This window comes from Aulonocara sp. 'chitande type north' Nkhata Bay, linkage group LG8 (assembly GCF_057382095.1).
Source record: "Aulonocara sp. 'chitande type north' Nkhata Bay isolate Kocher_YH1m ecotype deep benthic linkage group LG8, A_spYH_male_GT1.1, whole genome shotgun sequence".
Classification (NCBI taxonomy): domain Eukaryota; kingdom Metazoa; phylum Chordata; class Actinopteri; order Cichliformes; family Cichlidae; genus Aulonocara; species Aulonocara sp. 'chitande type north' Nkhata Bay.
In genome coordinates, this window is record NC_141351.1 from 23,360,201 (window position 1) to 23,418,587 (window position 58,387).

At 41.7% G+C, this 58,387-nt stretch overlaps 3 protein-coding genes across 4 annotated transcripts; 2 read left to right on the plus strand and 1 right to left on the minus strand.

Moving 5' to 3' along the window:
- Positions 1 to 3,381: 3,381 nt before the first annotated feature.
- On the plus strand, positions 3,382 to 20,019 carry LOC147323808 (very long chain fatty acid elongase 6-like). The gene is made up of 4 exons (XM_086304404.1): positions 3,382 to 3,673; positions 12,271 to 12,402; positions 14,845 to 14,996; positions 16,930 to 20,019. Exons 1-4 carry the CDS (start codon positions 3,576 to 3,578, stop codon positions 17,358 to 17,360), a joined length of 813 nt encoding a protein of 270 aa, XP_086160530.1. The 5' UTR covers positions 3,382 to 3,575; the 3' UTR covers positions 17,361 to 20,019.
- A 4,711-nt stretch (positions 20,020 to 24,730) lies between these two features.
- Positions 24,731 to 51,917, plus strand: LOC147323809 (transmembrane protein 150A-like). The gene is made up of 8 exons (XM_086304405.1): positions 24,731 to 25,213; positions 27,727 to 27,852; positions 34,230 to 34,277; positions 36,553 to 36,639; positions 38,715 to 38,782; positions 41,741 to 41,868; positions 48,936 to 49,113; positions 50,373 to 51,917. The coding sequence occupies exons 2-8, from the start codon at positions 27,788 to 27,790 to the stop codon at positions 50,615 to 50,617; spliced, it is 819 nt and encodes a 272-aa protein (XP_086160531.1). The 5' UTR covers positions 24,731 to 25,213; positions 27,727 to 27,787; the 3' UTR covers positions 50,618 to 51,917.
- A 720-nt stretch (positions 51,918 to 52,637) lies between these two features.
- LOC147323810 (S-adenosylmethionine synthase-like) lies at positions 52,638 to 57,341 on the minus strand. 2 transcript variants are annotated; one of them, XM_086304833.1, is made up of 9 exons: positions 57,172 to 57,341; positions 55,953 to 56,030; positions 55,328 to 55,450; positions 55,100 to 55,212; positions 54,853 to 54,996; positions 54,302 to 54,520; positions 53,908 to 54,090; positions 53,327 to 53,460; positions 52,638 to 53,229 (listed from the first exon to the last, which is right to left on the minus strand). In XM_086304833.1, the coding sequence occupies exons 1-9, from the start codon at positions 57,254 to 57,256 to the stop codon at positions 53,127 to 53,129; spliced, it is 1,182 nt and encodes a 393-aa protein (XP_086160959.1). In that variant the 5' UTR covers positions 57,257 to 57,341; the 3' UTR covers positions 52,638 to 53,126. The 2 variants fall into 2 exon arrangements, with proteins under 2 accessions (XP_086160959.1, XP_086160958.1); XM_086304832.1 differs by lacking the exon at positions 57,172 to 57,341 and having other exon boundaries at positions 55,953 to 56,486.
- Positions 57,342 to 58,387: the final 1,046 nt, after the last annotated feature.

A 58,387-nucleotide genomic window follows, 5' to 3' on the forward strand; every position in this document is an offset into this window, starting at 1 on the left:
TATTTTTTTCTAATATAGTCATATTTTAGCACTGCAGTGAAATAGAGAAACAACTTTGGTGTTCGTATGCGAAAACGGTTTGGAGAGTCACACTGATCTAACAATCTAAGTCCTGAAGCAGTTTTTCAGAAACCCTTGAAGGGTCTGGACAGTGAGTACGAACACAGAGCGTCACAGCGACTGGATCTTTCCTAGTGAGTAACAGGATCACGCCATCTTAGGGCAAAAGAAAATTCCCTCAAGCTGAATGGGTGATGAAGCAAGAAAACGGTGACGAGGGTATCCGATGCAGTTTGCAGCTGTTCAAATGTGTTTTTCATCCCACAAAATCTCAAGTGGCTATCTCCTGTACTCATAAAGGCTTAAAATGCTGTGAAAAATAAGCTAAATGAAAAAGTGACAACATTTGGACCCAGCCCGCCTCACAAGCCTGTATGAAGGTAATATTTTGCATTCTTCTTTATACTAAAGTTATTCTGCAGTCAGTTGTTTTGCCTATGAAATGTGTTCAATGGTTGAAACGATGCATAGAAAAAACACCTTTGTGCAGGAAGTGAAGCATCTGCTGCAGAGAGTTTCCTGGTCTTTGTGCGTGTATTAATAGTACATAAGAGCTTATCACATCACCACATTATTGCTGAGACTCTCCCAGCTTCCTTTATCAGGTTTCATGTGCAGTGCTTCCGATGCTGACAGATGATGTCTTATGAAACTGTACACCAAGCTGTTCCAGATGTACTTCAAGGGACTCGTTGTGTCCTTTGTACAGGATCAAAGAGCAGATCAATGCAGAAAGTCAATTTTTGTGAGCTTATTACAGATAGGAGCACTGCAGACTGCCAGCGGAGAAAAGGATCCATTGAGCAGGCATGTGAAAGGGAAACTTAAATGCAAATAAAGGCTCGTTCCTCACTTTGTTTAATAATGTAATGCTTATTTTACCAAGCTTAAACTGCATATAGTTGTTATGAGTTATTCTGCAAGTCATTTTGTGATTGATAGAGATTAAGTCTTTGCACATATATTCACCATAAAAAGAAATGGAAGAAAGCAGTAAATTATAGCTGCATGTTAAACAAATTTTGTGCATTAAAACCATTAAATCATGTGAGTGCACACTGCTGCTGTGTAAGTGTAATAATGTATTTGAAAGGACCCAGTTAATCTAAATGATATTTTTCTCTTACATAATAAAGCAGCTGGTTTTGACTGACAGCATTAATCCAAGTATGGATATCTGGGGTCCTGGCCTTGCTGACAGGAGCAGACTGGTCCGACTGGTCCCAGTGCTTTTTATGGGGTCGATACTCGCAGCGCTCTCGCCTGATGACAAAACGTCACACCCAAGCCCCGCCTTTCTAAAAACAAAAACAAAAACGTGTTCTTATTGAATCGCCCAATGACAGCGCAGGGAATACCGGAAATGCCAGCAAATAACTTCGTAATAAAAGTTGAGACTACAACCGGTGGAAATTTTGATATTGAGCACTTGAACTGTTAACTCTAGTGTTGAATGAGATATCAAAACTATCTCTCCCCAAACAATCTAAAAGTAGATATCAAAATAAATATAAAATAAAGATATAAACATTGCTTATTCTCACAGTATAGCTAATGTAGTACTGTAGTGATTTCATTTTATATCCTTGTTATGATTTTGCCCTTTTGTGTTTCGTTGCAGTTGGTTGCTCTTTGCTTACACTGGATTTGCATATATTTGTATGTGATTAGCATCTTTATACGTTTTGGGTGACACCCTTGGTGGGCCCTTAAACGTGAGCACAAGACAGAGCACAAGAGAGAGTGAAGGCGTTTAATGCCTTGCTGCTCAGCGGCACAGATTTCTGTACTTTTTCCTGTTATTTTCTCTCCATGTTATGAAGAAAAATCATTTAAATGAGTTAAAACATAAACTTGTTATTTATTCCTGCTTAAAACGGATTTTTATGAATATTGAAATCTTATTTGTTTTTCATATGTACCTATAGGTACATATAAAATTGAAAATATATTTTCAATTATATTAACTTTAATAGCAGGAAATTAACTACCCAGACGCTTCTTTTGTTTCTGTCTTTTTTGCCATATTTTTCAAGTAATCTGTATTTGACAACAGCATAATAAAACTGGAAATTCTGTTTTTCGTGTACCCCCCAATATTTTTAGGGGCCCCTATATGAAAACATTCTGGAGGCACCCCTGCCTGTGCATGCTATTTCATGGAAACCTATTTCAACAAATTCTAATGCTATAGCTACAATCCACACTGAGATTTGGTGCCACTTAGGCTCCTATTCATGCTTTTATTCATGCCTCTCACTGTCACAGATCAATTCACAGACTTCAGAGTGTTCAAAATGAAGCAGCAAGACTTTAAGTTTTTGTGTGTGTTTTATTGTGTTGTTTTGTAATGTTGGTTGTGATAAGTGCCATAAAAATCAATCAATTTTCCTGTAGACTCCTGGTGGAGCATAGGTCCGCAACAATACCACTCCAACAGACTCAGTTCTGGGCCGTTCTCTTCAGCTGGGTCCACGTCATTCTTCTCCACGTCTGTTTGGGCCTCCCCACTTTCCCTTTTCCTTGTGGGTTCCAGTCCAGTGCTTGCCGTTGTCGAATGGTTTTCGAAGAGTGTGGCCTATCCAGCCCCATTTTCTCTTCTTGATGTCTTGACCGACCGGGTTCTGGCTGGTTCTCTTCCACAGGTCTGTGTTCGAGATCTTCTCAGGCCATCTGATGTTGAAGATGTGTCGCAAGCACTTGTTGATGAGACTACAACCGGTGTCTTGCTGGTAATGGTGTTGGTCACCCGCCACGTCTCTGACCCATACCCATACAGAAGAAGAAAGTGTACTTTATTGGTCCCCGTGGGGAAAATCCCTCTCTGCATTTAACCCATTCACTCAGTGAAGCAGTGTGTAGGGACGGTACCTTGCTCAGGGGTACCTCAGGGTAGCTGTTCAGGGGAATCGAACCCCCGACCTTCCGATCATGGGGCCACCACTCTACCTACTGAGCTATCACATTGGTGTTGAAGATGCGGATCTTGTTGCGCTGAGATAAGGCTTTGGAGTTCCAGATGGGTCGCAGGGTGTTGAATGCAAGCCTTGCTTTGTTGATCAGGCTCCTAATGTCTTCATCTGCACCGCCATCACTGTTGACTATGCTTCCTTGGTAGATGAAGCAGGCATAGAAATAAATTATTAAAATACAAATCAGTAAGACAATCTTCACTCATGTTTATTGTATTTCCTGATTACTTCTGACTCAAAAGTACAGATAATATATATATTCCATTGTCTAGGTTAGAAAAGTTATTAGGAGTTTTCAGTTAATAGTTTTTGGAAAATGCGTTTTATTTTGAAATCCTAAACCGGAATAGCGTCGTGTTCCTGCAGCTAGCTTTCTCGCGCTAAATAAAAATTGTCTTGACAGCCCGTCATCCTGCTGTCACCTCAGACGACCCAAAGCGGAGGATAACCGAGCAGCAGTTAAACTGTCGCCTCTCGTTTGCTTCTTCAGCCTTTTGTTGCATTTTTTTCTTCCTTCCAAAACTAAACCAGAAACTTTTCAAAATGAACGAGAGTGAGCCGAGCAGCTACCCGTTGACAGTTTACGACTTCGAGCGACGTTTCGACGAGAGAAGAGCGATGGAATGGATGCAGGAAAACTGGTAAGAACGAGGAAGTTGGTGAAATATCAGTAAATAAGTCATTCACTGGACTGCAGCTCTGTCCATCGTTTGTTGTTGAAGCCGTTTGTAACATGTTCTGCATGTTCGGGCTAAAACCCATGAAATCTCTTTAGAACCTCAGGAACATCGTTTTTCCCTCGCTTTAGTTCAAATAAACTCGAGTTAAGGATGCACCTCAGGGAGAAGAGGCGAGCCCTGCACGGAGTCCTGATTATGTAATTAACAGCTATGCTGGGCTCAGATCTACCCCCCGTCCCAATCCCTTTTTGTCCCCCATAAACCCCCCACCAGAGCGGCCAAAGGTTCGCCATCGAGCCCCACCCTCAACAGAGCAATCGAAGTCACATTGCCCAGCCTCGCCCCCCTTAGTTCCTCTTCATGCCCTGTCTCCGCACTCTGATGCGTGATGTGTGAAGGGTCCGGGCTGTGAGGATTATGGCAGTGATGACTTTTCCCAGGAGAAGCTGGGACCCTGTTTACTAGAAGGTTTTAAAATTTCTGTACTTTTAGGTGACAGGAGACATGTGGCCTGGTCAAAACACAGAGAGCTGCACTCTAAAAGATCTTTAAACATAGTAAACATACCTTGTGTGCCACAGACTGCTCCCAAACACGAGGGGACAAGTAATACCTCTAAAACACTTAAGTTGGCTTTATTAAACATTAGATCTCTAGCTGGGAAAACATTTTTAATTAATGATTTAATCACTGAGCACAGCCTTGATTTTATGTTTTTAACTGAAACTTGGTTGGACCAAAGTAACAGTGGAGCTGTTCTCATCGAGACGACCCCTCCTAACTACAGTTTTATCAGTGAGGTCAGGGCGAGCAGGAGAGGAGGAGGGGTTGCTGTCTTATTTAATGAATCATTTCAATGTAAGCAGCTATCTCCTGGAAGTTTTCAGTCTTTTGAATATGTGGCTTTACAGCTGAAGGCCCCATCCAAAGTTGTGTTTCTTAATGTTTACAGGCCTCCCAAATACTGCACAGACTTTTTTAATGACCTCAGTGAACTGCTGTCTGTGATCTGTGTTGAGTTTGACTGTGTAATTATTGCTGGGGATTTTAACATTCATGTGGACAACCCTCAGGACAAAGGGACTAAAGACCTGAGTAACACTCTGGGCAACTTTGGGCTGACTCAGCATGTAACAGAGGCCACACATAATAGAGGACACACTCTTGACCTACTGATCTCCAAAGGCCTGAGCATTTCAAAGGTTACTGTGTCTGATGTGGGCCTGTCTGATCATTACTGTGTTTTCTTTGAAAGTAAAATCTCAGCCCACACAAATATATCAACAACAGTGATCACAAAACGGTGTATAACTGAACACAGTAGTGCAATTTTTAACCAGGTCTTCCCATTAACACCTGACCTGCCCAGAGGGTCAGTCAATGAGCTCGTCAATAGCTTCAATGCTAACATGTTAAATGTAATGGACACTATTGCTCCCATTAAGGTGAAGGTTATCTCTGGAAGGAAAAAGTCTCCATGGAGAAACTCCACACTGGTGAAAAATGAAAAAAGAGAGTGTAGGAAAGCTGAGCGCAGATGGAGAAAAACAAACCTCCAGGTTCATTATGACATTTATAAAGAGAAACTTCACAATTATAATTTACAACTGAGGAATGCAAGGAGGTCCTACTTCTCTGACATCATCACTAAAAACAGCCATAATGCTCGGGTCTTATTTTCTACAGTTGACAGGCTAACAAACCCTCCTGTGTCAGTGGCAGCTGAACTTCATTCGACCATGGCCTGCAATGACTTTGCCAAATTCTTCACTGAAAAAATCCAAAAAATTAGACAAGCAATTGGTACATCAACAGCAGATCCAGGATATGTACTGTGTCCACCAAAAAACTGTTTAAACACCATGAAACAGTTTCAACCTATTAACAGCAAAGACCTGGAGGACATCTTAGGTCAACTGAACTCCTCCTCCTGCTGTTTAGATGTCCTGCCAACAAGTTTTTTCAAAAAGGTCTCAAAGACTTTAGAGTCAGACCTGTTACAGATCGTCAACTTTTCTTTATTATCAGGTGTGTTTTCAGAATCACTAAAAACTGCTGTAATCAAACCTATACTGAAAAAGGACAATCTTGACAAGACACAAATGAACAACTACAGGCCGATCTCAAATCTCCCGTTTTTAAGTAAGATCATTGAAAAAGCAGTTTCTCAACAGCTCAGTTACTTCTTAAAACAGAATAATTGCTACGATGCCTTCCAGTCAGGTTTTAGACAGAACCACAGCACTGAAACCGCTCTGACCAAAGTGTTTAATGACATATGTCTGAATACAGACAGTGGAAAAATGTCAGTCCTAGTTTTACTGGATCTCAGTGCAGCATTTGATACAGTTGACCACAACATATTACTCAAACGACTGGAGAACTGGACAGGTCTTTCAGGAACTGTACTAAACTGGTTCAAAACATACTTAGAAAACAGGAAATACTTTGTATCAATAGGTAACTTCACATCTGAGCAGACAAGTATCACATGTGGAGTTCCCCAAGGTTCCATCTTGGGACCCCTTCTGTTTAACATCTACATGCTCCCACTGGCACAGATTATAAACAACAACAAAATAAACTATCACAGCTATGCAGATGACACACAAATATATATCACAATGTCACCAGGAGACCGAGGCCCTGTACAGGCTCTTGGTAAATGCATTGAGGAAATCAATGACTGGTTGTGCCACAATTTTCTCCAGCTAAACAAAAACAAAACTGAGGTAATAGTCTTTGGCGCCAAAGAAAAACGATTACAGGTCACCAGAGAACTTCAATCTATACATCTAAAAACCACAAACCAGGCGAGAAATTTGGGTGTAGTGATGGATGCAGACCTAAACTTAGAAAAACACATTAAGACAATAACAAAGTCAGCTTACTATCACCTCAAGAATATATCAAGGATAAAAGATCTGATGTCTCAACAGGACCTGGAAAAACTAGTCCATGCATTCATCTTTAGTAGGCTTGATTACTGTAACAGCATCTTTACAGGTCTACCTAAAAAATCAGTCAGACAACTACAGCTCATTCAGAACTCTGCTGCTCGAGTCCTCACTAAGACCAAAAAAGTGGACCACATCAGTCCAGCTCTGAGGTCCTTACACTGGCTGCCTGTCCGTCAGAGGATAGACTTTAAAGTTCTGATGCTGGCCTATAAAGCTCTGAATGGTTTAGGACCAAAATACATCAATGACCTCCTGACCCAGTATGAACCTTCCAGATCCCTCAGGTCATCTGGATCCGGTCTTTTATCAGTTCCCAGAGTCAGAACCAGACACGGAGAAGCTGCATTCAGCTTTTATGCTCCTTATATCTGGAACAAACTCCCAGAAAGCCTCAGATCAGCTGAAACACTCAGTTTATTTAAATCCAGGTTGAAGACTCACCTGTTCTCAGCTGCATTTGAATAAAGCAGCAAATCCACACTTTAAGCTTAAATTTCAAAACTTACATTTAACTACTGATTTTATCTGTTTTGATTTTATATACTGTTGTTTGTTTGTTTGTTTGTTAATTAGTTAGTTAGTTTATTTGCTTGTTTTAATCAATTTTAAATCATGCTTTTTATTTGTTCTTGTTTCTAATGTCTCTGTAAAGCACTTTGAATCACTTTGTTGTTGAATTGTGCTATACAAATAAACTTGCCTTGCCTTGCCTTGCCTAAAGACTTCATGCTGGATCTGCGGCTGCCCGTCTTCACCTTCAGGCACAAATATTGAGTAACAGGTCAAAAATTATGCCTTCCTCACTTTTACGTTTTCACTTTTGGGCTAGTTTGTAAGACTCAAACAGTGACATCTGTACGTTACAAACACCAGCCTTGCTCAGATTAATGACAGACGTTACGTTGTATCAAGTTGAAAATATGTAAGAGTTCCTGCGACGTTTCCTCTCCTATTTGAGTTAATTGAAGTGATTCAAGTTTAAGAACTATTTTGGGGTTTAAGTAAGCATGAGTTAAAGGTGAAGGTGTGTAATGCCTTGCTGGGCAGCGGCACAGATTTATGTACTTTTTCCTGTTATTTTCTCTCCATGTTATGAAGAGAAGTCACTTAAAACATTAGGAAAAAATGGTAAAAAAAATAAAATAAAATATATTTAATTATGGTTCTGGTGATTTTTCTTTTGTATTTGACAAAATTTGACTTGAGGTATCTAATTTTTTAGGCCATTACCCAGCTGCAGCTCTGCGTATCCAGCGTGTCAAAGTCAAAGGGGCTGTGTGGAGCACACCAAAGTGCAACACTCATTGCTTTAGATTGAAGACACCCCCCTGCAGGGGTGAGGAGGGAGATTTTATTTTTTTTAATAAAGAGTATTTCAGCTTGCCTGTATGTAATAATTAAGAGTAAGATAATTGCATCTTCTTACCAGACATCTATTTTGTGCTGCCTGTTTGCACAGTAGACGGGGAGATACCCAGACCTATCTCTCCCCGCTCACCTACTCCAGCTCTTTTGGTGGGACACTCAGGCATTCCCAAACTACCAAGCCAGCTGAGAGACATAATCTTGTGTGTCCTACGTCTACACCGATATCTCCTCACAGTCTGGCATGCCTGAAACACCAAGGAGGCATCTTAGTGAGATGTTGAGCCACTTTAGCTGGCCCCTGCCAATGTTGAGGAGTAGCAGCTCTATTTCGTTTCAAAGAACTGAGCTTCTTACTTTATCTCACTCTATCCGTCAAAGAGCCCAGCACAAAGCTTATTTCTGCTTTTGGTTTCTGTAGTCTCATTCTTTCAGCCACTGCTGAGATGCAGAGCTCTCTCTTTCCCACTACAGACCTGTTTAATCTCCTGTCGCACCCTACCTCACTTGTAAAAAGACCCTGGAATATCTAAACTTCCCAACCAGAAGTGGGAAGTCCACCCTTTTCCAGCTCAGAACTGTGGCCTTAGATTTGAAGGTTCTAATTCTCATCCCAGTTCCCTCCAGCTTGGCAGCAAACCTCCCTCAGAGCGCGCTGGAGGTTGTAACTCGATGAAACTAACAGAACCACAATGTCTGCAAAAAGCAGAGACGAGACTTCTGAACCTGAAGCCTGTGAGCTGTGTCTAGAAATGCTGTGCATAAAAAATTAGGAACACAGTCTGTGACAAAGTGCACATTTTCCTTGAACCATATGGTTGTCAGGCACAGACACAGATGCCTGCTAATTAATGCTAAAAGGAGTTTGCGTGTGCTGATAACTCAGTGTCGATACCATGTCTTCTTTTCAGTCACAAAGACGTTTAAATTAAAGTTGTAGCTCCTTATCTAGATGATCCGTAATCTGTGTATTGTTCTTTATTCATTAACCTTGTAGCAGTAGCTGACTGTAAATCAGGCCACCTACGATTAGCTATCTATTAGGAGTGGACTTTGTATTAAAACAGATTTGTATGTGCTCTGTCGAACTGTCAGAAAAGCATGTCAGTAACTGATAAAAAGAAATGATAAAGATAGAGACATGTGACTCAGATCATTTAGACAATTCCTGAGGGACGCTTGCACAGAGACACAAATTATTAAAGGAGACCGGGAAGGAATGCTGCTGAAAAAACCCACTAGCTTACTGACTCCTGGAGACAAAACACTTGGCCAGGTGATTGTGGCTCTGATAGCTCGCGTGTGTCTCACCCTGTGCAGGGAGATAAAACCTGGAGCGTTTATATGCTCACTGGTGTGAGTTTGGCACAGCTCCCGAGTACGAGCACTGAAGTATTGATAAGAGTTTGGATGAACAATTCTGATTCATTTTGTCATAGCTGACCTTTTCTAATTCCAATCAGACCCCAATAATGACGAGTCTGTTTCAACACCAGTTGCCTCAAGGTACTTTTTTATTGTCAGTTAAAGTCAGAGAAAACAGAGAAAACCCCCAACTGTCCTCCTTTGAGTAAGCACTTGGTGACAGAGGGAAGGGAAAATCCTTTTTAACAGGAAGAAAACTGAAAAACAGCAAAACCAGGCTGTGGTGAGCCAGAGATTAATAATAACTAATGATTAAATGCAGAGAGGTTTATAAACACATTAAAAAAAGGGGAGATCCCTTCAACCTGCAGCTTTTGAGGTCCTTAAAACCCATTGAAGTAAAGCTCAAGGTTTACAATTTAGTCACATTTTGTTTAATTGATTGTGTTGGTGTCCAGAGGGACAGCTACATTAAAAGTGTGTCATTGTCCAAAAAGTTATAGACCTGAGATTATTACTGAGATTTGGATGTTTGAGTGAAATGTTTGTAGCTGAAGGACTCTGTGCTTTTAAAGCTGACTCAGGTAATCTCAGGATTAATGCCTCTGAAATCAAAATTATTGTAAGCTTACCACGTGCTCCTCGCTGGGTGCACAAGTCTCTCTGTAGGATAATACGCTTTCTTTCTGTTATTAATCTGAGATTTCTTGGTTGTTTTAAGTTTGGGCCACTGAGTCTGGAAGACAAATTGATTGATTAGATGATTATTCAGTTACTGAATTTCATCTCGGTATACAGGGAACAAACAGATATGCATCTTGTCTAAGATTATGTGTTATTAGCTTGGTGAAGAACTCTTGGTATGCTCGGAGGTTCAGATCTGTGCAGCGGGAACAGCTTTAGCTTTTTGCTGGTTTTTCCTCTCCCACAGGGGCAAACTGGGACCAGCTATCAGAATCCACTATAACCACTAACTGGGTCAAGCAGCAGCAGCAGTAGTATCTACTCATCCTGTGTATTATGTATGTTGCCAATCTGGATTAGTCATCTGCTTTATTCCCAAATACCCTCAGCCTCACGCATACCCTCCCTACTTAAATAAAAACAGCTTTTAATAACATATGAGAAGCAGGTTAATGTGAAATTAAAAATATACGGTGTCAGTGCACATGCAGTCTCTGTTTCCAGGGTTTAGTATTCTCCTCGGCTGTTTCTGCTCAGCCAAAAATCGACTTTTTCTTTCCTGCTGTGTGCTGTTGTTGAAACATCAGGCGCAGTGGTGCCCAGTGGAAACGGCCTTATTGCCCATAGCTGGCAGTCTGAGTGGTCTGTGTGTCAGGAGCTAATCTCTTAATCCTCTACTATGAGTATAATAATTGAGTTGGCTGGTGTCAGGAGGGCTGACATGTAGTAATTCATAGCCTGATGTTTCGACTTGTCACACGACTCTGGAGTGACCACAGAGTTGATATCAGCTCGTATTTGTCTTTAATTGCAGTTGTCTGGTTCAGTCACACTAATTGTGTAATGTCTTTATGTAAGAGTGCTGTGTCTGTGTAGTTGTCTCCTGTTTCAAAGTCTCAGGAGGTGATTTAGTGTTTAATAGAGCTGTTTGTCAGGGGAAGTGAGGTACTTCCTCTTTATTGTAAAGCTGATAGAGGTCAAAGATCTGTGTGATGCTGGAGCTTTTAGGCCGGCGTTTTGTGTTAAGTAACATCAGTGTTTCCCACAGATTTGGGCTCAGGGACGTGAGGTTGTGGCTAAAGACAAGTACACCCTATTTTGAGAAGATTTTATGTATATTTTTCCTACAGGGATTAAGAGGGTAAGTGTAGTAGCAGCCAGGTGCTGTTATTTAAATGCACTGTGTTAATGCACCGCGAAGCAACTGCTGCTGCACGTCAGACTAGGAACGGTTATAAAGCTGTTTCTCGAGTTAACATTCAGCAAATTCATCCCAAGGTCAGACCATGCAATGCTCAGAGAAACTGCAAAAAACCCAAGAGCTGTACATGCCTCAGCATGTTAACGATAATGACAATTAGAATAAGACTGAGCCAGTCCCTGTTTGGAACAACCGTTCCAAACAGGCCAGGTGAAGATTTCTTGTCTCTAAAAAGAACATGGCAGCACAGCTTAGGTTTGCAAAGCTGCATCTGGGAAAACCAAAAGACTTCTTTAAAAATCTCCTTTGGACAGATGAGACCGGAGTGGAGACGTCTGGCTGCGATGCACAAAACCAAACTTAGCATATCAGCGCAAACACCTCATACTTACTGTCAGTCACTGAGTCGACCGTGAACTCCTTCGTATACCAAAGTATTCTAGATTCAAATGTGAGGCCATCTGTTTGACAGCTAAAGCTAAATCGGATCACCTGACAGGACAATGATCCCAAGCACAGAAGCAAATCTGCAACTGAATGGCCGAAAAGAAGAGAAACAAGGTGCTGCAATGGTCCCGTCAAAGTCCAGACCTCCTCCTGACTGATATGCAGAGAGCTGTGCATGGACGAATGCCTGCAGACCTGCGCTTGTATTTAATAATTATAGAACCTGCTGAGGACCAAAATGGTTTTCCTATTATGCTCTGACTAGAATTACAAGACTACGTATTTTCTTTTTACAGTGACGACAACCAAATTTTCATACATTCGTTTCCCTGAAATTAAGTATTAAATATTAATTGCAACAACTACATAATTTGATCCAGTACATTCTCAATCTAGTGTTTTGTGTCTGAGGGGAGCTTTTTTTTCCCCGTTACTGTCTCTCTGCTGTAATTAGTGCATGTAACAGTATTATCAGTATTGGTGTTACAGTGAGGATGAGTAATAATAAGCATCACTGTGTGTGTGCTTCTCTGCAGGACCAAGTCTTTTATATTCTCTGGCCTGTACGCTGCGATCGTATTTGGAGGGCAGCACTTCATGAGGGAAAGGCAAAGACTGAACCTGCGTCGCCCGCTGGTGTTGTGGTCACTCAGTCTGGCCATTTTCAGGTGAGTGACTCTCAAGGTCGATGCAGCTGAGACGGCTGACGTGACCTTAACGCTCAGTCAAGCAAACATTTAGAGTCGAGTGTTTCAGAGAAAAGTTGTTTGGTATTTTTTCTCTGAAGGTCCTTTTCCTTTCTGGGTAAACAGGAACGTGAACTAAAAGAGGGATAGTCAAAGAAGGAACGTGTTCTGAGTGTTTGTTTGAGAAGCCACAACCAGTCTGATAACAGCTGTCACCTCAAGGTTCAACGCAAGATTTAAAGCAGTACTTCAAGAACACTATAGACATTTCACTCACTAAGAGTCCTGATGTCCATCTGCACATGGTATCTGGGGGGTGGAATCTAAAACTTCTTGGGGCTGACCTAAAAAACTGGTTTACATTTTTGCCAATCTCCTGTTTGAGATCATCTTCTCTGAGATTTCCAGGCAGATTCCAGAGCAGCTGCATTTTCAAAATAGGACATTCCACTCGAGTTGCAGTTTCACCACAAACCTCAAATCTGAGCAGAGAGCAACCTCAGGATCCTTGCTGTTGATAAGAGCCAGATTTTTGGCATTTTTCACCTATAGGTAGTGGGAGTTTATGTCCCTGCTGCTTTATCTTCTTGAATCAAGTTGAAAGATCTCCATTTTGACACGCTGAAGGAGATCGGGGCTTCTACAAAGCAATCTTTAAAAAAAGCATCTGCAGTAGAATACCTGAGAAGATTATCTAGAGCAGGACATCAGCCAAACTCCAAACAGGTTTCTGTTTATCTACTCCTTCAGTTACCAACTATCAATCTAATTTACTGATTTGTTTATGAAGATCTAGACTGTGGTATTCCCCCAGAGAAGCGTGCTGTTTTTATAAAAACTAAAATCCTGCTGCTGTCACTTAAAGGCCTTAAGCTGAGTTTGTCAAACCCACCAGAGCCTGCAAGGATCCACGTGGCAGGTGTGCAGGACTTTAATCTTAATCCCAGTGCTGTGGGTATATCCTGCTCCTTTCAGCCTTAGCTGTCCGCACACAGGACGCGACGGTGTTAGTGTAGGTAGTTTTTGCTTTTTACTACATCCACCCTGTTAACTCTGTTGTCCTTTAAAGGATAAGTTTGTTTTTTATTACTGGTATATATTTTTTTAACCTCGGAGACGTGTGCCAGAATGATGACACAACATCGTGCACGCTTTGTTGCTTTGCTGTCTTGGTGCTAATTAACAGATATCAGTGCAATCCACATGTAAACCCCCAGCTTTAGCTGACAGTTTAGCACTAAACTATCGCTAATGAGCTATGAGGCTACTATAGCTGGGCTGCCAGCAGAAGCACAAGAGCTTAAAACTTAGACCTTAACCCTTATTTTCTGACTAATTTAACTACTGATGAAATATTTCCGATGCAATTAGGTGGAGGTAAAGCTGTTTATGGAGACTTAACCTCAACAAGCCAGTTGCCAAGCGCTCAAAATATATTCATGATGGAACAAAAAAAGAAAGTACTTCCTCTTAGGCTAATGTGCAGTGGGCCGCACAAGGTTTTCAGATTTAGAATCAGGTTTTTTTTCACTGCTATTTATTCATTCATCATATAGTTACTATTACAGTTGCATGGAAACAGGGCAGTTCATTTACTAGTTGAAGGCTTCTCCAACTGATATATTGAAGAGTCTTTGGGCAAAAAGAGTTTAAAAGTGCTTTTTGAATGAGCGACTGTGGCTTAGTTTAAAAGGACTGTAAGAGTAGCAGAGTGCTATAGTTATAAACAGGCATCCATACGCTACATACACCATCGTTTTATGTCTGATACTCTGAAAAGGATTGAGCATAATCCCCATCAAACTCACAGTTTGGTCCTGTTTGACCTGCATTTGATTTGTGTCAGATCGAAGGCCGATACGACGATCAGTCATCAGAGAAAATGACACAGGCTGGCTCCCTGTTGACTGCGATCCGGTTTGCAATTGTTGGAACATCAGATAAAAGCACAGGGAGTCTCTAAGGTGTGTTTAAGATGGTCTGACTGAGATTACCTATGAAATCTCCACATCAGTGTTGCACCATTGTGCAAGTTGCTCTTTGCCATCAGTGTAATGTCAATAAACCTTTTGACATCAAGCCTTTATGGCTGCACTGTAGCAGTGATCTCTGCGGCTCAGTTATGGTTTCTTTTTTTTTATTATTATTATTTTATGACAAACAGTAAGATGGATTATAAAAATGCTGCTTTCAATGCTTCATTTGTCCACAGGAGGCATGGCAGAATGATTACACTTTAACACATCAGGGCTGCCAGTTGAGACCATCCCTGTTTTTACTATAAGGATGAGAAAACAGACTCTGTTCTAGGAAAGTGGTGACAAATATGAAACCAGTAGAGCAACATAATTTACTAAAAGAAGTGGCTGAGCCTCTGTGATCCTAGCTGTTGGCTAATATGTCCTTGTTGTGTTTCCTCTGCAGCATCGTAGGAGCGGTCAGGACCGGAGCTTACATGCTGCACGTCCTCACAAACGACGGCTTCAAACAGTCGGTGTGTGACAACAGCTTCTACAGCTCTCCCCTCACCAAGTTCTGGGCCTACGCCTTTGCCCTCAGCAAGGCCCCCGAGCTGGGTGAGACTTCATCTGATCTCATAAATGTCAGAATATTACTCACATGAATGAAGCACATACTGAAATCTAACCTATTCAAAGACCACCAGCTGTAGATTCCTTATTTCTTTGTTATTGGATTAAGGTGAAGCAGGACCTGTTTACACTATAGGAGCTCCACGCAACTCAGAAAAAACTGTTTTAATCATATTAAGGGTGGGGGTGTTAGCATTAGCTAAAACCATGATGAGGCATAAAGTGCTGTGCAAAAGTCTTGATCCACCCCTCATCTCTTTGTATTTTGCTTCTAAGGAGCCAGACTTTCTTGTAATGTTTTTTTTAAAAAAGGTCTTAATCAGTACTTTCTGAAGGTCTCTCAAAGCTTTTCTTTGGTTCTGTCCTTAACACTGACCTATGAATCATTTAAATATAAATGCATATAACTCAAGGGATGAACCTTATTTTGTTTCTTGACACGTTGTTACTACTAACCGTGCAAAACCACGTAGTTTGTTCCCATTTAATTAGGTGAATCTGTGCAAAATGCAAAGGTAACAGTTTATTTGCAACAACAATTTGATTCCCAAAGAGCTGTTAGCTGAAAACTTGGCAATTTTTTCAGCATGATGTGCAGTAAAAAAGATCAGTGAGAACAGGTCTGATGGAGCGATGACATGAGTGTCTACAGCCATCTGTAAAGCACGGTGGAGGCTCTGTCATGGTTTAGAGCTGCATTTCAGTGAGTGGTGTGGATTTTTTTTCAAAATTAATGTAACTGTGAACACAAGAATATTAAGTCAGAGCTTCACCCACCATGCAGTACTGCCTGCAACACATCTGATCGGCAGCAGCTGCTTCTTTCAATAAAAGATGATCCCAAACACGCTGCCACTAAAGTAAAAGTTTACCTGAATTTAAAAAAACAACAACAACACACATACAGTGGCAGTCATCGGTCATGGATCGTACCAGATAAGTTATTGTTATAGTTGTGCAAACCTTTCTATTTCCATGTATGTTTGCACGTTTCACCTGCCTTCCTCGCAGAATGTTAAGAAATGAGGGTTGGTGCAAGACTTGTACGCACTGAAAACATGTAAAAGTGTAAATGTGTTGGATGTTTTTCAGTCTTTGTTCCAAAAGGATCTAAATTCAAACTGGATGTTTTTTCTTGCTCAGCTACTTTAAGAATGAAATGATTTGCTCAGTGTAGATTAAAGTGTGCGCCACTGTGCAGTAAATCCATCAGGAGGTGATTCCCTTAAGAGCTGAAATGGAGGCAGATGCTGAGCTGGCAAGAAAAGTCCATTAGCGCACAGCTGATAATGTACAAGCAATGTTTCCTCTGCTGCAGACAGGAAGGATACGTCTTCTTCCTACTGCAGGATAAGGACTCTTTATAGAGACTCAAATGAGCTTTAAATTAGAAATACAGGTTGTTCTGTTTTATAACAACTTCATGGGATTCACCAGAATCTGTATTTGTACTTATCAAAGTAAGCTTTGTGAGGAGGTTTGTCTGTGTAAGCTAAACCCTTTTATTTGTTAAATCCACCTGAAAGATCAAACATAAACCCACAAATCTGTGATGGATGTTCACGAAGCTGTAAGCTAACTGCTTGTGCTGCCTTGTTGAAAGTTTCTGTGCTCCTCCTGTACCTGTAAGGCCATCATAAAATTTAGTACACCCCCCCCCTTCAAACACTGTAAGTGAAGTCAGGCTTTATTGGAGCTGCGTTAAACTTGATACACAGTCAGGTCCTGTCAGGTATTTCACTTTTTCTGTAGGTTTTTAAAAAATATTTTTCCTGCTCTCACACAGCAATTTTCCATCTTTTGTGATAACTAAAGTACATCTGGTGTTATTAATCATGACTCAGTTGCTGAGGGGTTGAGGTTTGGTGCTCGGGTGCGGTTTTATTTAAACGATTTCCTCTCTTGCCGCCTCTCTCAGGAGACACCGTGTTCATCGTCCTGCGGAAACAGCGCCTCATCTTTCTGCACTGGTACCACCACATCACCGTGCTGCTTTACTCCTGGTACACCTACAAGGATCAGCTGGCGGGCGGCGGCTGGTTCATGACTATGAACTACATGGTTCACTCTGTCATGTACACGTACTACGCCGCCCGAGCGGCCGGCCTGCAGGTGCCGCGTCCCTTCGCCATGGTCATCACGGCCTTGCAGATCCTGCAGATGGTGATGGGCCTGGCCGTGCAGGGCCTCGTGTACCACTGGATGCACGAGTTGCGCTGTCCGTCTCACCAGGACAACATCGTTTGGGGCTCTCTCTTGTACCTCAGCTACTTGATCCTTTTTGCCTACTTCTTCTACAACACCTACCTCAAAGGCTCCCCCAGGGACAAAGGGTCCAAGAAAGAGTAGCGCGCCTCCCTGTGCTCGGGGTCGTATTAAAGGCTCTGAACATCCTCCTCTTCTGACTGCAGCTCAGAGAGGAGGATGATTTGGAGCATTTTAATGTGATCTCACGATGAAAGCGAGGAGATTGAGGGGCATTTCCGTAACTGTGTTTGACTAAAAATAGCGCTGTCATCATTTAAACGATTGCCTTGTTTACTTAAACTCCTTTATCTAAAAACAGCCATATGAGGGCCAAATACTGTCAGAGGCAACTGACACTTGTTCCTGTGTTTTTAAAGAAGTCATTGATTTATATGTAATTAATTTTACTTTAATTGAGTGAGGAAATGGTTTGTTTAGCTCTAGTTAGCTTAGCATAAAGGCTGGAAGCAGACTTTCCTTTCCCTGGAAAACTGACTTATTTAAACTCTGCATCTTTCTGTTTAACCTGCAAATTAACAAAAACATAAAAGCAACAGATTCTTGACTCCAGCTCTAACAAACATCTTTTACAGACGGGATCCTGTTAAAGCGTTTACACACCGCCTGCTCACTGTCTTTATGCTCGACTAGGATAAACAATCTGCACCAAATGTTGAACTAGCCCTTTAAAAGTGACACCGGGGGCAGGTACTAATCTGATGCCGTAAAAATGAGCATCACGTGGCGCCTGCAGGTGCAGAAACTGTAACACCTGTGTCCACCTGTGCAGGTTAGCAGGTAACAGGGAGTGAAGACTAATGCACTAAATGGCAGAGGAATGTTTTCATGCACGTAAACGTGCAGGAAGAAAAGCAATGCAAGTTCAGTTCGGTGTAATTTTTTTAAAATGCTGTCACCTCTTTACCTTCATCTAAAAAGAAAGCCTTCTCTGTCTGCTCCTCTGTTTACCTCGCTGGCTTATACCTGCCTCAACTTGTTAGCTTAGGTTGTTTTTTCTGTTTTTTTTTTTTAAGGTGTTGGTTTGAATCCAGGTGAAGTTTCTGAGTCTGAGAGCACAACAGTAAAGTGACCATATTCTTATAAAACGAACACAGAGGTTAAATTTAGTGTTGCTGCTAATGCCGTCCACAGCGCTGCGTTGCTTTGCTTCACCCTTTACTGCAGGTTATGCACTGACCACTAATAAGTACCTCATGCAACCCAGCTTTCCTCTAACATAGCCAATATTTATAGCCGCTTTCACCACGCGTACACTCTGTAAGACAAGGCCTGAGTGAGGAACGCGTTCCTCAGATGAAAGCCGTTCCAGCTCAAACAACTGACAGGAAGTGCGTTAAACCAGACGTCCTCCTGTCCCTGTCGTTTGGGTTGTTTTCACATGTTTACGCGCTGTACAGTATATGTTTTTTAACGTTTTTAATAAGAGATGACGGGAACGATTCACTGTTGGGACGCAGTTTCCCGAACCTTTTCTTCTGTGCAGCTGTGCGATGGATTTAAAAAGGAGACGTGTAGATGTGATGGAGATGCAGACCTGTAGCTTTAACTCAGAGGTTTAACAAAAACATTCCACTTCTATGGTGCACATTTATTAAAAGCGATAAAAAGCATCTGAAAACTGTTTGAACTGATTCTCTGATTGAGCAGCAGGAGCTAAACCAGAGTGTCTCGTGTGAAGTGTTTAGCAGACAAACAAAAAGGATAAACTGAACATAATGTGACGTAACAGGAGAGGTTTTTGTATCTTGCAACTCCTACGAGGTCCGACCACTACGTTTGCCTTGTTGCCGACACTTGATTCCTGTTTAGTTAGAAGAAAAAGCTTTATTTTGATCCATCCTTTGTGACTTTGCCCTGTGCTCATGTTGGTTTTGGTTATTTATTTTCCTTTTGTGCTTTAAATTATTTGAACAAACTGATACCAAACATACGGCAGATGACGAGGACCAAATTTATGTGGCGATTGCTGCTGACTGTGGTGCTGCTGCTCTTTATGACCTGCTGAAGAGGAGGCCACAGGGCGCTGGTGTCTGTTTTTAGATGAGAGGGATGTGTTTTCTATACGTTTTCCAGCAGGTGTGAGGTTTACTTGGCAGGTGTCACATTAGGAAGCGGGTTGAGTTCAGTTTGCTCCATCCACGCTCGCGCTTACACCGCTTCGGAGGGTGAACTGCGACGGTGTTCGTGTTTAAAGCTGTGCAGCACATTCTCAAACCACGTCCTGTTTAACGGGCCTGTGCTCGCCACAGAAGCTGCTCGCCCTGGTTGGAAACGTGTGTGCTGAGCGCTGTGGTTTAAAACCTGTGTGGAGACTTTTGACTTGGCGTGACGGAGCTGATTTTGTGTTTGTGTCTGTAGTTGAATTCCGATTGTTCAGGACTTTGTGGATTACAGTTTGTCACGCTGACGCACCTTCTGTGAGAAACGACGTAGTTCTGATAAAAGCACCGTTTTCAGATGCACTTATTGTTTCAGCATCAACCAGTCGTAGTTGTTTTTATGTGATTCAATATAAAGAGCACTGAACACTGTTTGAAACTGCCTGCTTTTTAAAATCTGACACATTGTAACGCTGTTAAAACTTGAACTTGGTGTGCCAAACATGCTTCTGTTTGTTTTCTGTCGTGCTTTACTTTGTTTTGTTGTCTGTGCTTTATGTTTCCTACTGATTTTTACTCCCTGTGGTTTCTACTGGAAAAAGGGCTTCGTGTCGAAACGTTATAATAAAAGTTTCTCTGTTTGTTGTTTCAGGGGTGAAATATTTTCACTGTGGAGAAGAATATCTGTTTAAATAGAAGACGGACAAACTCGCCACAAACATCAGCTGTTTGATTTAGTTTCCTTTATTAAGATTATCTTAAAAAATATAAAGCACATATTCAAGCCTCTGACAGGCATGTGTGATAAAGCCAGGACTTCAGTCTGATTGTCTTTTATTTTCTTTTTATTGGCACATACATTATAAACATATTTAATTGCTTTTATTTAACTAAACAGCAGCTCTTGAAATTTAAAAGCAATCTTTTGCAAGATTGTTGAGTCTTAATCGTAGACGAGAGCCAAACTCAAGCATACACAGCTTAATGTAAAATGCATTTCTGAGATGGTGATGAGTTCTCAGTGACCTTGACCTCAGGGTGTGACAATTATGTGTGTGAAAGGTTGTAGCGTGAAGCCCTTTGAAGGTCACGGGTCTGAAAAAGTGCCGTATAGATGGCAGTCTCCCATTACTCTGTTATTCAGGCCTGAATGTGGCAACTCAGCGACCGTGAGAGAATTTTTAAAAAAGGTTTGTGTACATGCGACAATGCCTCCCATCACTTTATTGGTCGCAAATAAAATCCCAGAAAGTGCCATAAACAGTTGAGGTGTCTGCAACAGCTGTGGGAAAACAACTAAACAAAGATTTAAAGAGATATATACAGAAGATGTGAAATAGAAAATATTTAAGGCTAAAACACATTTCTAATTTTATCATATATAAGGTGAATTCCTTGACCGACGACGTTATTGGAAAACTTCTGAAACTGCTTTTCAATGAAACTTTTATGATGCTCACGCTGTTCCTGTGTATTCGTGTTGGTTTTATTGGCATTGCTAAGAAGGTGATAGTTCAGTTTCATTTATTATTGCGGTCATAGTGCATGTTTAAGGGATGGGAAAAAATGTATAATAGGATTGTGTTAAATTGTAACCATGCATTACAGAGGAAAGGAAATGTTTAAAGAGAGAAAGATAATATATAACATGTCAAATCTAAATATTAGGTCTTAATAGATTTTTCAGTTCTAGTCATTAACACGAGCTCTGTAAGAAAAATAAATATGATACAAAATGTACAGAAGTATGTAAACAAGGCTCTCATTATACTCACATTGGACACATATGTGTATTTTCTGTATAAACTGAGTCTAAAGGATAAATTGACTGAAGAGCACACAGTGGCTCTACAGTCTCTGATGATCAGAAGCTGTTAAATCCCCGTGAAGCTTTTAAACTAGAGGAATTTGTCTTGCTGACACAGTTAAACCACACCGGCCCCCTGCAGCTCTGCAGCTCGCAGCACACTGCCCTACAAACGTCCAAGCTGAGCCGAGCGCTCTCTGGGAGGTCGTGGGTTGATGGAAGACAAAGCTCTGCCTGCTCAGCACATTATAGTCTTGTAGCTGTGGGTGGTGACACCAGAGGACCGGGAGGAAAGACACGCAGTGGAGGAGCCGAGAGGGAAAAGCTTTAAACAAGCTCGTCACAGAGGGTTAGGGTCACGACAACAGTGAGATTTTTCTGCGTGAACACCACCAGCTCGTGTTCAGCTCGGCTCTGTGATGGAAAGCAAACTTTTTATGAAACTTACAGAAACGAGTCACATTGTTAGGAGCTGAATGTGAGCAGTGCGCAGAAGAGGGCAATCATCTCAGTACAAACACAAGCTGTTACAGCAGTTTGTGTTTGTGCAGGAGCTCATGAAACATGTAGTGTTTAAAGTAATTAAAGATATCCTTCACATTAACACATCCAGCACATGTTACTGTAATTACACACGACGGACTAACTGTATAATTACATATGTTTTAATCGTGTTCATATTTATTAACAACTATAACCTGTAACATGAGATTAGACTGATAAAAATTACCCTGAATGGTTAAATGGGGCATACTTACATGTTTAACCCTTTTTTAAGAACAATAAATAAACTCCTATTTGTAATCGAGTACTTCTGCATGTTAAATAATAAACTCCGTCTGTCTGTCCACGTTTATTTAAATTGCTGTAACAATATAAAACCATCATTTCTTTATTTTCGAGGACTTTCTTCATCCTGACGCTCTGTGGCTGTTATTGCAGTCTTTGGCGCCCTCGTGTGGCAGGAGGCTGTCATTACCGCTTTCTCCACATGTGCTCCAAACTATACGTCAGCGGTGCGTTTGTTTCTTACTACAACACACAATGTAACGAAGAACAGCTGTGCGAACCTCTGCACAGGCGGGCACGCGAAGAAGCACGTGAGGCAGCCTCCAGGTGCCGCCACAAACCTGGTTAATCTGAACTTCATGTGTTTCCTTGTGAGGGTTTGCAGCATTGGTTGCTTGTTTTGTTGGGAAAATGCAGGCATGTGGTTGAGTATTTTCAGTTTTCGTTATATGGGTACAGTATTAATTCAAAATAGGGTCACAGCTCTTTGTTCTTTGTTTCAGGAAGCCTGTGGCTGATTGTTTTTACCATGTAAAAGATGAAAATACGCATCTTCTCTGATTGGCCTTACTTTGCGGCCGATTATTTCACAATAAAGTTTCACCCCACGAGGCGCCTCTTTGGCCCAACCGTAGACCACAGATTTTTCTTGGAACAATCTGCGGAATAACCTTTCTGAGAAAACCCCAGAGCCCCTTCAATTTCATGGCTTTTTAGTAAAATGAAAAGCTTTTATTGAGAAGAGATTCCCTTTTCACTATTGATTCATCTGCAGGGGACCTGCAGGGTGTTTTTAAAAGGGACACACTGATAAACTGTGTTTTCCTACAGCAACCAGCTGCAGATGTTATTTTGTCTTTTTATTTACTTAGCCTCTGTTGGATGACAAGACAAGACAAGACAGACTTGTATTTTTATCGAACTTTTCAGGCACAGAGGCTTCATTTACACTTTTGCCATCCTCTCTCCTTTCATTGTTTCTTTCTATTAAAGCTAACATTACTAATGAATGAAATCTGGACCACGACCCAACCAATCTGTTCTCCCCGACCCCCCACTGATGTTCCTAATCTGCTGTGAAAATCCGAAGCTGTTGGCTAACCGAGTAACAGGTGTAAAATTTCCCCTTTTAAGGTAAAAACCAGCAGAAATAGGAAGTATGCTTAACTGTATTTACTTAAATTATCCCTATAAATGAATTTCTAAACAAAGCAATGGACGTTTAACAGTTGGTATCGCTTTTATTTCTTTATTATCCATCCATCCATCCATCCATACATCCATTACTTAGCTGTGTCTACTATTTTGCATGTAGAATTAAAAAACAACAACTTTGAAGACATTTTCAAGGACAGAAAGTCAAAGCTTCTAAAACCCTGTGATTTGGGGGTTTAACTAAGAGTTACTTTGTTCTGATTAATTTGTGGACATGTCTTAGTTTGTCCCTACAATGTACTTAATCTGGTATTATAAAAGAAGAAATAAGTATATACAGAGAGCCTTTCATCTGACTGAATGAATTTGTTAAAGCATTTGCACAAATATAACCAATAATTATGGACCTATTAAACCTCTGCCAGACTAAAGTGATAAAAGTATTACATCAAACGATTCAACTTTAATTCCTACAGTGTCAATAAGAGTCGCCTCAAACTGGCTTATATTATATATTAGATAGAGAACCCCAACAATTATTTACGAGTAGCATTTGGCGACACTGTCTTTTCACAGGAAGAGACCTCTAACAGAACCAGAACTGGAAGGGACAGCGAAGAGAAGAGAAGAGAAAAAACAAAAAACATAGCGAAAGTGGACAAAAGTTAAAGACACGCAGCAGATGAATGTAAACAAAGTTGAACTCTGATCAGCTGATCTCACTGCCAGCTCAGCTCAGATCTCATATATGGTGCATTTCTTAAGCTGCTTTAACCTTCTCACAGTTGCTGTGCGTCAGCGAGCCACTTTGCAACCCACCTCCACTCGACCTCCTCCTTTCCTGCTCTCAGACCTCCCCCACTGCCGTTCATACACCAAAATAGTTAAGTAACATATAAACAACTGACTGGTAGAAAAGTTCCTATTTTTTTTTACTTTCTCCTATAAAAATGTCTATTTTTATAGAAAAATAAATCTCTGTGAATTAACCAGAACTTTATGTTTTATATTCGTACAGGACAGTCGGGCCAGTGAGCTCACCAGCGCTTTTTCTGTATTTTGACTAATTTTATTTATAGAAAAATCACGACATGCTGTTGAAATTACACTTTTAATCTCAGGGATTGCTGTTATAGATACACTAATTTATTTCTTTACACTGACAGAAAGGGGAGTTTCAGTGGCGCCCCACTCAGAATCAAAGTGGGCTGTTTGTGGTCTACCGTGTAAAATGAGTTTGACATCCATGGTTAGATCAAAGTTGTAACACAAGGTCTAAATTTCTGCAGATACAAGTATTAGTTTTGAACTCAATTTAGTAAAACGTGGAATTAAACTATGATTTTTCCCCTGTTTTCTTGTTATGAAATATATTATAGTGGTTGTAATGGCAGAAGAAAGTTGTGAGACGTCATTTTATTTGACTTTTTCGGATTTCTATGGATAATTTTTCAAGTCTTTAGTTCTCAAATGCTCATTTCAATAAGAGGTTTAGAGAGGTGGAACTTCTTAAAGCTCATTCAACCTGACAGTAACTTTTTCTCATACATTCAGGTTTTCCCAGTGAAACATCTGGAACAAACTTGGCAGAATCCTGACTAAACTCCGGGCTCAGCAGCCCGGATGTGCAACTTGTCTGACTGCAATCAATTAGTGAAATTAGTTTCCTGGAACACGCAGAAGTCCCGTTTGCCCACCCACACCCGTGTTTTAGACTCAGAAAACATGAAAAATGTGGCAGAGATTTCCCAGAAGCAGTGCGAGCTTTAAAGCAGCGATGACTGTCGGGTTAGAATAACCTTCGCCTCCACCCGCGTGGGTGGGAGGAGCTACCAGTCACCGACTCCAGCTGCTTTCTTCACCTCCCACCACAGCTCAGCGGGCTGCCTCGGGAGCAGGATCGTACCGACGCCACCTCATCTGTCTCCTCTCCCGATCCCGATGAAGTGATACACCTGCAGCCACGTTTGGACGATGAAACATCAGAAACACCAGCTCGGCCTCACTTTTCAGCAACTTTTCCCCGAGTTTGGAGGAGCTGGGAGGAGACGCGGAGACTGAGGAGCCCCCGCTGAGCGGCAGAGGTAGGATCCGAGGACTGAAGCTGTGCATCTCAGGTTGTCATGCATCTAAAGCATGAAGGCCAGCTGATCAAGCTCAGAGGGGTTAATGAGGTCAAATAGACGCACAGCAGGAACACGAATAATCTGAAATTACAGACTAAACTGTGGCAATAATTAAAGATTTTATAATAACTTAAGACTTAATGTTAGTCAGTTTTTATTGCACGTGATTACCTGTAACCTCAACTATTTTATAATTTTATGATGTTTCCCAGACATTTTACTTTAATATAACACAACATGCAGGCTACTTATTTGAAGCATTCCTTATTACAGTCTTAGAAAGGCTGTGTTAAAAAATAACGCACGTGTTGCAGTTTCTGTGTGATTTTTAACAAAACACGCCTAAAATAAAAAAGAAGAAAAAACCCAAAAATGAATTTCAAAATGTCAAAATCTGACTCAGCTTGTGTTTTCAAGTCTAGTTATCATACATTAAATTTTACATTTATCACGTCAGATAAACGAGTTCAAAAACGGTAAAGCTGAACGTTTACAGGCAGATTGAATATAGAATATTTCATGTTTAATGTAGGATTTAATAAGATAATTGCATACTTTGCATGTGAAAATCTGTATTTTCCCCCTTAAAACAGGTGGAAATAAGCCGACACCTGTTATAACTGAGGATGAAGTGTAAAAGTTACTTTTTGGACTCTGTTAAGTGTGAAATTAAAAGAAGCGATGATTTGTAAATCTCATAAAACAATAAGGTGAACCTGAAAGTGATGCCAGCAACATGTTTATCACTGTGCAGCATCCTCTCTTCCTTTAACAACAGCTCATAAACATCTGGAGCAGCTGCTGGGCTCGTGGGAGAGGAATGTTGTCCCGTTCTGGTTTGAAACCTGAATATACTCAGAGCTGAGGGTCCTTCTCCTCTTTGGTCTGGAGGATTTTGATTTGTGTGATCACAGAACATCTTCACACTTTTCCTCAGGTTGTTTTAAATTAGCTTTGGTGATGTTGCTCGAACATGTTTGCTCTTCTACGCACGATCGAGCTTTAACCTGCGTTTGTGTACGGCACAGTGAGCTGAGTTCACAGACAGAGATTTCTGGAAGTGTTCCTGAACCCATCCAGTGATTTCCATGACAGAATCAGGTCTGGTTATGACGCAGTGCCGCCTGAGAGCTGAAGATCACGGCCAGCCACTATTGATTTTTAGCCTTGTCCCCTGCGCACAGAGATTCCTCCAGATTCTTGGAATCAGTCGGTGACATTATGCTCTGTTAGATGTCCCAAATGTTGCTGCCATCAAACTCAAATTAAGCTAACATTTTTCAACATTTTATGTGTTTTCTTTGTTCTGTTGTGAATAAAATATGGCTCTATGGGATTTTCTTTTAACAGTGTCCCAACTTTATAGGAATTGTTTGTGTAACAAGTCACAAAAATAGTAATACTCAAGTTATGTGCTGAGCCCTAAATGTGCATATTTTTTATGAATGACTGGCAGTAATTCACTGAACTCTGTAAAGTTCAAACTTACTGTGCTTAATCTGTGACAGGACGATAACATGTCCAAGGACAGAAACTGTGATACCTCGGCCAAAACATAAATCAGTGTCCTGTATAAAAAGGTTTCAGTTTGGTGTGTGGACTGAGAGCTGCTCTATAGTTTTATATGTTTATTTAGGAAAATAGCCATACAGACAGAAGCAGGACTGCAGGTCTGAGCATTGGCCCGTCGTTTTCACAGGTTACTGTTTGTTTCGCTCTGTGTGGGAAAGCACTGATGTATTTGTGGAGAAAGTGATGAAGGTACAAGTTTGACAGCTCGTCATCTCTGCTGCAGGCCGCTACATCGGACCTGCACGACAGACACAAAACACGTTGTTCAAGATGTAATATTCTCCCCCTTACATCACTGCACATCTCTCACAGATGTCTTGTTTTGTTCAACCGACACTCCAAAATGCAAAAGACGTTCAGCATATGAAACATAAAGTAGGGAAAAGCTACAAACCCTCACTTTTAACATAAGATATACTCTAAAAACTGCGAAACTCCAATCTTACAGCAAACAATAAACGCAGCAGCTTTAGTAAAACAAGAATCGCTTGAGAAATTAAAGTGCAGTATGGCAACACAAAATGCAATCTACTACACACATACCAAGAAAGAAACGAACCCAGTGAGTAAAAATCTAAATGAAAGACAATAAATCATCATGTAAAAAAATGCACGTAATATGGCAAAGAGCTCTAAAGGTTTTATTTGATTGAAACTGAATATAAAGCAGTGCAGGTTTCGGTAAATGTGGAAAAAAAGGACCAAAAATATTGGAAGACAAAAAAGTGGTGTGGTATAGGGAAGTATAGAGGAAAGTTCAGTATAGGAGCTGGAACAGGCGGGAGTTTTATAGATGGATTAAAGAGCTAATTACCAATCAGGAATCCTGATTTCAGGATTTGTGATTGTAATATTTGTACGTTTGTTTTCCCTGACTGATTATGTCTGCGCTCCTTCAGGTCTGTAACGAAGCCCGTGTCCGTTGGTGTCGTTTGCGGCGGAGATCGCCTGGCGTCCGTCATGTCGCCTTGGATGATCCTTCCCGTCAGCCTGCCTGTCTTCATCATCACAGGAATATGGGTGGTGTGAGTACCTCCGAGTAAACAAGCCGCGCAGCAGCATCTGCAGGAGGTTCCCGTGTCTGTTTGTACACTCAAAGTTTAAATATGTATTTAAAGTTCAGCTCTTGAAACACTCACGTAAACATTTACTTCTTTTGGATAAGATTAGGACTCGTTAGGGTAAATACATTCAGCTGCTTCCTCTTTAAATACGAGCCTTGGAATCAATAAGTGTGTAGTGATGAAGGTGATCTTTCTTCCTCTAAAAGACAACTCACGAGTCAAGCTGTCTGCACACGAGTGTGGTCACACATGTTATCTGTTATCCCTGCTGCGGTCACCATGATGTCGACTGACGGTGCAAAGTTCATGCATGTGAAATGTTTTCCTTTTTTGGAAGCCAGAAAAACGCTTAGTCTTTATTTCAGGACTTTGCAGGCGAAGATCGAAGATGTTTTAAAAATCCTCCCCGGCTGGAGTTAATGCTTGTTCCTGCAGGCATGTAAGAACTCCTGAAAAGAGACCCGTTAACCTCTGTTTGTGGTTAACTGCAGTTCCTCTGATAGCCACTAGAGGCAGCCATCAAAGATGAGCCTATCCCAATAGGCTCTCATGTTAAAATGACCAGCATGTTTGCAGACTGCTCTGAAAAACTGTTTGTTCTGTCCTGCTAATGACACTTGTAACATGCTTGGATATTTCTTCATAGCTCACCCATTTAAATGCTTTAAGGCTTAAAGTTTGACATTGTTAAGGGTACGGCTGCTGGGCGATAGGTGGATGTCGACATGCAGCCACTAAATTTTGTGTTTTTTGTGCGGTTAATTGTCACAAACCATCCAATAAGTCTGTGCTTCAGTTGTGTCAGTCAAACTCTAGAATTTTATCCATATTTTTAGCACTAAATATACATTTTAACTTTCTCGAAGGTGATGAAAGTTAATCGTTTTTAAAAAAATCAAATCTAAGATTTCATTTCTCTTTAAACAAAACTGCGAAAAGTCCCCCACTAAAAACAAATTTTGCATTTATCTTAAATCATCACTGACCAGAGTCCATTGAATTTAACATTTTTTCACTGTACTTTATGGAGAATTGTTTAGGGAAAACGTACATGTAATCAAATTACTTAAAGTCAGGATTTTGATTTGCAATGTCCTGTTTTGATACTTAAACCAGGATAAAACTGATAAAACCTCATCAAGTAACAGAGCTCCCAGCAAAAAAGCAAAATAAAAGCATAAAAAAAGGAACTGTTTCCTTTGATCACCACACACGAGTCCCTGAAGAGACCAGAATACTTTTCTAATACTGGATTCTTGGTGTAACCTTTTAATGAAATGTAATGGTTAGTTGGAGGCTCATTTCTGTGCATGAAAAGGTCAGTCAATAATAATTAATGTATAAAAGTCAGTGTAGGATTGTGTAAGTCTATCAAGAGTGGCACAGATGAGTTATTGCTCCTGATAATGATCTCTTGAGGAAAAAAGCTATCCAACATCTGTGCTCCCAGGCTGGATGACCTCTGGATAACGCCTTCTTGCACTTTCTATAGACTAGGATGCTGGGAAACAGCTGATTTCTTTTCCTCTCAAAGTGTGAGAGGATTCAGAGTGTCCTTTGTTAAATGAGTGCGAGAGTTCTTCACGCCGGGCCTCTAAAGCTTGAATCTGTAATCCCCCTCCTCCTGCTGTTTTTTCAGGCACGTCGACACCTGTCTGTTTCTGCCTTTGAATGCTTTGTCAGCTTTTGTCATGACCTAAAAACTCCACAGCTCTGGGCAGCCGTGTGAGGCTTTTTGCGGGAAAACATGAGGAGTTTGAGTTTTACACTTTAACCAAAGCGAAGTAAATTATTTATATCAAGCTGAAATGTGTCACATCTGAAGGGAGAAATGACTTTTCTTTTTTTGCTTTTTCCAAAATGAAATATTTTTGTTTTTTTCTTTAACTCGTTCTTTGTATTAAAATCAGTAATAGGTCACAACTGAGCAACTTGCTCTCCCAAAACATCAGCTAGAGCTGGACTGTCGCATGCTGCACGTTTATTAGGAGGTGGGCAGGGTGGTGGTTTATGCTCATATTTTGACCTCTGCAGTGAATCCATGCACGTGGCCGTTGCCAGCATTCACGCTTGGGCTGATGCATTGTGTGTTAAGTATCTTGTGAGTTTTTTCCCTCATGGGTCAGTTTGTGGTCAGTTTCACTTTTTGTTTTTTTGGCAAAAATGTCCATCAAGTTTTTTCACTTCTTTGTACTTTTCCTCATATCTAGTTTTGGTAATCTCCCTCCATGAATTTACTGACACGTGTGAGTCCTGATGTAGAGGCGATGATTGTTGAACTGGCCAATCACAATAGTCGCAGGCTACGTCTACACTCATCCGGATAAATTTGAAAACGGCATTTTTGTCTAAAAACGCTCCGCTCCACAATATCATTTTCAGTCATTTTCACAGAGTTGTGCGTCCACATTGAAACGGCCGAAAACGCTCATCCGTGAAACGCAAGAAGATTCAACCTGCCTCATTTCTGTCTGCCGTTTATGTCTGTGAAGGTTCTCAGTCATCCAGGTCATCGTAGTCAAAGGAGCTTGCAAAGAAAAGCGTCTGGACTTCTTTAAGTTGCTTGAAGACGTTTCACCTCTCATCCGAGAAGCTTCTTCAGTTCTAAGGTCAAATGGTGGAGAGTCCCAGATTTAAACCTAGTGGGAGTTTCCCCCCACAGAGGGACAAAAGGACCCCCTGATGATCCTCTAATCGCCTGAGCCAAGGTGGGAAACTGGGCGTGGGTCCCAATCAGCCAGAGTTTCGGGTGTGTTCATTGTGAAACCTGGCCCCACCTTATCATGCGAATTCCTGAGGTCAGCTGGCCCAGGATGTGAGTGGGCGTTAAGGCGTCTGGGGAGGAAACTCAAAACTGGATTATAGATGGCAGAGAGTTGGTGTCGTAAACCCCCGCCTCTGTTCAAAGATGGTCGCTCACAGTGGACATAGAGGGCTTCTTTCACTCCTCTTTCAAACCATCTGTCCTCTCTGTCCAAAATGTGAACATTGGCATCCTCGAAAGAGTGTCCTTTTGTCCCTCTGTGGGGGGTCACTCCCACTAGGCTTATATCTGTTTGTGGCTCAATATGACTTTATGTCATCCATGAGGGATGCATTTGACATATGTTTCACATATTATAGCCCAACAAGTTACTAGCAGTTTAAATACCAGCAATCAGTTTTTGGCAAATACCGGAAATCAGATTTTGGCAGACGATCACTTTTTGGCACAACACCCGCTCTTTGAAACGTCGCGGCAAAAGGTCGAGGAAAAGCACCAAGTTTTTTAAATGGACTAACAATGAGGCGGAGTTGTTGCTGCGAGTAACACAAAAGTACAAAGTTGCAAAAGCGAGGGATTTGAAGAAAAGCTCTCTGGAGCTCTCTGGAGCATGTGCAGACTGATATTAATCTTTAATAGGGCTGCCAAAATAGAGAGAAAACAAAACAGCTGCTATATAATGCCCTCTGCTATCTTAGTTTAATTGGTCACAGCTCCAAAAGGCTCCGTTTACACGGTCCACACTGTGACACGAAAACGGCGTTTTCAAATGTATCTGCTTTGGAGAGCGTTTTCAAAAAGCTCTGTTTTCCTTGAACAAAAATGCCGTCTCAGTGTGGACGGGAGGCCAAAACGGAGAGAAAAAGATGCGTTTTCAAATGAAAACGTATTAGTGTGGACGTGGCTGCAGACTGTGTTGATGTGACATGTGGTTACAGGGAGGAGCACATCAGGTTATGGGGTAGATTATGCTTTCAGGTTTCAAAGGGATTTGCAGGGATCTTCGGGGTAGATTTAACACAGCAGTATGAATCCTGTGAAAGGTGCTTTGGCAGTGCCAACAGAAAGTTACTGGAAGTATGCCATTTCCTGTTTCAACTTCTATTTCAGTGCCACAGCTGTGATTTTCTTTTCCCATTCAGGAGAAGACTGCAGCGAGTCAAGCGTGCCAGAGCACGAGGATCAGTGCTTATAGGAGGTTTGATGACGTTACACTTCATGCAGTGACCGATGCTGCACTGAAAAGAATCTTTGATTAGGTTTACACAGTTTTCAATTTGGTTTGATTGCTGGTAAAACTTTACCTATTTCCAGGGTGCATGGGGAAGACCAAAAAGATTGACGCTCCAGCAACACTTGTATGTAGAGAAACTTTACTGGTAGACTTGCATGTTTCGGGTGATAGCCATTCACCAGGGTCCCTGCCAAAGACTGAAACACATCGGTCAAACAAAGAGTGCTTTACAAGTGTTCGTATTTCACGTGTTGGCAGTAAGAATCCATCACATTGTTGCCTGAACTCGATGCATCACAGCACTGAATCCAAAGGTCACCTTCTGTGTGATTTGGCGGCGCTGACAGCTTTGAGAACACTGAAGTATTTGATGGGATGAGAGAGGCGGTGTATCTGAGTCTCTAGTTTAACGGCTCATTCACACCGTGATCTTCACTTTAGTTTACACGGCATGCAGTTTTCAAGTACATGCAGCAGGACTAAAAAAGATGAGTCGTGGGAGGGAGGGAAGTGGATGAGAGTGGACGGCCACTGTCAGGCCACTCACTCCACATCAACTTTGTAAAGGGCAAATCAATTCTTCTGACCCGAGAATTCCCTCGTTATCAGCGATCAATAAAGACGCTCCAGCGGTCACATGTCTGTTGGCATCTTGCTTTTTTGAGTCCTGTGTATCTGATCTATGGTGCAATATGTCCTCACGGTTGTTTTGAAAGAGGCTAATGGGCCATTTGTGACATATTTCAACCTGAGTGATAGTGCACCAACAACATTATGGTGTGGAATATGGGAGATTTTATGTCCACTGGTTATTTATTTTGGTAACAACCTGTTTTAATTTGTCTGAATGTGGTAAAAATGAGTATTTGTAGAGTTTTTATGCCACACACTTTGAACAAGAAGCACATGTGACTTAATCCATGTATGTCTTTACAGAGGAGAGTGGACACCTTCTGAATCAGGTTAGCCAGGTTACAGTAACACATGCGTAGACTTGTTGTAACTGGCAGTTGTAATGCAACTTCATTAGCAGATTCATGAGTTTGTGCTTAAGTATCATGGTAGAAATGTCAAGCATTTTGCAGGCTTTTGATCTTAAACCTAAGTAGAAAAGAGTTGAAGAGTAAGACTGAAGGGATTTCTGTTGCAGTCTACTTCACAAGGAGCTGGATTGTCATCAGGTTTGAGAGATTGTGGTAAAATAATTGACACAGACAGACTTCCTGGGAGGTCTGCAGCACAAAGCAGAATATATTATTTAGAAGTTAATTCCTAGAAAAATGCACCAACAGCACAAATCTGATAGAGGACTCCACTTCAGCGACTCAGATTAGAGGACTAAAAGTAGAAATGATGGCTTCAAAGGGTCAACTCTGTACAGCTGTTTTATGAAGGTGACTGAAAAAAGAAGAGGCCAAAAATAGAAGAAGGAATCAAAGATTTTAATACTTTTTAATGCTGTAAAGTTGAGCATTTTAACAGGGGAGTCAGCCTCAAGTGGCCATTAGAGGAACTGCAGTTTTTGGTACTTCTGTGTTGGCGTCATCTTTTAGAGTTTTGGTCAACTGCCAGTTATATTTGGAAAGAAACAGCACTTTCAAATTGTTTTCAAGGACTTCTCAGAGGGTTTTGCATTAAAAAAACCCAAAAACTATCTGGATAGTTTGTGCAAAATCTCTATTTGATAGTTGCCAAACCTTTGTGTGTAAGATCTCCTGGTACAGCCAGACAGAAAGTCGGAGGATCACCGAAACCAGAAGCATTTATCCTCTGGAGGAAATTACTGTCTGTTCAGAATTTTATGGAAATCCAGCATTGAGTTTGAGAGATAGGAGTCTGCACCAAATTGGTGGAGTAAGAGAACATGTGCTTCTAAAATGTACTACTGTGCATTTATGTGTGTGATGAATGATCTCTGTTTGGCTGTTAGGCTCTGCGTGTGTGTGTGTGGAGGTTGTTTTGTGTAACTGACATTTTTTTAAACATCCCTGTGGTGTAACAGTACATGTTAATATGCAGCCGTCCGGCTCGACGCACATGTGTGATGAAGAGGAGCTGTCTCCGTCTCTGAAAACAACCGTGTGGTGATTCATGTGTGTTTTGTTAGTGGAAAACATTATTAGAGCCTGGAGACGTTCGTGTGGTTGGATGTGACAATACTTTCAAATGCTGCAGTACAGCGAGTGAGGCAGAGCTTTGGACATGTTTTGAGAGCAGAGCCAGTGTTATCTCCAGACCGTATCCTGACAGCATGATTGAATCTTCATCATTTTCTGTCTGCCTCTTTAACCGTCTGTTCAGATCTTTGACCAAAGATTTTCTTCTTCTTTGTCTTCACAGATACGCGATGGCCCTCTACAACCAGCACGTCTGCCCTGTGAACAACTGGTACAGCACTCACACACACACAAACACACATATCGGGTTCATTTTAAAGACCATAGTATTGGTCAGCAGTTTAATGTTGCTTCAAAGCACCAAAGAGACACAAGCTGCATCTCCGCATCAGGAATGTTCCCAAAGAGACGAGGAAACTTTTTCCAAATTGTTTCCAGTGCAGTGACCAGAGGTCACTTTCACAGAGATAGATTTTTGACTGTGGATTAGATTTAAAAAAAAAAAGAGTCAGAGATGTCTACACTACACAAAGTGCTTCAGACCTTAAGCAGGATTGTTGCACAATTTCTCAAGACTGCATTCAACTGTTCAGCTCTGCTTGGTTAAACCAGACAATTCAGTTCACTTTCATTTAAAAAGCGCCAAATCAAATCACAAATCATAACAGTCATTTCAAGGTGCTTTATTTTGCAAGGTAAAGACCCTACAATAACAAGCACTTGGGCACAGTGGGAAAGAAAAAAGTCCTTTCAACAGGAAGAAAGCTTAAAGATGCTAAAAACATTGTGACGTATGTACAAAAACATGTTAACTAATGAGTCCACTTGCAAAGCATCACCACTTAAACCAGAAGTTGAGATTTCTCTTCTTCAGTGGCCTTTAATATAGATCACAGTGGGAAATATCAGGGCTCCTTGAGTGAAAATGCAGCTTCAGAGATAAATAGAGTGAATCTTGGAGTTATATTTACAAACTAAAACTCCAGGGATGATAACAGTGATTTTCCTTATTTGCTGAATGAGTGAAGCAGCGAGTGTTGGATAACATTTTCATCATATCAGATTAGAAGTTGATAAGTTCTCTGAGTGTTTGTAAAAAACAAAATCAGCCAAATCAAATAATGAGGGTTAAAGAGTCACTCTGTGTGTTTACCTGTAAACAGGAGCGTGTCCTTAACAAATAAAAACACATAAAACAGACTTTCTCTCAAGCTGTGTTCGGGGTTTGCTTGCTCTCCACGAGTACTCTGGCTTCCTCCCACAGTCCAAAGACATAGAGTGGGGTTAGGTTAACTGGTGATTTTAAATTGCACATAGGTGTGAATGGTCGTCTGTCTCTAAGTGTTACACTCTGACCAGTCTAGGGTGTACCCTGCTTCTCAACATATGGCCACTGGGATATTGGGACCACATATCTCCATAGTGCTGTATCTGCACATATATGTCGATTTAGGCCCTGTCTACATGCATATACAGGTATTTTAGTAAATACAGGTATATATTTATAGATAAAATGTTACAAACCCAGTTTTTAACATTTGTAATGCAGGAATGTAGTTTGCTATTTTGCATTTGAGTTAAATGAGACATCGGTTTGAGTCACTTGCATACAAATGGAGAATAGAAATCAAAATAAAAACAAAGTATGCAGCTGAACATTAACTGTGTTACATAAAAGACCTTTCACCTGAAAACATTTTGGGTTAATTTTCTACCGTCATTTGCGTACAGTAAGAGCGCTATCATGCCAAACGTGTCGCAGCTGATGCTCAACCATTAACAGAGTTTTCAACACGTTTGGTCACTTCAGTTTCCCTGAATTGACATTGATCTCGTGTGAAACACTAAGATCACATTTTTACTCAACCTTTTTTACTGGGAGTTAGACAACCTACATTTCGATGATCCCATGTAAGCAGTACTTGGCGACAGTGGAGAAGAAGAACTCACTTTTAACAGGAACAAACCTCCTGCAGATTCAGGCCACAAACAGCAAACGTCAGTCAATAAACATAATGACATAAAGTAGTGGAATGGAAACACATGGAGACTAAAAAGATGAGAGTGGAGAAGAAGTGCGTGGCATCATGGGAAATCCCCCAGCAGTGTGGGCCCATAACAGCAATACTCCGGAGTCACCTGATCAAGCCCATCTCGGATAGGTGGGGGACACAGTGTACAGGTTGCCATTGTATTGCTGAACCAACACACAGAGACAGATGACCAATCACATTCAGCTAACCGCACTAACTGCATGTCTCTGGACTGTGGGTGGAAGCTGGAACCTGTAGCGAACTCACGCATCCATGCAGAAAGGTCCCGGCTAGGTGGTGCATTCGAACCCCAACACCAGTGACCATGCTGTCCCAAGTCTGAAGCATAATCCTAAAAAAGGAGATGGGGCTGATAGTTGAAGGCCTCCCATCCTACTTTAAGAAATTCGAGCAACCGCAAGAAATTCGGCGCTCTGAGAGATAACGATTGTTCCGAACACTGAATCATGTTGAATAACTGAAATAAATGGATGCACATGTGTGTTTTTCTAGGGTTTACAATGAGTCCTGTGTGGAGCCGCTTCCATTACAGAGGGGACCTGTACTGTGTTGCACCCTGGACAACATACCACTCATCAGGTCAGTGAGCCCACCTCTGCGGGTGTTACAGGTGGACTTTAATTTCCATGCTAAGATAAGATAAGATAAGATAACCTTTATTAGTCCCACACGTGGGAAATTTGTTTTGTCACAGCAGGAAGTGGACAGTGCAAAAGTTATGAGGCAAAAATTAGAATACAATAAGAATAAATACAGTACACAACTGTACAGAATAGAATAAAATAAAATACTATATACAGTAGAATAAAATAAAATAAATATACAATAAGATAAAAATAGAATACAAATACAAATACTATATACAACTGAGTAAAAATACAACGATGACAGAAAGGATTATTGCACTTAGTATTATTGCATATGTATGGATGTGTGTGCTTGATCAGTTAAAGTCTTTATTATGGAGTCTGACAGCAGTGGGGAGGAAAGACCTGCGAAATCTCTCCGTCCCACACCGTGGGTGCCGCAGTCTCCCACTGAAGGAGCTGCTCAGTGCTGTCACAGTCTGCTGCATGGGGTGGGAGACGTTGTCCAACAGGGATGACAGCTTAGCCGCCGTTCTCCTGTCACTCACCACCTCCACTGGGTCCAGAGGGCATCCTAGAACAGAGCTGGCTGCTGCTGCTGTGTGCTTACCTGCTAAACTCCTGGTTTCTTGTAGCATTTGGGAACTTCAAAGAACAGAACGGCTGCACGTTGCAGTCATTCCTGCCCTATCCTTCATTAAACCACAAAGAGGAAGCAGACTGACGGTCCTAGTTCTGCTTTTGCAGTAATAACAATTTCACTGAAACACAAAAAAAGTTATGCTGTACACATGATCTGACCACAGATGTCAGATGATGTGACACAGCAAACCGCCCTGCTGTGGTCAGTGGTTTATTTTCGAGGTTGGCTGCTTTTGTTCAGTTGGAGCAAGCACGTGCTTGATTTTTGGTCCTTTTCTAAAAAAAGAAACAAAATTTTCCTGTTTTACTAAAACTACTAATTGAAATAACACAAGAAAAGCTGCAAAAGGAAGAAGACAGTCTGAGACTCTTTGTGTTGTCATTTTTAAAACACACCAGCAGAAATGTGGAGCCACGGACATCAAACAAAGTCTTCAGAAAGTCGTTGAACTCACAGAATATATTTATGCAAGCCAAATATCAAAGTGTCAGAGCTGGAAAAACAAAGTTTCATCATGATAGATAAGGCAGAGGAAATGCTACTGCATGACTGTTTTAAAGTGCAGGTAAAGAGGCTTTTATAGGACATGAACCAATAAATCCAAGGTAGTTTTTTATTTTGGGGATTAAATTAAAGCAAACTCACATCTAGCCCTCAGTGTAAGCTCATTGACCCAATTTAAGCATCTGACATCCATGAAATAGGGACTAACAAGCTACGAAAGTTCAGAGTTTAAAAACCTGCCTGCTTCAACCTGTAAATCCTTGTGAACTGTCAGGAATCCACGAGATCTGCAGCTGTTCATGGGGCTGAAAATCAGTTTTTGTTTCCATGCAGCGTTACAAACATCAGCTGAAACTGTTGCTTTAGGGTTTGCAAGTCTTACATGTAGCTCCAGAAAGTGATGTCGCCCGCTTCTTTAACTAATCCGGTTTCAGATAAACTGCAGTGATATTTGGCGAGCAGCTGCAGTGAAGATCGTGATCTTAGATAAGTCCGCACTTGCCCGAGCGAGGCTCCTCCTCACCTCTGCAGAAAGAAAGGCTTTTGTTAAGTGCTTCACAAGTCTTATGTTCCCCCCACAAAAACATCCAGGGTGCTGAATAAGTGTTGCTGACAAGATTAAAATCTAATCGGCTTATTGTGTCTAGATGGGAAAATGTTTTGGATGCTTTTGAGCTGGAGATACAGATGTGTGTCCTTCTTTCTGACCTCCCACAAAGACTCTATATTTATAGAAAAAATGCTGGCAGGTTTTTAGTATCACAGAGCAGCTAAGCACACAAATATGGGTTTTCCAGTTGTGCACAGTAAAAAAAAAAGTAAAATATGGAGAAGGGGGTATATGACAGCAAGCACAGGGGGTCGTAGTTTGAGTACAGCCCTTACTAACCACCCTCCTCTCGTCTGTGTTTCCATTGTAGTAAATGTGGAACTCTGCCACCTGAAAGCTGCTTTTTCAGCCTCATATGCAGCACCGGATCCTTTATGGGTAAGAACCAGGATGGTTTTGGTCTACAAATATTCAGCTTTTATAGTATTTTTTCTTTTTTTACTCTCGTACATATTTACCCAACATCTTGGTCGAACAGGACTTGTTTTTTCAGCTGGAGAGGCTCCGGCCAACTTTCTGTTCCCCAGAATCCACGGCCAGCTCTGGCCTCAGCCCTCAATCTGAGAGAAAACTTCAATCTAGGCCATCGATACTGCTTTTTTCTGAATAAAATGACCCACAAGCATTCACCCTCTGACCATACGGACAGCTACTCTGTGTGCCAAAAGCATTGATTTTCTGTGGTTTGCTCAGGGTTCGTTGCCCGGTGTGCAGAGGGTATATTGGCTCTTTTTCTATATTTGCTTTAAAAATGTTTGCCAGGATTCTGATAATGTACACTCAGGGAATTCACCCTGATCAACTTTTTGGAAATGCATAAATGGAAGTTTGCCTCAAAGGAATGCAGTTCTTTCCAGATTTGAAAGCGACTGTAGGAGCCTCAGTCAGACACAATTTCCTGGTGTTGGGAGCTTCCTGTGATCCAACGTGAACTCACACACATTTTGCAGTATATTGTCAACCCTTTGACCCGAGTGTCCTGGACTGAAGCTGCCTATTTGCTCTCTATACAGAGCCATTTATTTAAGGTGACCTCTCCCCTATGAACACCAGGTTCATGCTGCTTTTCTGAGAAAATGCTGGAATTTGGGCAAGTTTAAAAACCTGTTAACCCGTTCCAGCTCAGGCTTTTTCCCTGAACCAGATTTATCTCAGAACTTGGCTGTTAACACACAGTCACTGTTTTTCCATCCATGGGGCACAAAAGTTTTTCAGGGCTTCATCTTGGTGTTTTTTCATTGTGGCAAAAGACACGAAAATCAGAGAAAATAGTCTGAAACAGCGACAAAGACTTGAGAAAAATAAGCTTTAGAGCTTAATAGAAAACTTTACTTCTCTTGTTTTTCGCTCTCTTGCTTTTGTCACTTTCTATTTCATTAGACCACAGATGCCTGATACGTAGCTCTCAAAATCTGTCTTAAATTGGCAAAAGCGCATCAAACATTTGTGCCCTGGTGTGTAACTTTGCGGTCCTGGTCCGTGGTGTCCCGACCCCGGGCTGAGCAGTGCTCTTTCCAAGTCAAGGAATGACAACATCTTAATTTGACTTGAAGGATAATAGATAAATACTTAAAGGAAGGACCTCTTGTTCTCTTTGCAGGAATACAGGAACAACAAGTTCGTTCCTGTAATTACCATTTTTATGGATGATTTCGGTGAAGTCTGCAAAAATTAGGGTTTGTGAGCGAGCTCATTTCTCCCACATCAAAAGCTTTCCTTCTTTTTTTATTCCCCTTTCATAAACAATGCTCAGTTTATATTGGTGGGGGAGTTTGTTTAATTCAAAGGTGTAGTGTGAGGTTAGAAGAATGGTAAATGTCAAACTCTTGCTGTGCAGCAGCCCAAGAAACGCACGCCTAACCCAGAACCCAAAACACGGAGTCTTATCGTGGCGTGCACTCGATCGCCACAAACGGACCACTGTGCTCGCTGCTGGACAACCCACGGGAACATCAAAACAGTCGCTCTCTGCAGTTTGCAGGGAGATGAGTGCCAGATGTGAACGGCATGATCATCAGACAGGAGGGTGGGAGAGCCGTGTGAAACTGCTGCGAAGCTTTGAAGGCGACGTTTCATAAACAGACATCAGGAATCTGCTCACACAGGGATGTGCAGAATCATCAAGCTTTAGCTTTGAGCACGACTAAAGGTTTATTCTGTGCAGTTTGGGCATTGGAAGTCTTATAGTTGCAAAAATGATGGTGTGGCTAAAGCAGGGACCTGAGTTGGTACACACCTTGAAATTTGATTTGCCTTTGAATGTTCTTCCTGTGCTTGCATGGCGTTTCTCTTGGTACTCCAGTTTCCTCCCACAGTCCCAAAGATATGCATGTTAAATTAACTGGTGATCATTTCAATGTTGCAGGTGGAGATAGTAGCTTTATCTATAATCATACTGTAAGGATACTAGTACTGATTCCCCTGCACATCACACCTTCAGCAGCTACTTGGCCCTGGAAAGCCATGCCATGAAGCTCCTGGTGCACAGCTGTTGTGCTGATGTTACTGCCAGAGGAGGTTTGGAGCTCTGCATTTACTGATTCAGCAGAGCACTGGGGATTTTTCTAGATGCTTCAGCACTCTGTGTCCCCGCTCTGTAACTTTACATGGAGGATAACCCTTTAACCCTCAGATTAACCCTTTACATCACAAATGTTTGTCAAGGCAGACCGAATGGCTAAGTTCTTCAGTTTATACACTGGTGACAATGGCACTGAAAACACCTGAATTAAAAGATTAAGAGGTGTGGGCTAAAACCTTTGTCCGTACACTGCCTGTCAGTAAAATAAGAAGGAATTAATGTTTTAAAATAAACAGTGTGGAGTACAAAACGCAACATTTGCATCTTTAACGTAGTAGAATCGAGGCAAAAAGTAGCATAACATGGAAATACTTAAATAAGCTGCAAGTATACTGAACTAGTACTTCAGTGAAGAACTTGAGGACATGTACTTTGTTATAAACTGTAATCCAGTGATGCTAGAATTTTGTAAGACTATCTGTGCTGTTAATCTGACTCTGTAGTGAATTGAATGGACCAGCAGCGTCACCCTTTTAGTACAAATGATGCAAGCCTTCTGTCTGCTGCCTCCAAGCAGCCTAAGCAAATCAGTTTCAGAGAGGACTAAGCTTCATGCTTGTTGCCCTGAGGTTATTTTTCTGCTCTGTAGAGATGGAGCTCATCCCGCTGGAGTAATCATAAACACCTCAGGTAGAGTTTGTAGTGTGAGCTTCTCTTCCTGGAAGAGAAAAAAATGTGGTTACATAACTTTTTGACCAACAAAAACGGTCCTTTCTTCCCGATTTGTCATTTCCTTTTTTCCTCACTTCCTCCAGTGATGCTGATCGGCCTGCTGCGCTACGCTCACGTGATCGAGAAGCACCAGAACTGCATCCTCAACACCGCCGGCCTCTCCGCCGGGTGGCTCTGCGCCGCGGGGCTCATCATGGTGGGAAACTTCCAGGTAATTAATCCAGTCAGAGTCAATGAGATCAAAAAAGTCTGGATAATGTTTGTCAGCCCAGTTTTTCATAGACTCACAGCACACGAGCAGCAGTGACAGTAAATATCTGTTCACGCTGACCTTCGCCCACAGCTCTCATCCCTGCCTGTGTAATCATTCACTTCATGTAAATCAAGGGTGATAATAGTGGAAGTTTTTTATTCTTCTGCAAACTTTAACTCCTCTCTTTTAGGAGAGATCCCTGTAAAAAAGAGTCGCACGTGGTTTTAGGCAGACTCTGTTCAGAGGATAGGATCCTGCAATTATTCCTAAACGACTTAATGTTTATCCTCGCAGTTAAATTAACTCAAATTTTATGAACTCTGTCCCAGTTTCATTCAGAATCCTGCCAATTTTCCATCTGATCGACTTTACAGACATTACAGGGGAGAGAAACTGGGATAGTGGGCCTGACAGGCCCCAAATCATTCTTATGCAATCGTTCAACAACATCAATTGAGGGGTGATATTTATACGTGAAAGATACAAAAGCAAAAATCCTGCAAAAAAAGCTGCAAAAAGTAAGTTACATAATCAGAGATGGAAATCTCACTGTGTGTGATTCACGGCACCTCCGGCTATTGTGCAGCTGCTTTCTTTGAAACTGAGGTGGAAGCTTGTAATCCATGTGTAGCCTAAAAACAAACTAATCTGGGTGCACTGTTTTTTTTTTTTCCTGCAACACAACATTTGCTGGTTTTAGAAAATGTATTAACACCTGGGTAACTTTGTGCTTTTCCACATTTACTGCAGTGAAGTAGGAGGTAGAACGGGCTTGATGCCGTGTTCAGGCCACACAGCAGAGATAAGACTTCATGATTTATGGGTCAGTTGAAAGCAGAAGGCCTGAATGTAACAAACAGCATGGAGGTAATTTAAGTGATGACCATGAAGAAGGTCAGACTGACCTGCCTCCCCTCAGCCAGAACAGAAACTCAGCTAATGGGCAGCTAATCTCTGAGGGAAGAGGGAAGCACATACCAGTCTGTTGAATGAAACAACTTTCACCTGCATCCAGACTTTGAGATACCATTCAGGATCACCACTTTGTTCATTTAAGTCCACTGTAAACCAAACTATGATATGAGGGACCGTATTTGTTTGGAATCAAACGCTCTTTTCAGGACAGATTTTTTATCCTGACGTGAGAAAAACAGAGTTACCAGGATAAAAGACCTAACCTGTATGCATTTTTTCTCTAACTCCTCCCCTTATGTTGCACCTGAAGTTGACTGAGACTCTTCTTTCATTTTTTCATTCATAAAGTTGATGTTAAAGCTCATATCTCATTAATTGTGTCTGTGCAAACACTGAGTTAGCAGTAACCTTTATTAAACAGTTTCTCCTCTGCAAGATCTGCCATGTATCAACTAAAGGCTCTCATGTAAATAGAGAAAACCTACAGTAGAGGTTCCAATTAATACCTGGGTGGTGGGATTATGGTGTGTTTATACATCCATGGGCTCCAATGTGGATTGAAGGCAGCTGTGAAAGGCCAGAGTGGGGAGAGGAGGCAGCGAGGGGAGCAAACAGGAGCGAGTGTTAAAAACTCAGAGCTGTGTGTAATTTTCACGCGTTGTTTATACAGTTAATGTTCCAAGAACATCAGTGCAGCTGACACGATCACATCGTTGTGATGTAATTTATATTTAACAGCCGTGTCAGCTTCTATATAAAGCTCAGGGCAGATTTCCTGGCTTCAAATAAATCATTTTGGGTCCTTAAAAGTCCTTAAAAAGGTTGGTTTTCATAGTCAAGATTAGTAAAAATGTATCCATGTGTACATCGCTGTGTATCTGTCTATAAAAAACAGAAAATCCTTAGTAGATGTTAAGAAACCAGGAACTTTTCCATTATTTCATTTTTTCTTTAATCTATTAATCTATAATCTTACATCCATTACCTACCTTTTTGTAACATGGATACTCATGTGTGCAGCCTTTATCAGTAAACGTAAAGCTATAAAACTTTATAAAAATACAGTTAAAAGTCCAAAATTGACACCTTTGGGCTGGTTGTGGCTGAGGACATAGAGCAGGTCATCCGATGGTTCGATCCCTGGTATCCAAGTATCTTGGACAAGAGACTGAAGCTGCTGTTTGAGCAGAGAATAATTGTGTGTTAGATTGAAAGGACTTGGGTGTAGAAAAAGTTCTTGTAGGCGAATAAGTCGGTGAATGAGGCGTGCTGCGGTCCTTTTACTGTTCCTTCACATTTTTGAATGCTGTGCAGTGGATTGGAGAGTCTGCTGGTCCGATTTTGGCCCCTGGGCCTTATGTTTGACACCTCTTTCCTACAGCAACATTAACTTTCATAACTATTTTCACAAACCTGTTACCAAGCCCTTCTCCAGCTTCACACAGCCTCGTCAAGCATCAAAGACATGAAGTTACACAATGACCCAGTGTGCACCTCAGCCTGCGGTGCAGCCCATTGTTCAGCAAACGTGGCTACGTGCACGCACTGCAACTCTGTCTCTCGTTCCCATTTCAATCGAGTCTTCGAAAAATCGAGTTACGACCTTACGAGCTGGATTATGTCCTTTCGCACCGCTGTGAATGTTGGATTGGCGTATACGGGGTTTCTGCTGAGTTGCGGTTGCAGAGCCTCTGATGATCCTCTCTCCTGCAGCTCTTTGTAGAGCTTCCAAGCACATTTCCTTTTGATGTTCTGTTTGTTTTGTCTGGAAATTGTCTCGCTGTGGTATTGTGATCATAAAAACAAAATTTTGGCTGCGTGTTGTGCGTCTGTGTTTCTTCCCTCGGTACACTCGAGCGTGGTGTAATGTAAGGGCGCGCTCTCATGACAAAGCGCCCGTTCATTTTTCAGAAAAAAGCTCAATCTTTGGCTCACCTTTTCTTCTGATTCATAGAAGATGGCTTCATTAGAGAGAAGAGCTGCGACACATGCACCAGCGTGTAGGTTTTTACAGCAGATGCTCAGGACACACATGCGTACATTAGGGTCACAGCGCAAGCTCCTTTATTTCTTGGTGCTTCAAGTTCTGACTTGCACGAAATCTTCTGTTAAACCTGTGCTGATTTGGTTTTGCCAGGAATGCAGCACCGGTGCAGCGTCTGAATGTCACCGCGATAATAATGAATGTTTTTAGTTTGCAGATCAGAGGAAAGAAACGCATAGGAAGCAAAAGAAAACTACGTGCAGTCAACTGTGTCACTTGATTTCTTGATTTTTACTGCAGAACATGTCACTGAGACATGTTGGACTTTTTAATCCAATACATTTATTTTACAGCTCTAGATGTATCCTACACTCAATTTAATATGCAATACATGTGAGGATTGTTTAATATTACTTCACAGCACTTCAAAGACACAAATTACATGAAAGATTTTCCTTATAATTTCTGCATTCTTTGCCTTTCCTAATCTTCTTATCACATATTATGACTTGTCACTGCAGGCAAACACAGGTGCATTACATTAACTTTAATTTAAACCTGTAATCACTGATTCAGATACTTTAGGGGAGACAAAAGTAATGTTTGCAAATGTAAAGGCTCTAATGTGATCAGTGTGCTCTGGTCCATTTTGTTCTTTGAAGGTTTGTTGTCCTTGAGCTCAGAACCAGCTGATTCTTGCTGTGTGATTGCTGATTTAAATATATATATATATATATATCAGGCCCATTAGCTGCTAAATGCTCCACTGCACTACATGTAAACTGCACTGATGTAGCCTGATTTTAACATCATATTCACCCCTTTGTTTTTAAAATATTTGTTTTTAAAATAACAAACAGGGATTTAACTGACGGTTTTTACAACCACCATATAACAGTTTTACATATTTAAGTGGCCACTTTGCAGTGGAAACAAAACTGCATCATCTTTGTTGAAACGCGCTAACATGATGCACAAAATTGAGCATATCGTTAGTTCAGGTAGGAGGTGAAGCAGTCGGACACATCATGAACAGATCAGGTGGAGGAGGGTTGCAAAGTGGCTTGCAGAGACACAGCAGCTGTGGGCCGGCTAATATAGCAGGCCAAAGATTCACCAGTTGGATGAGCTGTGGTTTGATGATCAGCTGATCTGGGACTATAGCTGCACAACTAGTGATAGCATAATGAACTCACAGGGCAATGTGAGTGTGTGTCATCTTGTACTGGTTGTACGTAAACACAACGTCTGCACTGATTTTGAGACTAAATAAAGTACAGATCCAGCAACATTTGTGCAAATAAAGTCCCAATAGAATAAAGTAGACAAACTGTGGGCTGATTAAAAAGATCGGAGTACTTCAGCTTCTACTGTGCGTGTGCATGTGGCGGCCGTCTGAGCTGTTTTGACATAGAAGTGATAATATTCAGGCACGTGTGCACGCTGCCAGAGGTCACAGTAATGCAGGGAGGCTGGGGTCTCAGGTTACTGCTGCCCTGTCTCTGCACATGTGGGCCCCCTCAAATACATCTCAGCGTCACTGCACAGTGCAGCCTCAGTTCTTTTCATCCATTCGCCCACCATCGATTAAGGGCGACCCTCCCCTGCTCGCCGATTGGCCGTGGCGCCCTCCTCCCTCCCCCTCTATGCTCGGTCTTATATAATGAATCGCAGTGTTTCCCACAGTGTAAACATGGCAGACGTCTTGAGTGATATGGGCTCATATACTGTAGAAGCACGCATGGCTCTGACACAATGATAAACAGCTTCATCCAGTCTGTTTATGTCTCAGAGAAAGAAGGGTGAATGCTGAACTGGAGTTTCAGGAAATCACGAATGATGCGGCCAAGAGTCTGCGTGGAAAAGGAAAATTTCTGCAGCATTGTTCTGCATCATGCATCGTTCCACAAAGAGCTTATTGTGGTCTCATTCATCGGTGGTATGTCTGCATTTTTAAACCTTTATCATCCCATGTCCCAGGTCTTATTCCACAGTGCCTGACACAGTAATTCATATATACATTTTCAAGATCATTTCAAGACCTCCAGGGAGTTATTTTAGCTTTGAAGGCTCTTTATTATTAGTCAGAAGAGTTTTATGACCTTTATTTCAGTCGTCACAATCACCAGAAAAACCCAAAAAGTTAGCACCAACAATAAGGTTTAAATCACACATAGACACTGAATAAAGATGGACGTAGGAAACACCATCGAAATGTTTGCTGATACTTGCTTCTGCAGCATGAAGCTGAGCAGATGACCTGAGCAAAGTGTGGATCTGACTGAGAAACCCGAGAACCCTGCAGGCCGATACAGTAGTGCAAAAACACGTGGGAATAATAACGCACCATAATTCACAAAATAAAGATAAAGCTGTGTTAAACACATTTTGTAGTCCATGTTCTGGGTGTTGTAGTTTCTGTACGGCAGACAATAATCCCTGTGCACAGTACTCATCATTTCTCCTTCGCTCCTTTCCTTCGCCTCGTGATGTTTTCCGTCGAGGTCGAGGAAAAGTGGTTAGGAAAAGCAGGTAGGCGGTCCTTTTTTGGACTGTTCTCTTTACACTGTTGTCAGTTTTACTTCTTGTCTTTCTTCGTGACCCCTTCTTGGTAATTGTTTGTTTCTAATAAGTGTCCTCAGGACATAAACCTCCTGCCGCACAATTCCTCGTGTTCTCAGTATTTTTCCTTGTGTTTGTAGTTATTTCCTTCTGTGTGACCTGTTGCCTGGATTGTTTGGCCTCCCTGACTGCCCTTTGGTATATGAACATGGCTTGTTTTTAGGATTTTACACAGCCTCAGCTTACCTGTCAACTGTCCTGCATTTGACTCCTCTTCCTCTGTTCGTATGTGAAGATTTATCTATCTTCCTGCTCGCCCTTCTCTTTGAATCAGTTTTATAATTAATGCTGAGATGAATATGAGAGGATACGACCCACATAAAAGTAGCTCATGAACAAAAAACTTTCAGATGCTTGGTGTAAGCACAATTATAACTCAAGCTGAATGAGTATTTGTTTGTTCTCTGGGTCTCTTCCCTGTGGTCAGACGGCTTAAACCGCTGCTTTTTCTCCATAATAAACCACAAGTCCAGGCTCAGGAGATGTGTCGTCATAAAATCAGCTGCTGTATTTGAAAACGTGCTCTCACAGACTGCAGGAGAAAATATTAAAAATGAACTTCCTCCGTCTGTGATGCTGAGACGAGATGAGCTCATGGCAGTGACGGGTAATCTTCCGGCTTGTTATGTGTGGAGTTCGAGCTGACACCGTGTCGCCTCCTCCAGTGCCAGAGATGATAATGGTGATGATCCAGCTTCCTTTGTAAATTAGTATCATTACAGCTTCCTGTGACAGATGATTTGGTAACAGTGCTGGGTCACAATGACCTCTGTTTGCATTTCTATCAGCTTTGTTTTGTCCTGATGTTCCCACAAGAAGACTGTGAGGTGTAAATGATATTCTGCTGAGTAAAGGACTTGTTTAAACTTCCATCTCCAGATTTGTACTAAAGCCTGAAGGCGTATTTGAGAGAAATACATCCAGTAATTGATTTATGTTACATTTGTTAATATAACACAAATTTCCCAGAGTTGTTAAGATATTTTGGTTTACACAACAAATTTAAACCTCACCCAGTCAACAGGGTGGCAGTGTTCATCCTCCGGTTAACGTGATTTTCAGTGCAGAAAATCTAATAAAGCCTGGTGCTGAGCTCACATCAGTCAAACAGTGGCTGCTATATGATGATGTTGAGCATTATGAAAGACAGTTGGTGATATCACATGAATTTATTTTGTCCTAAACACAAAAGAGGAGGATTTTAGTTGCATTTAAAATAGTGCTGTCAGCGTTAATCTCGTTAAAATGACGTTAACGCCATAACCGCATTAATGCTGCAAATCACAGTTAGCGAGTTAGCGTGGATCGCCCCGTGCGTGGGGCTGGACGGCGTCAGCGCGTTAGCGTGGGTTGCTTGTTAACGTGTTAGCGCCGTGCTCTCATAGTTCTCATAGTGGATGAGAAAGACCGACTATGTCTTTCTCTTCCGTGCCGTGTTTCTACTTCCAGATCCTCAGTGTAACAGTTTTTGTTTATCCGCCTGTTTTGTTTTCTTTTTTTTCAGGTGGATTTTGCTAAAGTCCTTCACTACGTGGGAGCTGGGGTCGCCTTCCCCTCCAGCATGCTGTTTGTGTGCCTTCAGTCGGCTCTGACCTACAGACTGGCCAAGACCCAGGAGGAATACTGGATAGGTCACATACGAGTGGGGATGGCCCTGCTGGCCCTCATCGCCCTGGTGCTCAGTATCCTTGAAGCTTATCTGTGTTTCTTCCAGCACTACAGTACATTTTTAGTGAAACAGTTCCCTAACACATAGGTTGCTTGCATTTATTTATTTGCTTGTTTAAAACCACATTCAGTGGCATAGATACCCTGCAGGGTTGTGTCAGAGCTGGATGAGAAAGATTTATTTCGAGACATGGCACCCTCTAGTGGCTGTAGGACCTATGGCAGCGTAAGTTGTAGATTTATGGAGCCACAGAGACAGGAACAAGGAGCTCAGGGTGAATGGATGGGTCAATATAAGATTTAATAACTATAGTTTTTCTTTCTCTTTCATGATGGTTAAATGAGCCAAAAAAAGGTTATGTATTACTGCACATTATTTGTTACTTTTCTTAAAAGTAATGAAAGTGACTTGTTACAGTACTGATTACATGACTTTTGCATTAAGAAGAGAATTTAAGACCTTTTTTTAACATATTTAATGACATAATTGTAAGTGTGGTAGCACTTTAGTAGTTACTTTATGATCCATTATACATAACACAGTTTGTTCCCCTAAATTTACTAAAAGATGCATTTGTAGCTAATCAAACCTTTAAAACAGCATGAATGGGTTGCAGGGATATATTAGGGAGAAAAGGGTCATTTTGCTTCACAATAACTGGCTTTGTTTGTGCATAAATCCTGAGAAACTCAGCTTTTTGCAATAAATCAGCACATTAGTATAAAACTAATTTCTTGTCTGTCTGCACACGTGACTGTCGCTCTTTATAGTGTTTAAAATCCAGCACATTTATAATGTATGGTATGTTGCATTGCCCCCTGCTGGAGAGCACACAGCCTTACAAACATGACTGAAACCAAATGCTCACTTGGAGTTTTTGGTCATGAAGATTATGTGTCTGATGAGTTTATTGCTGTCAAGTCTGTAAGGAAACATTTAGGGATAAAACATCTGCAATGCACCTTTAAAAGGCAGGTCATCAATGTATGGATGGTATTGATTGGAGTCTATGTGAGGCTTGCATTCAGACACAGGAAACCTTTTACTGGCTGTTAATGGTAAAGGTAAACCATCACTTTTTTTAAGGTGGGCCTTTGTGTTAGAGGGTCAGGTTTGACCACAGGTCAATGTGATGGTGAAGCCATCTTAATATTAATAGCACAGGACCGAATTCAAAGTAGCGACCAGTACATCTCAGTACGTGAGCAATAAAAACAATGTCAAACTGAACCACTGTGCAGCCGTTGCTCGCCTTAACCCTCTGATCACCAGGTGGGGTTTTTTTCTGCCAGGAGAGCTATGCCCTGCAGCACGCCTCCGCCATCTTTGAGTGGATCTACTGCTCGATCATCATGTTCTTCTACGGGACTTTTGCCTTTGAGTTTGGGGGCATGTCGGGGGACACCCTGATGGTGCTCTCCAAAGGCGGGGCGATGCAGAGCTTTTCCACCTCTGACCACAAGACAGAGGTTGGCGGAGCCGGCCACCACCAGCCAGAGAGCTTATCGATCCTGTGACTTAACTACGGTGTGTTTGAGAAAAACTGGAGGTGAAAGAGTAACAGAGTCTAGAGCCTGGATGCTGCACCCTGCATATCACCACACTCACTACTACAAAGTGCCAAAGCTGCTCTCCTCAGCAGTGACCAAAGACTGACAGACTTCTGTCCTGCAAAGCGTTGCACAAAACCAACAATGCCTGTGTGAACACAAACACCAACAAAGAAACACACACGAGCACACCCACAGTCCTTAATGTTTGGTTTAATTGTCTCAGAGTAACAATCGGTCTCTGAAAGTGCCTCAGATGTCGCTCCTCGCTGCGCGCCGTCAGTCCTGGAGCCTTGCATTGTTTCTACTCAGGAAGTTTTGTTACACAATCAGGTTTCTCTCCATACCTCCGCCGCAAGATGAGGGTTTCCACAAACATCAGACAGCAGGTGGGCTTCATGTGCGACAACTAGCCTCTCCTATCAAAGTAGCTTAAAGATGTAAATGTTATTCTAAGCTGAATTTCAACACTTGGTGCAACTGTTTAAGGCAACATTGCCCATGTAGCTCTCTCATATTTCCCAGATAAGCTCAGTTTTGTTTTGTCTTTTGTTGTTTCTCATTTCAGCTCATTGCCCAAAAAAATGCTGTATAATTTCTCTTTAATGGGACCAAACTATGAAGGTGAAACATTGATATGTTTAACATCTTTAATTTCATCATACGCGGAAATACTTTATTCAAATTGTATTTCTTAGAATGTACACTGAAAGTAAAACAATAAAACAGTTAATATGAAATGATGCAGTGTGTGCACACATAACGGGTTGTGGTTAGCTTTAGATATACAGGAATCCACTGACTCAGGTTTATTGAGCTTTAAACTGTAAAGATCCTCGAGGTCTGTTTAGAGGAAAGCTTCACTGCAAATCAGTACAAAGTTGTTCTGATTGAATAAACATTTCCATCCTGATGAAACTGAAAAGGCTCCCATGCAGAAGACATATTGGTTTGATGAGATGAATACCAGAAATTGTGAAATTTTGTATCAACGCATATTAAAAGACCAAAATGATGACTGGCATTTAGAAGAACTGTTCCATCCCTCCTGCAGAGTTCTGAAGCAAAACCAACGCGCATCGGAGCTCCTTTGGCGCCACACGGTGGCCAAAGTAACTTAGTGTTTTGTTTCTTTTCCCTAATTTGTACCCATCTGTATCTAACAGAAAAACAAACGAACAAAAAAATTCTACACTGATAGTAAAAAATATATATTCTGGTAAGCATGCAGGAAGAAAAATCTTAACTTTAAACTTTAATAAATGCTAACCTATGAAGCCTCTCTGGGACATTTGGATTTCATCTTTGGTCGTCTGCATCTCATTAAAAACCTCACGTTATCGTACTAAACTGCATGAAGCCTGAGGAAAAGTTTATACACCTGCAGAAAAGTTTTAAGATTATTCAGCTTTTGTTCTTTTAACCTCAAACTCTCATCAAAATCATTTTGGTGTTTTCCATGCAATGTAACAGGAGCAGGATGCCACATCCAAGCCATGTAGGGGAAAGTTGGCTAAACCTTGGGAAGTGCCAAGAGCAGCAGATACTAGTACACCTTCCCACCCCTGATAGCAAGTTGATTAAAAAAATTGTTTTTATGTATGGTTTAAAGACGCTTCGGAGTCATTTTGACTTCTAAAGTTGTCTTTTAAAAACAAAAATCAGCTGATGTGAGGGTGTCATCAGCTGATGCAGTTCAGACTGTCTACTTCCATGTCCTCTGACGTCATCCGTCTTTGGTAGACGTGTGTTGTTGTTCATGTTAAATAAATTCCTTTACAGGGGAGCACGGTGGCCTCACAGCCCGAATGTCTTGAGTTAAATCCACCATCTGGCTGTTTCACGTTCTCCCTGTGTCTGCGTGGGTTCTCTCTGCATACTGCGGCGTTCTCCCACAGTCCAAAGACATGCAGGTAGTAGAGTTGGGTTACGTGGTGACTCTAAATTGTCTATAGATGTGAATGTGAGTTCAATGTGTTGTCCGTGCTTCTCGCCCTATAGTAGCTGGAAAAGGCTCCAGCCCCCCAGTGACCCTTAATTGGGTGGATGGAAGTTCATTTTTATCCAGGCAAAACTGAGACGCTTGTGATAAAAATTATTCAAAGAGGTTTAGCTGACTGTCAGAGTTTGTCACTGAAATAGTCATAAACGAGCGCGAGAAAACCTCAAACATGTGCAGAATCCCCACAGGCTCTTCAAAAACTCACTGAAACGCTTAAGACATGACCCATGCACGGTTTTTCTCCTTTAAAATTTGGTCATCCACTCAGTTTATTTTTTTCTTTAACAGTTTAGATTTAAAGTGTAAATATCTCTCATGCTTCAGAGTTGTCATTTAGGCACTTTGTCACCTACAGCTGGAACACCTCTGACCCACCCACACCTCAGACTCAGACCAATGAACAAAGGCCATATGGACTCCACCACACACACACACACACACACACACACACACACACACACACACACACACACACTAGAAGTTGAGGTTCTTCGGGACCTCCCAGGGAAACTCCTTCCTGCCAAAGTGTCCGTAGCATGCAGTCTTCTGGTAGATTGGTCTCTTTAGGTCCAGGTCTCTGCAGCAGCAAGCAGTCGAGATAGATTCAGTACAGTCTAACAGATTTGGACAGAGATTATAAAACACTGAGGCGGTGGTGTGGGTGCAACCCTGACCTGACTATGACTCCAGGTCTGAGGTCAAAGTTTTTATTGACGATCTGCAGAAGCTCCTTCTCGCTCTTTGGAGAGGAGCCGTAGGTGAACAGGGAGATGGAGAGCGGGTGGGCCACTCCAATCGCATACGCCACCTGGAAAAACACAGCATGTGATTAATGAACATGTTGTTTTATCACCACCGTGATGATGGTGATACCACTGGTGATAGTGCCACGTACTGCTGGGTTTTCCACAATTATTTTATTATTATTTATTTATAAAGTCCAAAAAAAGGAGAAACTAACTCCTTGATTCACAGTTTAAAACCATTCTAATTTACTTTTAATTGGACCTTGGTGCACCACCATCCCGCTCTATTTAAGCCTTTTGATTGTTTCCCCTCACAAGCAGAAGGTTGGAACCGCAAAGTAATGACAAGCATAACAGCTTCCACCTTAAATATGTAGAAAAATGAGTCCCACAAAAATCCAAAAGAATGATTTACATAAAAGGACTCAGAAAACAGACTTCTGAGCCTTTTCATCCTGCACACATCTCAGAAACCTTTTGGAGAAGATTAAACTGGAACGAGGTCTCACCTGCACCAGTACCCGCCTGCACAGCTGGGCCTTCACCAGAGATTTTGCCACCCAGCGTGCAGCGTAGGCGGCCGAGCGGTCCACCTTGGTGTAGTCCTTTCCAGAGAAAGCTCCGCCCCCGTGGGCCCCCCAACCACCGTACGTGTCCACAATGACTTTCCTGCCCGTCACTCCTGCATCACCCTGAGAGAAATCACAAAGATTTATATCCACACAGCACACAAGCAAGCAAGATCTTCACTACATTATTTGTTTTTAAACTTTGAAACTATGAAATTAGATTTGAACCCCATCATATTTGAGCTGTGCACTAAAAGCCACTGCCAGCATCCTCATGCTGCGTGACATCAACGTAAACAGTATTCGGGGACTTCGAATGTTCTCGGCTCTTTACCTGCGGCCCTCCAATCACAAAGCGTCCGCTGGGCTGCAGGTGATAGATGGTGTCCTCGTCCAGGTAGCGTGAAGGCACCACGGCTTTGATGACCTTTTCCTTCAGCACCTTCTTCTGCTCCTCCACACACACGTTATCATCGTGCTGCACGGAGATCACCACAGTGTGCACTCTTTTGGGGATCACAGCGCCATTTTCCTGGGCGTAATGAACTGTTACCTACGGAAAGGTGAACATTATGTTAATGTTATTGTAGCAAAACAATATGCATTGCCACTTTTAGTCCTTTTACTTTGATTTAACGAGACTCGGGTGTGTCACACGAGGGAGCTACTTCTACTGAATCTACTTCACAAATAACACTGTTAAAGCAGAGCCCAACAAAGCTGACATGAAGAGTTGAATGAAGGCTGCTGGACCTCATTCGTGGGGATTCATGGAAGCATCTTCAGCTTTCTTCTCCACAACAAACATGCCATTAAGTATGCCACCCTGGCTGCCTCACACTGCAGGTTCAGGCATGTCTACACAGTTTTCTACTCTGACCTCACCTGTGTCTTTGAGTCTGGGCGGAGCCAGGGGACCGTCCCATTTCGTCTCAGCTCGGCCATCTTAGCGTTGAGTTTGTGGGCGAGGACTATGGTGAGGGGCATGCACTCCTCTGTCTCATCTGTGGCGTATCCAAACATCAGACCCTGTCCACGCAGCACGAGTACAGTCAAAGAGCAGCACTTTATATTCTGAAGAAGAAAAAACTGGTGTTTCAGTCCAGAATTGAAATGTAAGCGCTCAGATGACCTGGTCTCCAGCTCCGATTTCGCTCTCCGTGCGATCGATATGAACTCCCTGAGCGATGTCAGGTGACTGCTGCTCCAGGGCTACCAGCACGTTACAGGTCTTATAGTCAAATCCTTGGAAAAACAGAGGAAAAAGAAGTAAAGGGATGTTTTCGTTTGAAAGCATTTCTCCTCCCTGGAATCCCAGTGTAGATGAAGTTACAGCCAAAACGTTAAAAACTTCACTCACCTTTCTGCGAGTCATCGTAACCAATATGCTGGATGACTTCTCTCACCACTCTCTGGTAGTCCACATTGGCTCGAGACGTGATCTCCCCACAGAGCAGCACCATGCCCGTCTTACACACCGTCTCTGTTTCATCCACACACAGGACATCACACTGCATATGTGTATTCATGCCATCAGATGTGAATGTCCTTCCTGACTATTGATGTAATACTGCTGGTGTCCTGGATTAAAGTGAATTGAATTGCTTGGGAAGTGATGTTCTTTTGTCAGGATCACTGCTGTTAATGAATATTTCACGGAGTTTTCCTGCAGCAGAACCAGTGATATCGTCTTTTTCATTCCATAAACTAAAAATAGACATATAATTTAAAGAAATACAAACAAAAGATGCTGAGGTGTGGGAAGCTTTATCTTATCACACCTGCATTTATTACATGACATATTCTGATGGGCGATTTTTTTCCCACTACAGTCAAAAGAAAATGCAAGCCTGTTTGCAACCCACCCTCCTTTTTTAATGTCTCACTTAACCAATGTCATGGACACTATTACCATTTGCATCCATCTTAAATGTCCCTCTTCCCTGTGTGTTGCTTCCCTCTGGTGGACAAAAACTCAAACTCACCACAAGCCACCTTAGCATCAGGGTCTTGCCTCAGGTGAGCGTCCAGCACAGCATCACTGATCTGGTCACATATCTTATCTGGAAAAAATAGAATAAGGAGAAGTCTAAAAGGCATAAATATCTGCATGTGTGCTGGTTCGGTCTGTCGTGCGATCGTTTTACTGCACATGCCAGATTCCTGATCTGGGCAGAGCCTGAAAATATCACCCCGTTCCCTCTGGCAGTTACAGGACTATGAATAGCCTTGATTTGGTGAATACACGCCAGCGTGACACGGTACACTCTAACTCCATCATCAAAGCACTCCCAAACTGTATCAGCACTACGGCACTGAAGCTTCTGTAACTTCAATTTACTCTCCTGCTTTATGATGAACATTTTTTACACCACCCTTAAAAATGTAGAAATATTATATTATCGGCTTATTGTTGGTGAAACTTTCATGTTTGTTTGTTTTTTTTAAATTACAAACATGGATTTTCCCCATCTGTAAAGTTTGGTTTGCTGCTGTTTTAACTACACATTTACATTTAAAGCACATGTTTATGTGTAATTTTAAATGAATTATATTTGCTGACACTTTCACTGCACACGTCTTCAAAACTCACCTGATATAAGGGATTATCTGTGAACCAGCACCATTTTTACACATCAGCAAAGATGTTATAAAATCTAGCTGTTATCCTGATTATTTTACATGATGCTCACATGTTGCGTTCTGCAGAATTGTAAAAATGCAAAGTGTGATGAGGTTAAATCTGCTCTTCAACCACTTCCTGGTGGGATTAAGCTAAACATCTGCAGTGCATTAAACATGCACTTGTTAGAAAATTAAAGAAAAGATGCAAAGCTGCACTATTTACTTTATAAATGACATAATTTATATTATGCCGAAGACACATTTTTCCTAACAGAACATACGTCACATGTCTGCACCACAAAAATGGCTCCAGCAGCAGCTGCAGATGTAAAAATTATTCATGACAAAAAAGTGACTCATCAGATGTTCAGCTTAAAACACAAGTTCTGCTTATATTGGAACTAAAGTGGAAGTTTTCTCAGTCCAGGATTCCTCCTCTGCAAATCAGCACCGTGTGGCTCCACGAAAGTAGACTTTATGCAGCACCGATCAGGCTTCTGCGCATTCCTCAAAACCATCAATGATCACTGAAGCGCTCAAAGCAGTTTCTCACATGATGAGCAGCACTCCTCTACTCACCAGGATGTCCCTCTCCCACAGATTCGGACGTAAACATGAAGTCATGAGCAGTATGCTCATCGCTCACATTCACTGTGGAATTCATTCTGAGGGCTGTGCAGACTGAAGGAGTGAAGTCTTTCTGATGAAAGCTGTTCCAGAAACACGCACAGGCCGGGTGCCATCCAACACCAGAGTCCTATGGCCGTGCAGCCGGATAACTCTGCGCTATAATAGGAAAAGACAACATACACATGGGGGGAGGGCACTCTGTGAACCATGTGGGTTAGGCCATTCAGACAGGAAGACGGGGAGGGTGGGAATGCTTTTTTCAACATGGAGACCTTTTTTAAACCCTCCCTGTGCTGAATGGTCTCACTTTATCACACTCATCAAACTCGGGCTCAGAGAGCAGAGGAGGAATTCATTTCATCAGAGGGTTACTGTGTGGCTCCTCCACCTATCCATTCATGCCTGCCCTTTGTTTCTTTGTACCTGGGGGCCCCTGAGGTCTCTGATGGGGCGTCCGTGCCTGTGTACACATGAAGCAGTTGCTAATGAGACCTTTTCACTTCGCCGACTCCGAGTTCAGACAAACAGAGATGATGAAAAGAATGAAAATATGAATGAACTAGACTGCTAGCCCCCCCAAGAATAAAAATATACAAAGTTGCTATAAAACACACGATACTCATTAGTCTTTCTTTGCGTTTATGCAATCAATAGAGTGTCATGTTTTTTATTGCTGATCATTTGACAAATCTTGATGTTGTGAAGATGCATTTTTGCAAAAAACAAAGTTACCTCTCGATTTAGAAATCAGTACAACACTCCAGTAAAACCCTGAGACAACATGAAAAATGTAAATAGCTGACAACATATTTTAGGACTTTTTGGGTCGTTACCTGGAAGGAGCTTAAAACTAACTCCAGGTAGAGTCAAGGACCCATGGCGACGTGCTGAACACAACATGGTGAAGCCAAACAGGGATAAGGAGGCGAGTAGAGTGGACGAGTCTCCTACAGAGGGCAGCAGATCAGCAGGAGACAGATATAAAACACTCATGTTGGGGGGGGGGGGGCTACAAAACAGATGTTAAGATAATCAATAACCCCATGTAACATGTACACACATATCTCACTTTGGTTCACGTGGGTGCTCTTCATCTTCTGAAAACTGATGCTGCTGATGTTCAGGAAGATCACAAAGTTTCTCTGTGGTCCATAAAACAAAAGAA

Coding starts and splice junctions, on each gene's coding strand:
- LOC147323808 (XM_086304404.1), top strand. CDS start 3,576: ATGAACGAGAGTGAGCCGAGCAGCTACCCGTTGACAGTTTACGACTTC. Junction 12,403..14,844: donor CTCAGTCTGGCCATTTTCAG/GTGAGTGACTCT, acceptor TTTCCTCTGCAG/CATCGTAGGAGCGGTCAGGA. Junction 14,997..16,929: donor CAGCAAGGCCCCCGAGCTGG/GTGAGACTTCAT, acceptor CGCCTCTCTCAG/GAGACACCGTGTTCATCGTC.
- LOC147323809 (XM_086304405.1), top strand. CDS start 27,788: ATGTCGCCTTGGATGATCCTTCCCGTCAGCCTGCCTGTCTTCATCATC. Junction 34,278..36,552: donor GTCTGCCCTGTGAACAACTG/GTACAGCACTCA, acceptor GTGTTTTTCTAG/GGTTTACAATGAGTCCTGTG. Junction 41,869..48,935: donor TCATGGTGGGAAACTTCCAG/GTAATTAATCCA, acceptor CTTTTTTTTCAG/GTGGATTTTGCTAAAGTCCT.
- LOC147323810 (XM_086304832.1), bottom strand. CDS start 56,121: ATGTGCAGTAAAACGATCGCACGACAGACCGAACCAGCACACATGCAG. Junction 54,091..54,301: donor TTGTGATTGGAGGGCCGCAG/GTAAAGAGCCGA, acceptor GATTTCTCTCAG/GGTGATGCAGGAGTGACGGG. Junction 53,230..53,326: donor AGACCTGGAGTCATAGTCAG/GTCAGGGTTGCA, acceptor TTGCTGCTGCAG/AGACCTGGACCTAAAGAGAC.